The following is a 71299-nucleotide window of genomic DNA, read 5'->3' on the forward strand; positions in this document are numbered from 1 at the left end:
TGTTTTTTTTTTTTTTTGTTTTTTTTTTTTTCTTTCTTCACATAACTTACCTTTCAGCAGGAAACAGACCACAGAGGGCAGCAGTATGAGTCCACAATCACCCACCAGTAAGTTATTAACTCTCCTAACTTTAATAAGTGGTTCCCAGCCTTTTTTTTTTTTTGCTTGTAATCCCTTAAAATGAAGCAAAGTTTCAGCAAAACTGAATCTTTAGGAAGAAGCCTTCAATGCAAGCAAAGTGATTTTTTTTACAAAAAAAGCACAAGTGTAAGAAAAGTCAGAAAAATGTTTATATATTTGTTCTCATTACCTCCTGGTGTCTCATCTTATTTATCGTGGAGTCCCAGCTCCAAGGTTGGGAACCACTGTCTTCGAGTCTCTGCACTTTTTTTCAAATGTCTGAAGAAAAAAATACAATTTTATAACATTCTTCATTACGCTGTGAAACGAGCTATAATTTAAGTGGGATTTATGTGAATGTAGCTGATTGGATGTTACAGTGATTCCATACTAATGCTGTAAAGTACTGTATACACTGTGTACTCATGCTAACTGCAGTATTTTGGCAGAAACAACAGGAGCTATGAGCCGACAGACGACAGTCAAACTGCAACTACTGCAAAACTTCAAGTTTGGCAGGTAAAAAAAAAAAAAAAAAAATCCAAAAACTGTTTTCTGAGCTGTCACTGAACAAACTTCTGTTTTTGAGGCAATCGTTTCAAGTCTTTTGCACATTGCATGAGGACACATAGGTTGCCCAGGCTCCACCAATTACTTAACACATGTAATCTAATTATAACGTTCATCATTTTGTTCTCCAAGAAACCTTTTTCTTTTATTCTTACAGCATCAACGTTTTCTTTTAATTACTAAGCTGTGTCACAAAACTACAACTTTAACTCCAAATATTATAACTTTTTTTTTCTACAATTCATTCCAACTTTCTCAAAATCTTAGATTTTGTAGCTCTCGTACTCAATACTACACACATAAACACTGAGTTGTTTTAATCTAATACAGCTGATTTTTGTAATTTTTCTAATATTAATGCACTATACTCAAAAAGTAGTGAAATAGTAAATGAGATGGATTTAAAAATAAGTATTATTTGAATTCATATTTCTTCAATAATATTTGATGGTATATTCAAATTCCCGCAAGAAAAACCTCATACATTACTTCCCCAAACACTGTGGCAGACATATAAATCAACACCGACAGAATCCTGAGGAAACAGCAGCAGAGACGGACACAAGACAGCTCAGATAATTCCATCTTCAAAACCAGTTTGTGTTTTATTTCAAACAGTTTGGACACCATCAGAACCAGCCGTCATTCCCAAACGTCACTGCATCTACATGCATTCAGAACGAACTTCAGACAGCAGTATGTGCAGCAGCTGCAGCCCCACAAATACAAACTAAACACAGAGGAGGGAGATTCAGTTCTTTGTCATTGGGAGCTGTCTGCAGCTACAATGAAGACGCCTCAGACTCAGCAGTTTCAAACAATCTACGGCCAGTTAAACGTCTGCCACAAAAACCTAGATGGAGGGAAAAAGCACTTCTGTGTCTGAGACTGGTGCCAAAACAAGAACAGATCTTTCAGAAAAGACTGAAGCAGCCTGATATTTTTTACCACAGTCTGTTGCACGTCAATGCCCCATTGCTCAATATGAATCTGAACTAGATTCTTGTTTTTTTATGTTCTCCATAATTGAATGTTGCATCTTAAACTCTGAATTCAGTCTCGCAAAGCTGCAAAAACACTGATCAAACTGATGTAAATAAGCTGTTTTGTTGTTTGTGTGTGTGAGGCTGCTGTCACACCGCACGCTATTGGCAACACACAATGTCAGAGTGTTAGTGACACACTGAGTCAAATATCATAGTGGGTTCAAAACATTTACATTCTTGGTGAGTTTTAAAAGGGGAAGTGACGTCGACCCAACCTCGATTCAGCCGTCTCATCTTTGAAGTTATCACAAAAAGCGTTTCCACAGACCAGAACTCAGGTTTATTATGGGACATTATAGACTTTGCTTATAAATCAAGCTGAGAGACAAGAAGACACCAACAGTTGATTATTTTCATGGATTCATGTCATTTAAAGTTGATTTTTTTCCTTTAACACAGTGATACATGTGACAGTTTTGGTCAGTTTTCTTATTGGAAAACTTTTCTATGAGCCATACATAGATTACACAAGCTCATTTATTTGGGGCTGTTTGGTTTAGGCGGCCTGTGATGCCAGATGGGTGGGGCTTGTTACTTTTTAAGCACCAGGCATATTGATTCACTACCAGAATAAAAGTACTGCAGAGACATAACGTCCGCTAACATTTTTTTTTTTTAATCTATGTCTGCCGATTACTTCAAGCAAGCAATTATTTATATTCCAATAATAACATCTGTATTTATGTACACATCAACATCTCTCATCACATATTCCCAAAAATGAAACCAAAATAAATCCTCAAATATTCAGAGCTGCCTACACAAGAATGGTAGACTATTAAAAATTAGTAAAATATATCAAAAACAAGTGAACCATCTAAGAAAAAGAAGTTAACATAAACATTCATAATAATATTAATAGTATTTAAATTAAAAAAAGAGCCTTGTTTCAACATCTCTCCAAACCTCTGTCTGGCCAAAAAAAAAAAAAAAAAAGACTTCCATGAACTGCATCAGATTCATATCCAGCTCCAAACCCAATCAGTGGACTTCATCTCCCAAATGATGAGGTTTGTGCTTGTTTTTACTGTGAGTGGAGGAAATTCTGCTTAAAAGGATTAAAATATAAACATCATCTGGTACATGAAAGCAACAGTTTTAGGAGTCCCCAGATTCGGCTGGTGCCTGGATATAATCTGCATTTCAAGTCATCAGCAATCATAAACTTTTTTTTTTTCTGACTTACAAAAAAATTGCAGAACTGATGGACACAAATGGATCAACCCAAAAACAATCTAAGAACATCATCCTTTCATGTAGATTAGTTGAGTCTAAGAGCAGCACGGACAGGAGAAGGACATAGTGTTGACTTTGAAGCCTCGACCCAGTGGATGAAGTGAAATGTTTGGGGCGTGTCGTCGTAAGTCGTCTCCTCTCCTCTGTTTTGAAAACTATGAGCAAAATGATACGTTGAAGAACTCCAACGCACAGAGCAGATTTTCACTGTTGGGTTAAACTTAAGACAGATTTGCTGACACTGTTTTGACGTTACCAAGCTGTAATCCAGATGTGTCGGACTACACGCTGGATCGCTTTGAAACTGGAACATTTCAGTCACTCAGGTAGCCATAAAATTCATCACCGGGCAGGCAATCTTCTTGGCAACCTCCTCACTAAGCAGCAGCGTGCTCACTACTGCCACTAGTGGCTGAAAGCTATATATCAACTTAATTTTACATGGCTTGTACTCACTGTGTTGGAATTGTCCCATTTTGACCGAACGGTTCCAGGAACTGCGGAACCACTGACTCTGACTACATTTAACCCTGCAAACCAAACACAGCTCCGGTATTTCCATCAGACGCTTGTTTTTGCTTTGTGGAGTTAAAGTGCAGGAACTAAATTTAGTTCCTAGTTCTTCCGGTTGAGCCCAAAGTAAAAGTCATACAGGTCACTACAAATATTACCTATCATCCTGTGAGTTTGTACTTTTAACATCTTTCGTGTAATGAGTGTTATAAACAGCTCAGTGACTGAAATGTCAGAGTGTCAGTGAGGTCAGTAGTATAACAGTGGATAAACCCAACAGACCCACAGCGGATCAGGGCTACATGATACTCTGATCCTGTGTTTGTAAAATGAAAAAGCTTTTGTCTTAGAAGGAAAGAAAGCGACTTGAGTATTGAGACGCACCCGAATCCAAATGGTGTTTTACAGGTCAAGCATCAGCAGCCCTGTTTTCATTTTACTGTGCATTTTAACATTCAGACAATACTTGAGCCGCTGCCCAGGCCACTCAGCTACTGTAGGATATCAACAGCCTACACAGAACGCGTTTCCATTCACTTTCCATCTGCTGAGAGGGAGTGACAGGGTGAGCTTGCTTGTTAATCCGAGACAGCCCTGTCGGGTGGAGCCTCATGAGCTTGGCAGTGTGAAACATACTTCATAAAACAGACGAGACCAAAAGAACCTACACTTGGTTTGTTTGTGCGTTTAAAAAGAAAAGAAAAGCAGGTTGTTGCCGATCAGCAGGCTCGAGGAGAACAAGTAAAAGGTTTAAAAATGGCTCCTGGTTCTCCTCCTCTCAGCACAATCTCTGCATTAAACCGCTGAAAGGAGTAATCTGTTAAATTCATAGACAGAAAATTCATTGGCAACAATTTTGATACCTGATTAACCACTGAAGTTGTTTGTCAGAACAAAAAGTTCAAATGTTTTCCTACCATTGGCCTCAGTGATTTTTGGATTTGTTGTTTGTCACTGTTTTATAACGTAGTGAATTGATTAATGTGGACAACTGGAAGATGCCACTTTGGACTTGGAAGTTTTTGCCACATGTTCCAGTTTTCCCAGTTTTCCCAGCTGACTTTGTGTTTATGATTTTTGTCTAAATCTTCTTAAGAAAAATGAAAAAGCCTTAGTCATACGGCATAAGGCAGCCTCACAGCCTCTCATTTCTATTTGAATAATTTAAAATAATGAATTGCTTTTTAAAACTGTTGCCAATTAATTTTTCTGTCAACTGACGTCCTAGTTTTAGTTCTGGTTTCATGATATCAGCTTTTCAACAGGTTTAACTATGGTTTAGAAAAGCAATGCTACAGTCCAACGTTTGAGTGACACGACCCTTTAATATTGCCAGTAACAGGATGAGTCAACACTGAATCAGAAGTCGTTATCATCCTCAGCTCTTTCCTAAAATTAGATTTTAAGAAATACTGAGGGGAGGAAGCCATTTTAAACCACAGAGACCGTTAAATATACCGCGTCGACGGCAACCGACCGTGGACGAGCTCCACATCAGCAGACTGTTAGCCTCACTCAGTGTTAGACTGAGGGCTCCGATTCAAGATGATTCTGGAGTGAAAAACATGTTATGTAAAAGGTCTGACCGGCTGCCAGAGCTGCAGCTGCAGGAGAAACACTCCAGCCAGAGTCGAAATTTGCCAGCGCGTGATTGGTGGCTGATACTATGAGGTGTACTGTACCAGCTGCAGGAAGGTGTGTGGGTCTGCAGTCCGTTAATAAAGCTTGAAAAAAAAAAAAGGAACTAAAGGACAAGAGACACTAAACATAAACATTCAGACAGGTGTTGTGTAGTGTGACAGTTTGGATGTCAGAGCTGACTTAAAGGAGAGAAGAAGTCTTCATCTCTGTGTGTGTCCCTTTAAAATGATACAAATGTGCATATTGTGGTGTTTAAAAAAAAAGTTTAAAAAAAAAGTCAAATGTTAAAACAACACAAACCTTTCAAAGCAAACTGTAAAGGAGACTGTGTGTGCTGTCAAAACCACAAAAAACCCCAAAATTTAGCTTATGCTGTTGAAACATCTTCCCTTGTGCACTTTTTTTTCTGCTGTGGCACCAAACGTGACCCGTAATGGCACGACACACCGGGAGCTTCAGAACTAAAACTTTCATCAGCCACTTTCACTGCTTAGACAACTTGTTTTTTTAAAGCTAAAAACTGGATTGTCAGACCTTTTAAGCTCATTGTTTTAGGTTTTTTTGCCTGGAAGGGGAAAAAAAAAAAAAAAAAAGATTTCTACCAAGATTTTATGTCTGCTCGTCCAAAACATCCCTGGTAACACAAAGTGGAGAGAAAAATAGGGCAAAACCCCAAATAATCTGCTGATAAAACCTTGAAATAATCAATAAAACAGTAAATTATTAAATCAGAGATGCTGTAAAATTGTGTTTTGGTCAGATTTTCACTTTTTTTTTCAATATTCCAAATAAAGAAACTCACTTTTTTTTTCTTAGGAAAAACAGAAAATAATGAGCCCTACTTATCTGTCAGAGACTAATGTCAGATGTATCTACACTGCTCCTATGGCTGGTTTTCATTTCACCTTCTGCCTTTAACACTATATCTTATTAGCACCACCTCACAGTATAAACACTGCAAACTAGCAACTGCATCGCTGCGCTGCGGTCAAAGTACACACTCAAGCTAATCACTCGTTAAAGGTAGTGTCAGTCGACCTTCCTCTGCCTCCAGAGGAAGATTTACTGGGAACTTTTTTTTTTGAGGTGAAGGTTATGTGTTAGCGTAAAGCCACGTTAAAGCTTTACAGTCACTGTGGAAAGCTAATTTAGCACGGTATAATATGCACACAAAGCACGCTAAAGAAGACTGTGACGCCACCGATGGTAACCATGACGAGGGGCCTTGGCATCCTCTGGCACAAGTTACTCATGTGTCTCATCCGAAACAGCTGATTGGTCACTTTGCGTCGTCACCGCAACAGTCCCAGACTGCTTTTACCTCCAAAATGGACCGCCGTGCACACGGCGATGTCAGCCTCTTGGATTGGCATTACTCTTTGTCTTCCCAGCTGATGCCACAGTGCAAAGCGAGTGTTACAGAATCGGCCATCTTGTTTTGTAAGGTGCTTGTTGCAGTGTGGGCTCAGAGGATTTGAACGGGTCGTAATCCAGGAGGCTGCCATGCGACCTGCGCACGTCACAACCGATCCGAGTGGCGCTCCAGTGCAAATCTCCGCCTACAGGGGAATAAAGCCTGGATACTTATGTGAGCGTACTGGGCGGAGCCGGTGGCAGCCATGAGCCCCTCCCCCTCTGTTGAGTGACAGTCTGTTGGGGATTTACCACTGGCTGGTTCAGTCTCTGGACTGGTAGAACAGGATGTATCCCGACTCAGAGTTCTTGGAGATGTCCGATGTCAGACCGTAGAACTCCTCGATCGCCTGCGCATCAATTTTCTGTAAGAGAAGAAGAAGAGGTTGTGATTTCAGCAGCACTGCAGAAATATTTTCCCAGACAATGCAGTGCACTTGGATTGATGCTTATTTGTTTTCTTTCTCAGAGTCTGTGCGTGTCTGTGCATGAAGTACAGAGCTGAAGCCGATGAAGCCGTTAGCTTAGCATAAAGACTTCCAGCTTCCAGTCTGATCACCTTCTACTACCACCTCAGCCTCAGTCTCATCTTACTCTGAAATGAAAGTAAATGTATGCACATGGAAAGTTTACTTCCCTTTAATCAACGTACAGTAGATTAAAGAGCAGCATGTTTACTGCTCACTTCCTTCTTTAGGAGAATACAATCCTTTTTTTTTTTTTTTTTTTTTACCCTTTCTTTCATTTTGAATGCAGACACAGATCCGAAAAATCACACTGCTGCCAAAGTCTGTAAATCAACAAGTAAGTCAGTAAAGTTTATTCATGTAGCAACTTTCACAGATAAAAGAGTGTTTTACATCGTAAAAAGTAAGAAAAGTTCAAGAAGAAACAGAACCATAAAACAAGAGTGAACTCACATTCTGCCTGAACTCTTTTTCTGACTATTTATTTTAGATCTTGAACTCTTAAAATACTTTGAATTACAAAATAAAAGTTTGTACAATGGTAGAATTTACTCTTTTTTTTATGTCCTTTGCTTTGTAATGAAAATGAATGAGAAAAGAAAAAATGCTGATCCCCGTTCACAGAGTACAAAAGCAAATGGGAGCAAAACAAGTTTTACCAAAACTGAACATTGTGTTCATATTTTTTGGTTTGAGAGACATTCTTCTGACATCAGGATGTTTGTTTTTTTTTAAACTCAAACAGAATAGATCTGCTGACAGCTTCACTTAGCTGACCACCTCATAAAAGAATCTTATTACCAAGTCACATCTCTGAATGTTTTTGAAAATTAGTTTCCACAGATTCTCCAGACAAGTATTCAAACACATTTCATGTTCCGAGATGTTTTATTCCAAACCTTTGGTAAACCTGTGTGTAAAGACCACCACAGGACATCGGGTGGTCGGTCTTAGCACAACATAAAAATCCTTTGTTGTGTAACTGTTTGACGGAGGCTTTTCATTCGCACACAAATCTCCATTTAAAATTGAGTCTGTTGACAAGTGCGCGGTAATGTCTGTTTCTTATTTGGAGAAGCTGTGTTCTGTCCAAAAGAGGAAAGAACGGGGCTGAAAACAAACTTCAAAAAATATGCTTTCGGATTGATGGTGAGAGAGAAGTGGCTACAACTTTAGAAGAAAGCCCCAAACAGAGGAGACAAACAGGCAAAACACAACGGATATAACTTATGAGAGAAAGTTGTGGAAGCTAGAATACGAAGCAGTGAGGCAGACAGGGCGAGTAAATCTATAAAAACCATAAAAAAAATGATAAGTTAGTGTTTCAGCTCTGCAAACTCAGCGGAATCTTCCACAGCTCAGCCAGTTTCTGTCCACTGGAGCAGATGTTCCAGCAGGCGTCCTTCCCATCATAGTGGAAAAATACTCAACCGCCGGTGCGATCAGTTTTAAACATCAGCCCTCGAGGACTGGGACTGAGCAGTTCTCTCTGTATTCTAACAGCAGGGTGACCTCTCCCACTGCTGGGGAGATTTAAACTAAAATAAACTACTTTAATTGGGTGAAAGGTCCCAAAGAAGGGCCTCCGATGTATAGATTTGATGTTTAATTGGGCGAAACTAGAACCAACCACTGAGCTGGAACTGTACTTGGATCAGAAAGGAGGGCCGAGGTGTTTTATTGCGCTAAACATTTGGTAGTTGAATATGAAGAATGTAAAGGCTGTGCCCACAGAGAAATGCTTTAAAAGGACCACACCAATAGTTTTGTGTGTTTTTATCCATTTACCCAACTATGACCTCCATGTTAAAACACATAATTCTACAAAACCTGAACATCATAGGCATCGTTAAAGTGGCAGAACAGTTGTGTTGGGTTGCATCAGACTGTGCAGGTGTCCATAATAAATTAGACCCTTATGCACAGCCATGCAGATGTGTTTAAGACATTTGAATGTGTTTTCTTCCGCCATTCCAGACAACTATCGGTCAGTCTACTATTAGCAGACTCTTTAAACTTGAGTTGTGGAATCCATCACAGTGAACTTCCAGCTTGTATTGTTGTTGTTTTTTTTAAGCACTGAAATTACATTATAACACAACATTAACGCAAGGTTTGCTGAAACGACTGCTCATTCAGTGGACTTAATGATGAAGGATTTACACAAATGTAGTTGGAGCCCGATTGATTTTTTACCCCATATGAAAAAATAAATCTCAAACTTCAGAGTATGCTTTCAAAAATGTTAGTAAAAATGTAAAATAAACATGATTTGTAAAAAAAAAAAAAAAAAAAAAAGATAAAACCTAAAATATCACTGGTATAGTCCTGTAAAAGGCAACAGTAGTATTTTGTAGATAAATCTAAAATGTGATGGTGAAATCTGTTAGAACAGGTCAGGAATATGAATAAAATGAATCACGTACAGTACTGTACAAAACTCTTGTGCCACTAATTTCTAATTACAGACTACAGATATTAATTTCTTTAAGAATGTTAATTAAGGTTTGTTGTGGTGATTTATTACAATATTACTGGATAACATTTATTTTACAGGTCCAAATATTCCCCCAGGGCAATTCTTAGAAAGAACTTTGTAATAGGGTACAATTTTTTTTTTTTTAAGCAAGAAGACAATTTAACATATGTAAATTAATGTTTTCAATACTTAGTGACTGTAATGAGTATTTACAAGGGATTAAATGGAACATTGTTTCCCTGTATGTGTAGACTGTATGTGTGCGGTCACTTTTGTTTCACAGTGGCTGTGAAACAAAAGAAAACTATTACACATCTGAGACAACTGTTTATACTGTTTGTTTTGTGTCTGTAACACACAGTGAACCCTGGATCATTTAACCACAATGACTGCACAGTCAGTTAACTGCTGATGGCTTGATTGCTTTGACACGCTGTCCTCTTTGCTTGGAGAAAGAAAAATAACAAACTGAGAGGTTTCTTGGCTGCAGCTAAAACACAGCAGCATGCCGTGGCTTTGGCCACGTACCGCTGTGGTCGACAGCCAGCGACCAGAGAGCTACATCATGCTTCTGGCAAACGCTACGCACTGATAAAGCTATACTTTTAACTTCATATACTTCTTATATGCTGCAGGGATGGAGGTCCTGGTAAATTTTCCCTTCTTGGATTCATTAATCATCACATCATTGCAACTATTGTCAGGCCAACTGTTGCATGTTGAGGCTGCTGTCACGTCAGCTGCGGTGTGGATGGCGGCGTGCTGAGAGAGGAGCTGGGAAAGCGTTCAACAGGGAGCTGAGCGCTATCGCACATGTAGCGGGATGTCAGACTGTGTTGTTTCTATGGAGGCTGCCATGTTCTCTCCTGTCACCACATCACAGAGGAAAGCAGATGGTTTTGTTAGAGAAGCCGCGGGGGGAAATCAGCCGAGCCGCAATTTCATGACAACCAAAATATATGCAAGTGAATGGACCGGGGTTAAAAATAACCCAAAGTTTTCACAAGCGCAATCTCGATATCAGCGTCACCTGCTTGCAGATAGCAAAAATGTAAAGATGAGGAATGAGGGCTGGAGCAGACAGACTGGGGTCGTAGTTTATGATCGTGGAGCTGGGATGAAAAATGTCTCAGTTAAAAGGAAAATCAAAGTAGGTACAAGGGGAACATGAGAAGAGACGGTGAGAGGGAAAGAGCCAGAGAGATGAGGCGGGTAAGGCAGGTAAACATTCTTCTCAGTCACAGGTCTTCAGTCTAATCCTGCTCTTTAATCTAAAGCAGGTATCCACTTCTTTCCTCTGTTTTCTTTCCCCTTATCTCCTTCCCTTTCTCCTGTACGGATGCTTTCATGCACTGCTCCACATCTCTAATCATGTCCTGATCGCTAAACCCGATTTTAGCTCCTCATCATTTAGCAAAGGTTGAAGTATCTAGGTCGGCCCCTCCGTAGGAAATCCAGACCCAACATTGGGAGCGCCAGGATCTACACCGAGTCTGGAAGGACAGCTGTTTGAAATTCCTGTCTGGTTAGAATGAGACGGGAAACTTCTAAATGGGACTGTGTGGAGAGGTGGGACGGCCGACGGGGACTTTAAACTTCTGATTGTGTCTGTTCGTGGACAGAAAGTTGTACGGCAACGTGATAGTCGACTGGGTTTCCTGGTTTGACCTTTCACTGATTAATTAACTCAGTAATTATACAATTCCTATCATACATTTTCTCATTTTGATATTTGTAAAACACAATGAGACGTTTGTTTAGTGAAGTTCTCTGTAAATACAGAAGCCTTGAGAGGCAAGTGATTTTTTGTTCTATTGTATATCAGAAAAAAAATTATTTTATTATTATTTTCAAGGCTCCTGGAGGATGTGGTTATTAAAAATAAAAAGGGAGAAAAGAGAGAATGAGAAAATTGTTCTTACCTCTACGATGTCGTCATCAAACAGCAGCCAGAAGCCGTGGCTCTTGACGATGGTGATGTAGTGTCCGCGGTTGGGACCACTGAAGAGGAACAAAAGGGAGACACACAACACAAGTGAAAATGTGAAACAAACACATAATTTATGGTTAAATCTTTTATTCGATGATACATGTTTTGAGTCTTTTATGTGGAAAATGTTTCACTACTGAGGCAACAGAGGTTCAAAGTCTAAGTGATGTTATCAAAACTAACTGGTCAGGAGAGCTGAGGCAACAACAATTTAATAACATTTGAAATGTGTCTGTGATGAATTCAGCGATCTTCTGACTGCACCATGAAAGCCTCTGTGTTTATGTATCCGAGCTGAAGACAATCTGACGACTAAGAGCTTGTACGAGCTCAGTGTCAGTCAGCTGATGTCAGATAATTATCCTCAGAGGACCTTCAACGTCCCTGAATCACCTTCTAGTGTGAAGAGCTGAATGCAAACAATGAGCTTTACTAGCCAGTTTTTGCTGTAATCACATATAAAAACATTTTATAAGTAACACTGCTGCCAAGAGCAGGCAAGAAAAAATGGTTAAAACCTTCATAAATGAACTTTTTAACACCTTTAGAGGGCCTTTTTTTGAGGAAATTGAAATCAATGCTTTTTAAAAGACTTTCCAAGACCTGCAGACTCCCTGTAAACTGAGCTACATCCACATGATAAGTGCTGAAAAAGATGCTGTTTAATAGATTAGCTGATGGACAGAAAATTAAGTTATGCAGAGAGTTGCTTTTAGCTTGTTTCCTGACAGCAGGTTTTATGGCTGCTGATCAGACAACAGAAGCAATTTAAAACTTTCAAGTAGAATGAGGCGAAGTCGTGATGTTAATCTTTAACAAACAGCACAGACGCTGCAACTCTGACAGGTGGAGAGATGACGGCAGATTTTATTCCCCCATGTTGTTGACTTTAAGGAAAAGTTGTGTACCTTAAGTTATAGTGTTAAAATATCTAGTTTAAAAAAAAACCTACCTGCCACAGTGTACTACGACAGCCACCAGGTCGTACATGCGGTCGGGGTTGGTGGCGTCCCCGGACGTGTTGAAGAGGCGGAGCTCCAGGGGGAAGACGACGCGATAGGACAGTTTGGTGTAGCGGTGCAGCTGGTCCATGTATTTAAAGCGCTTCAGGTGGAGGGCGAGGATCATGGGTAGCTTCTTTACCCTCATCCTGACAGAGACACAGAGACAGAGACAGAGATGTTCCTGAGGCTTTGGTGCCATTGATTTTTTTTGAGTGATACACTGATGCCAGGACACAACTGAAGCTGAAATGATCTCTGAAGTGAACTCTTTGTGTTTGGTCTCGACACAAAGTACAAAGACTCACAAGAACCTTTACTGAAACAGAAAAATCAAAATAAAGTGAAAGGCCCATAAAAAAGGTCAATGGAACCAGGAGGGAAGGAAAATCACACAAAGACAAGCAGCAAGGGTGAAATGTCCCTGATAAAAACTCGGAGGTCTAAAAGCTTTCCGTTCTGACGCCATTACTGTTCCAGACCCCCCACCAGGAACAAGAAGTGAGTGCTCTGTCGCTTTGTGCTCCTCCTAATTTGGCTCGTGCTCTCGCAGCGCTCCGCTCAGTGTTAATGCCGGCTGCAGTCGCTGGTGACAGCATGGCCCTTTCAGGCTAATACATGTTACCCGGTGCACTCATCAGGCGCTGCAAAACGGAGGATGATAAATATACACACGCGAAAAGACAGGAAGCGCTCCGTCCAGCGGCTCTGACACCGCCGTGCAGTGGTTAATAATAGACGCCTTCGCCTAGATCAACTTTAAACACCTATGATGAACTTCTCAGAATGCAACAGGAACTGGTTGCCATAGAAACATCAGATGTGGTTTCGGGGGTGCCTTCTAATGGAAAAAAAAAACCTGACTGTATTTGTCCGCTTAAAAGAAACTTTCAAGCGGTTGAGCTTCGCATATAGAGCTGCGTGACAGCGGTTCTAACCACTCCCACACAGCAAAGTGCTAATTTGGATGACAGATTCTCACAGATAAGAGCTTCTATTTTCATAATGGCCAAAAATTTGTTGAGGCTTCCGTGTGACTAAAGCTGTGGGTTTTAAAGTTTTAAACTGGCACGTAAATGTGATTGATTTGCACGCTGTCATTTTCAAGGCTTAGGCTGTGATCAGCTGAAGTTCCTGTTCGTCTAGACGAGGCAGCTGTAAATGTGAAGCACCATATCTCCAGAAAAAGAACAAAGATAACACTGACTTATTAACCAGCCCTAATTTAACAATATTTAAACTCACATTTAAACTCAGGATGTACTGATCTGACCCTTTGAACAGAATGTTTCTGATCTATTGGAATAATATCAATAATAATATTGTCTCTTTTGCACAGATTGAGTATCAGCTGAATGTTGCTGATCCAGACTGAATGCAGTTTTCTGTTCATTTGCAGCAGTGAGCTAAAGCAGTGGAAGTTCATTGTGAAAGCTGAAACTCTGACAGTGACTTTTGCAGTTTGTTACCAACGTTTCACCTCATGCACTTTTTCTAAACAGCAGGTCGACGTTTTCTCTGCTTTTTTGTTGGGAAAGCGTTTTGAAGTCTCTCGTGCGTGGACACAGAGGAGAGCGAGTGCACGTGGGCTCTCATCATCGAGAACGTGTTGGTGTATCTGACATTATGAGGTTGACGGATTGGAATGACGCACTTTCCTAAAACCTTTAAACAGCAGAAATGCAATTTTCACAAACCCAAATAGCATGTTGGTGTCTGTACTTAGTCTGAGTTTATATCATAGTTAGTGTTGGGGCAGAAAAAGTCTGACAGAGAGGTGAAATGGAAAAAAGAAGAAGCAAGTAAAAATAAAAACAGTGATAAAGTACGAAAGAAAAAGGAAATTAAGTGTGTAGCTGGTGTCACTCACCTTTTCTGGGCTTCCTGTTTGCTGCGACACTGCTCACAGTAGTATTTGTATTCACTGCATAATGTCTCTGTGTTGCTGAAGCCCCTGTTCAGAAGACACACACACACACATTGAAGACACAGCTCCATAGACTGTGATCATGAACCATTCGAGACTCCACCACAGTCCTGGTGTAATAACCATTGTCTTTGCCATGACTCTGAATATCAAGTGAACAGAAAAGGCGTATTACCTAAGACAGTGTGTGATAGAGGTGTTCTGCTCCACATCCACTGACAGATCCAGGAAGTCCTCGTCTTTACTGCTCACCTGGAACGGAAGTGAAGACACTCAAGGTCACTGAACTGGCTTAGAACTTGCAATGCAACATCACGACTACAGTTCTGTTTTGCTCCTGAAAAAGTTGAGCACTTTTTGTATTTGATTCCTTAATATCCCATTTACCACTGTCATTAAAACACACATCAGGGCCAGGTGTACATGCTGCTAGCTAGCGCTGCCTCTTTCTGCTACGGCAAGCAAGAAAAAGGGCAAAAGCTGCAGGTAGTAGCAGCAACGCCAGCTAAAAAGTCTGGCCTTGTGTTGATGAAAAGTCTGACGGCGCCAAACTGCACCAGGGTCAGACTGTAGCTGCAGCAGGTGATGCAGAGACGCAGGCCACCGACACTCACAGCTTCACAGTTGAGGCAGCGCGTCTCGTTGGTCAGTGTTCCCTGGAAGATCTCGTGGACCCAAGTCTGTTGCGTCTCCTTCCCTCCATCGCCTTCTCCTCCTCCTCCTTCACTTCCTCCCCCTCCTCCTCCTCCTCCTCCTGCACTCCCCCCTCCTCCTCCTCCACCTCCCCCTCCTCCTCCGTTCTGCACCAGTTTTCCATTCTGCTGTCGCTCCTGGCTCTTCTCCTCCTGGAGCAGGTCTGCGATGGTGTTGAGGAGGTAGTTGAGGAATTCGTGGGCGTCCTGCTGCATGTAGTTGTCAAACAGCTCTGACAGGGACACAGGTAGAAAGATATGCATATGTGAAAAGATGAGGGGTAACAGTAACAGAAAAAAATACATATACATATATATGGGGAGAGATGGGGAGAGGGAGGGAGAGAGAGAGAGAGAAAGAGAAAGAGAGAGAGAGAGAGAGAGAGAGAGAGAGAGAGAAGTGGAAAGAGGAAAATAGATAAGGGCGTGAAAAAAGACAGAAATAGACAAATAGGGAAGGAAGACATTGAGGAGAAAGAGAACAGAAAATAAACATCATCAGCACATGTTGGCAAGGAGAAACGAGCCAATTAAGACCGCCTCTTCTTTTTCATCTGCTTTCCACTCCAGGATTTGGCTGACAATTTTATTTCCTCAGCTGAGACCCCCCCACCCCCCCACCCCCCCCCCCCACCCCACCCCACCCCACCCCCAGCTCAATCTTTTTTCGTCTTCCCCTCATCTCATCTCTCAGCTGTGACACTCCATGTCGAAGAGAAGTCTGTTTAAACATGTAATTGATGAAAGACCTGCTTAGACTTTAAATTTTTTTATACCTGGTGTCAGACATGTTTTTTTTTTCTGACAAAAAATACAGAAGTGGATTTAAGTGTCTGACAGCAGCACATTTAATCATTCATCATTTTGTGTCACTACCATTCTCTTTTCTCAGCCGTGAGATGAATTTCTTGGGAGGGATGACTCCGACTTTCTTCTTCTGCGTGGCGATGCTGTTGAACAGGTCAGCCAGACAGGTCAGGAGGGACTCCTTACGACGCGGCTGCACCTGGAGAGGAGGAGGAGGAGAAGGAGGAGGAAGACACACCTGTTACCGCCATAAAGACTTGTAGCGGGGCCGTGTAATCATTTATGTGACGTCCAGTTCAGGCTGAACCTTGAAATTTTATCTAATCTATGAGAACAATATGACAAAACTATAAAACACCCAAACATAATGTGATATAGATGACCTGTGAAATGTATTTTCACTCATTAACCAGGGTCAGAGGTAACAGTTAACAGAGGCTCTAAGGACTCTCTGAAGATAATTTAAAGCTCCACACAGTCTAAAGGTAGATGTCCATGTGTTTGTGATTCTAAAGCAGGTCTAGGTTCTATATTAACACTGTGAAAGTATCAAAGCCTCAGTCCACAGAGAAATGCACACAGCCTGTATTCAGAAACTGAGCCTTAAAACCAGCCGTCAGGACTTCTGGAATTTTGTGATGTCACAACAAAGCAGTCACGGCCCTCAGCCATGCCCCAAGCCCCGCCCACCTGGACCCATCATCCAACCTTGCAGGATTTTGTTCCTCTGACAGTTTACCCTAAATCTGCTATATTTGTATTTGATTGCTCAGAAAACAGTCAGCCAATCAGAAGAGAGGCTAAGAGCCCCTGAGCCCTGTCAGGAAATTTTTCACGGCACTACTGGTCCAAGGATAAAATAGCCCTCATCCCTGAAGGTTTTTCTCTCATAAAAGTGAAACGTGAAATTCTTCCATTAAAGCATAACATACTGTAAATTCCACACTGGGGTGGAAGCATATTTTTGAGTGGAGCTGTGTCCTCATTCTCTCAAACACTCTCCTGTCAGGCTCTTGAAGGCAGCTGGAGTAGTTTTTTTTTTGAGTGTAGTGACACCAGTAAGTCTCAGCTGTTTGACAGGTGATTTGGTCCTCGTCAGTTTCTGCAGTGAAGTCAGTGGAGATGATTTGTCTTCAGGAAAACACATTACAGGAGCCACTGAATTCGTATATAGGACGGGAACTCGCAGAATTTCTCCTACATTTTTTGTTGCTCTGGCCATTGGTTCCATCAGTTATGATAAAACTGTATCTACCAGCTTTATTGCTGGGGTCTTGTAATGCTGCTAAAAATAGGTCTGTCTGGGCAACAAGCAGGAGCAGTCAGATGATGAGACAGGTTGAAAACAAACCCCCTGGTTGGACAAAGTTATTTAGAAGAGAGAAAAAGGGCCAACTGTAAAATATCAGGTCATGTGTGACAGACTGTTTCCCCTGCAAACAGTGCTCCCCCATAGTGCTGAGGAAGCCCTGGGGTTTATTTAGATTAGCATTAGGTTGTGATTAGGCATCACAGAGATGAGAGGTTAGAGGAAGGACTGCGGCATGGGGTTAGGGCTAAGATTGGACTCAGCACAAGGTCACGGGAAACAGATGTGGACACAGCACTGGCTCCCTGGTTTAACCCAGTCCCACCATACTTGCAGCAGTCACAGTTTGTCTGTGCACGGAGGGATTTTTAGTGACATCTCAAGCGCACTCGCTTTACTTCAAAATAAAGCGGTTGAGGTAATCTGGCTAAACTGTTGGCTTGTTTGCCACTTGTATAAATGGCTTGTTTTTGGACCTAATTGCACAGATGTGCTCCTACGCTGAATAATTAATGGGAATATTATCGAGATCACACTTTGGCCAAGTGCAATTTCCAAATCGCAGGAGCTGAAATTTTCATGATAAAAACGTAAAATGTGACACAACAGACCACAAATGAAGCATTGTGGAGCTACAGACACAACCTGGCTTATAAATCCTATTATCCACTGAAATCATGACACATATCGCAATTGCAATATGACTTTTTTCAGCCCTATTGGTGAATAATTGATACATTGATATTATGAATAGAAAACCTCACTTTTCCTTTAACACTTTTCGAGCTGTCTAACACTATGAATGCACATGGAGACACTCACTAGCTTTGCACCATTGAGTCCACAAACAACTCATGTAACTGGCTCACACAAGTACAGGTATCTGCTCCATTCAAAAAGGTCTGGTCGTCAAATATCATATGCAGCCTGCTTTTTCAAACCACTACCAGAAAAAATGTTATCTTACACTCAGGCCAATATGGTATCTCAGTGCATTCTTCTAGCATGAGCAAAAGAATCTCAGTTACAGCTATGGTGTTTCTCTCGTCACTTACCTTGTATGCCAACACCTTCTCCCTGAACGGTCGACAGAAATACAGAGCCTGCAGCACTGAATTACAGTAGCAGGTGTTGCCAAACTAGAAAAAAAAGACAAGAGATAGAGAGAAAGAAAGGCACAGGATTGAGTGGAGGGTGTATTCGTGAGACGCTGTGTTACAATTCACACCAAATCAGAGGCAGTGCTATTGGAGGAATGGGGCTCGTGCTTAGCCTAAATGACTGGACACAAGTTTGAATCTCCAGACAGCCTGAGGCAGAGGAACATTAGAAGGACATTAGAAATACTTCCTAGAAGGACAGTGAGGGCAGGACCTCACCAAATCTACAACAGCAGGCTTAACATGTGATGTATAGCTTTGATTGACACTTACGTTGACCAATCCAAAGTAGTGTTCATTAACGGGAAACTGTTCCGGTCCAATCTCCTTTTCCAAGGCAGAGGCATTGGCGCCCTGGAGAAGAAGGAGGAGGAGGAGGAGGAAAGAGAGAGTCATTTAAATCATCCTCTGGCTGTAAGTTCACACAGAATAGCAAAATAAACAATTGCATCAAATATTAAATATTCATTCATGGAGTCAAGTTATCCATTGTGCTCGACTTCCTCCTCATTGTTTTCTGGTTTTCCTGCTGTATTTTCTCTCTGCTCTGCCGGACTGTCGACCATCTGTTTGCTGCAGCTGTGTGTCCTGCTTCATATCCTCTGTTTCTACAAACACGCCGATTTCATCTGAACAGCGTTAAGTCTCATTACGATTTTTGCTGCCTTTGTCAACAAAACTCACAAGGAGTCCATCTGTTACAGGAGAACACATGCCATAGTTTAAATTTGTGCGTGCAACTGCAAAAGAACACACCACAAAAGTGCTCGGCTAAGCAGATCCGACAGTACAGTCGAGTGTAGGGTCAGTATATCCACCAGCTTATTCACACCAGGCCATGATTGGATGAAAATGTTATTGTAAAGTAGCCAAACTGTGCCAGATCTATCCGGCTGTTTTTCCATGTGGACGGTGTTTTTGTTATTAAACGCCACTTCCTGATTCTATTCATATGATGCCCAAGATTTCCAAATTTCCTCCCATGACTCAGCTGTGAATTCAGTTGAGTTTCAAAAACATCAACATCGAGCGCACAACAGTATCACAGCGTGTGCTTTTATTTGTGAAAAATTGTTTTTAACCTTGGGTAACAAATTGAACGTCTACATTTTACAGAGAGATTTCAAGGACCAAACAGAAAAGATGAGCAAAGATGTTACACGATGGTTACATTTCAGAAAAACTTGGCTCAGAGAAACGTCAACAGGAATTTGAGCTGGTAAAATGTAAAAGGCTTGTTGTTGAAAATCTCTCTTTGTAAAAAAATGTGAAAGAAACTCAAGTTTGTGAATTAGTAAAAAGGAAAAGGAGAATTTATGCACAAATTATATGAACAGTGAGGCTACACCAAGAGCTGCTTTTGTGAACATCTGACTAAAAAATTCACAATCGTGAACACAACGCTGTGTTTGTCCCTGAAGCTGCACTCAGCTAAGTTACAAGTACAAACTCTGGCCCTGCTTTTGGTAACAAAAGTAGAGACACAAAACACACTCAGAACTGAAGTGGGTGTGTGTGCTTCTGTGTAACTTCAGTGTCACACACACTCTTTTCAAGGCGAGACAATAAAGCAGCCTTTTAAAATGGAAATCATGCCTGTATCTGACCGTGGCTCATCTGTCGACAAAATAAATGCAACATTATGTATCAATATTAATCTCATGTAAGCAGAGTGTCAATATATTTTGGCTGACTTTCATAACTGTGTGACTAAAATCAGACTTTTTATAAAAGCCGCCTTTCAGTCAACATGAAGCCTTTTTTTCTTCTGGATGTCACTTGCTCTGAGTTTCCAGAAATCAAATATCATATTAAGTCAGCAGAGAGAGAAACGGAGAGAGGAGGGGAAAGAAGATGACGATGATGATAACAATGATGCAGCTTTTCCTTCAAGGGTGACTGACTACACGGAGCGGAGCGGAGCCACGCTGCTGTTACTCATCATCAGACTGCAGTCCATGTAAAGTCAACAAGAGGCGAAGCAGACGGAGGCCTGGCTGAGGTCATTTATCCAACAAACACGGCCTCCAAACAGCACAGGGTCGTAAACAAAGCCAGGGCTCTGTCGTGTGAGAACAACAAACAGACGGGGTGGGGGGGCAACTATCCGGAAAAAGATCTGTTCGGTATGGACTGTAAATCAAGGCTGTATTTCATTGAGATTTTCAGAGTTGGTTTGATGTGGCAGTTTTGAAATGACTGTTTCCTGACCCGATGGAAATGAAAGTGAAGTTGACGCTGCTGAAAAACATCTCAGATGCCAGCTTCAGTGGAAAGACGGCAGGGTTAAGTGACTGTTCTGCTTTGTGACTGCGTAGTGTTTATCAATCATGACTAACAGTCGAGAAGATGTTATGAAGAAAAGCATCGTGACCAACTTGTTTTTGAGCAGCTGAACAGCTGGCCCAGCAGGTACCGTTTGATACCAAAACCATACTTTTTGCTTAGAATAAAATCAACACAAATCTTTTTCATCCAACTAAATAAGTCAAGTGTCTTAACTGCATCAATGTTTAAGGCCCCCACTTATGAAAATCAAGTTTTTAATCTTGTTAATGTGTCCATATGATGTTTCTTACATAATACAAGGCATATCATGAGAAGACATATCATTGGGGGGAGGGGGTGAGGGGTGTTAATGTGCATCAACACAACCACTAACCACTAACACTCTGTCAGCTACTGCCAGTTACAAGCTAACAAACAACACAAACAAATGCTAATGCTAACTACACTAACCATTCTGATATGGCCGCTAGTCTCTGAGGCTCAAACATGTGGCCGAGTCTCTCTGGTGTTTCCTCCTCTAACCACCTTGTCACTCTCTGCTCTTTCACCTGGAGACCTGGAGCAACCGGCAGTGGTGGGCGGGGTATAAGGCCCAGATTTCTCAATGAGGAAGTAAACGTAGATGTGCTTCAGTCCCAGGTTTCCAGGTTGTTGTTTTTTTTCCCACTTCTTATGTGAGAAAACCATGTTTAACAAAATATTAATCGTAGCAGAGTATGTTTCACCTGGTTTAAAACATGTCTGGGGAGGAACTTTAAATGTTGTCAGTCATGTAGAACTTAAAAAATGGTCTAAAATCAGCAAAGGTATGATTTGTAATTTGATTGAAAGCTGGAGAACAACTACTAAAGGGACCGACAACTTTCAATCTCAACTTTCAAGGTAAAATAGTGCCAGATAATTAACATTCATCATCATCTATAGTCCCCCCATAACCAGGTAACCTCCACCTGCTGAGGAAGAATCAAAAGTTCCACAACCTTCTTAAATTTAAAAATTTTGTCGAAACACAAGCAACCACACAAGATCTTTGCCTAAACAAAGGGATCTAAAATCAGCAGAATTCTGATTGAGCTCTGGATCTCTCTGATCCAAGAGGAAGTAAACAAGATTATAAGTCTGATCAGATTATGTGTTGATAGCTTCTGGTACATGACAGATTTTAATAGACCAAAAAAAATCTTGAGCTCTAATTAAAAGTGTCAAATAATTTGCTAATAACTATGTTCCCCAGACGCAGGAAGTAAAACTGTGACACAGAGCGACTGGGAGATACATCTTACACCGTACACATCACATTTTCCTCTCCTCTTCTCCTCATGCTGCATCACAGTGCAATACAATGATATCATAAGAAGTTGTCGTCTGCCCAGAGACACTTTGGCCGTCATGTTCATATTACTACACTTCCCTTCTCTGAAAACATCAATAGCCATCATCCTCAATAGCTGCCACATAAGAGGTGATTCTATCAATACTGTCCAGCTCTGGTTTGCACAGCCCTAACAGTGAATTTCACGGTATCACCAGCCAAATTGATCCGGGCAGAAACTGGTAGGCTGCCAGAGCGGCAAGCAGACTGAACAAACCCGCCAGCCGTGGCTAATATTTAGCCTTGTTAGTGTTTGTCTAGTGGGTGCCGTTAAATGACGCTGGCCAGGGATGCTGGACTCCACGCTTAAATGGGTTACATGTCCCGGTGTGTGGTCTTTAACACCGAGCGTGTGCCAGACGCACTGACTAAGTAAGAGCTTACTGTTTTCAGCGTGCACACACACACAGCAGCATAAGCAGCAGCAGCCAACAAATTAAAAAGACTGCAGCAGGCTCCTCAGTGGCATCTGCCTGGCCGTCTGTCATCTCTGAAATGTGCAGCGGGCAGAAGCAGGATAAGTTACAGTCAGAAGTTAATCTTCGGGCTTTAAGCTCCCTGTCTGCCTCTGTGACTTAGCTTCCCTGCCAAGTCCACACAGACAGAGCAGTCGCGTCAAAGGCGTCCAGAGCAAATGAGGAAGTGTAACAGCGTTTTGACCTTTTCACCCTTGACCTCTTTGTGAGAATCTGCCAAACAGGTTGCCGCCCTTCAGCTGGAGAATCTGTACTGAAGCTCCTGTGTTAACAAGCATCAAGTGCCTTTGGGAAAGGTGCTGCAGGGCTGCTGTTGTGTAGCTGACCCTGACCTCTGACTCTGCTAGATTTCTGTGCAAGGATCAATAAAGTATCAGGTTTGCAAAAGTTATTCAGGAGCAGGTGACTTTCTGAAAATATTTGCATCCAAAGGGATAAATACAGAGCAAGGGTCTTTCACAGTAAACTGAACTAAAGGTGACAGAGCACGAGTAGAAAATCTTTCAAGCACCAGCCTCTGGTCTATCTTTTATTTAGCCTCACAAACACACTACACCATAAAAGGGATCCCGCAGATTCCAGTTTAAAGAGTGCGTTGAAACCTAAACATTAGCACAGTGTCCGTCCAGAGGAAACATTCAGGGTGTATCCCATGACAGGAAATGCTAAATTTCTCCATCAGTCACACATGAAGCAACAGCAGTGTCAGCTGGCTGAGGTGTTTACATTCGCTGACCGTAATGATGTTTAGCTATTCACACATATTTTATGTGGGTACAGGAATATTTTATTTTTTTTAAACAGAAGCTGATCGAAGTAATTATGACCCGAAGTGGGATTTTCATCCAGACCAGCACCGAGTAAACAACTTTGTCCAAAACAGAGCGTTGGGCTAGCAGGCTAAGCTAGCTAGTTTTCGCCCGTTGGTCAGCCCTGCCCTTCCCGCATAAACAAACTACAAGCGGGCTACTACACTTTCAAACATGCTGGGTTTGCGCATATTTACATCGTCTTATTAAACGAACCCACAGTATCCACGGAGCTACCGCGAACAGGCTATGCTGCACAACTTTCTGTGTTATTATCATGATGCTAGCCGCGCTGCTAGCTTAGCGTCCTGGCTCACTTACAAGCCCAGGCACCGGACGGAGCCGCGGCGCACAAACACCGGCGACACAGCCGAGTCTCAGCCGCTTACCATCGTACAAATCGAGGCGATCTTTCGGACTGTCATCAGTATTTCCATCCGTAAGCCGCCATGGTGGACCGAACCCCGATGTTGAAATTGTGAGAGCCGATGCGGCTGCAGAGTTCCGGGAGAGCCGTCTGCCCCTGCTCGTTGCTGCTGTCAGTAAAACCGACAACAGGACGGCACGAAGGACTTCCGGTCCTGCTCTTCAAAATAAATCGTTATTGTTATTGTTATTGTAAAAACAACATATTGACATGTCCAGTAGTTACCAAAGATGTTGACTTATTCTTTGGTAACTTTGTTTAAAATATGACTCAATTAATGTCAAAATTGCTGTCAGTTAGTTTAATGTGAATCGACCAATTGATTATCCAACTAATTACTTTACTGCCATGTAAAGTGGGGATCCAACAACAAATTCTTGCCCCAGGCTGCCCCTCGGAGGTTATGCTGAAAAGGAAGAAAATGTAAAAATCGTGACGACTGAGTGATATTAAACACAAAATATGGCTGAGATCTAAGAAAAAAAAAACTAGCTATTAAAACCTGGTGTTTTGCTATTTTGTGGAAATGAATATTTGCTGCAATACAGCTCTAGTTTGTGCGCTTTGTGTGCTCAGCTTTTATATTTGGGATTTTTGAAACATTAATAGCCTTAACAATATTTTGACACTTCTCAAATTTAAAACATCTGAAGTATGAGTGATAACATAATGAAATTAGGTGCAAACTGTGACAAACTAAAATATATATATATGTATTTTTTATTTTTTTTTTTTTTTGTTAAGTTATATTGTAATTATTTTTTGTCCGTCAGTAACAAAAACTGACTCAAAGAATAAATTACTACCATAAAAAAATGGTTTGCATCATTATGTTTTACTTTGAAGGTAAAATAATGTAGCTTCCGGTATCACTCGGGATATTTTGGCTTGACTCAGCGCAGCTTCCTGTCGTCCAGCCTGGACGCTGTACGGGAGCGTTGGTTGGTTCGATTCCTAACATGAGGACAGCATCGGCGGGCGGTGCTTCGTGCCGCCGCTGGTACATGACCTCTTCAGCTGTGTGAGTCATTTCCAGTCTTACACAATAAACTAAAATCTGGTTGTGATTTATAAACAAAAGTTTTTAATTTTGACAAAAAGTTTTGATCATAAATCAAATTCAGGCTATATGAGGTCATAATTGTGAGATTAAACTTTGGGATACAATTTCATTTCCAAATTTTTGCCTTAAAAATGTTGCACTAGTAAGGAGAGGTTTTTAAATGAATCTTAATAAGTCATAATTTTAAATTTCATAAAATTTTTATTTAACATTCACGGTTATGAATATTTTTGCTTGTCTTTCCTTACACGGTCTCTTTTTTCTGGCATGTATAAGCTTCCACAGAACCCACAGTGTTGATTCCTTCTCTGCTGCGTGGAAACTGTGATTGTAAATGAAGCATGAGCTTTTTTGGGCCCATATTGGTCCATTATGACCATTTTTATTTTTTATTTTTTTGTAGATTTATTATCATCAACCTTATCATTAGCCTTCCTTATTATTTATCATCATAAGCCTCAATGCCCATGTTGGACCAGGGAGCTGAGGATCCCAATTTAGACTGGACTCATATTCGAGGGGATGGTTCAAAGTGTGCATCCCTCCCTCCCTCCCTCCCTCTCTCTCTCTCTCTCTCTCTCTCTCTCTCTCTCTCTCATCTCCTTTTTCATTATTAGCAACGATACAAACAGTGCGGTCAGTGGCAGAGCTGCTCATTGCTGAAAGATCCAGGAGGAGTGAAAACTTTTCCCCAGCACCCAGTGGAGGAAAACTCTGTCCTGGAACTCGGGTTAATTGCAAATATTGGATCTTAAAGGAAAATCTACTTTTTTTTTTTTCTACAGTGGTTTCCGAATGAATTTTAAGCAGCAATTATTGCCTAGAATAAACCACCGGATACCTCAGGAGATCCAGAATAACTAAGCTGTCCGTGCGGGGACATTATGGGAATACTGGAGTGATTTCTCTTCCTCGGAGGGGGGGGTTCTGCTGCAGGCAGTGTTATTTTCCCAGGCAGAGCAGGGCTGATCTGAGGGCAGAGGGGAGCTCAATGCGGCTGACTGGAGACCCTGCACCGGGAACCATGAACAGCAGCGGGTCTGGCAACTTTCTGCTGGTCCCCATACCGGAGTATCCCCTGCTGGACTGTGTGCCCAACAAGACGGTGAAGATCGTGGTGCTGGGAGCGAGCAACGTCGGGAAAACCGGTATGGAAGGAGGGGAGGATTTACTCCTTTACTGTGGCACTTGTATTCAAATGATTGGAAGTTTTTCACAGCAGCTGAAACTGAGGCAGGAAATGGCAAAAAAAAGATTTCATGATATTGATGATATGATTAGCACAGAGTGAACTACTCATCACGCAGCTTGTTACTGTGATAATAGAGGTAGAAATACAGCTGTGTGCTTAAAGTAAAAATAGGAAAAATGATGGAGATAAATCACCCATCCTGGACGGCAGGGGGAGACAGTTAGCATTTTACATACTGTCATTTCAAAATGGATAAAAACTTATATTTATTATATTATATTTTTAGATTTTTATTATTGATGCATGTATGTGCTGCATTTTACTATATGAGCAGGTTTCTATGGAGTTAAATTTAACTATTTTTATACTTTATACTTTTTAATCCATAACAATCATCATACTTCATAAGCTGATCATAGGTTTTGTGTGTAAAATCTTAATTTTAAGTCACTAGTAGCTAAATGTGGTGGAGAAAAAGAGCAATATTTTCATATGATACGTAGCAGAGTAGAAATATGAAGTAGTTTATAGCTCAGAAGTGTACTTACGTAGCCTTCTTGTGTAAATGTCATTAGTTTCTTTTCACCACTAAATACAACCAACAGAAAGATGTCATTGATATTAAGCTCTTATTTTGGAAAAGGGGGGAAGTGGTCACTGTGCAAAAATACTAAAAACTTTAAGGCAACAAACAGAGAAAGAGGCAAAAACAAATGATTAGAATAACGTAAAATGAAAAATATCACATATCCAATATGGTCAAAGAAAGAAAGACAAAGGTAAAGGTCAACTCCAGCGCAAACATAACATGAAGGTTTTCAGAATACAGACATGTGCACTTATGTATGAAAAAAAAAGCAAGTCCAGGGTAGACAGCTGTCACAGTGTTAGACTAAAGACTAGACTAAACACATGGGTGAGTGTGCAGCTCGCTACAAGTGGCTAATTTGTCAGACTGAGGGTAAGTGAGGGATTTACGATTTATAATAAACCTCAGGAGTTATTAAAGCACATGTATAACAACTGAGGTTATGTCTGCATGTGTAAATCAAGTTATGTTACAACTGTAAATCCATGACAGGAAGTCTGTGATGCAAACTGGAGGCGTGGAATTAAAAAGGCATGAACATTTACCAGTTTGGGGGGGTCTCATGAAAGTTGGTATCAAGTTGCATTATGGTAATTGTAGGTTTCTGGGTTATTGGAGCTAGACTTATACTAGAGACTAAAAATGTATACATTTCCTCCTTCGCTGCTCTGATTTTGACCAATCTTGTTTTTAAACTGTCTCTTGTGAGTCTCCTAACTTTATTAAAGTGCAACACTTAATTAGTGGCGTGGTCCTTTGACGTGTAAAATCAGAAATGTTCTCCTTTGATGCTCTGACGGGAACATAGCAGGGAGAAAAAGCCACTGCTTTGATTAAACCAGATTCTACATGAAACTGGGCCGACAAGAGGCTGCAAGAGTTGTAAAAAAAAAAAAAAAACAATGTCCAGAACCGAATAACAAAGTGATAGATTAGGCAATCATTTACCCGTTTGAGATGACGCATGACCGATTGCAACATCCGATTCTCAGTATTGGTGGATCATTTTCCCAGTTCAGACTTTTGGTCTGTTTGTTCAGCTCATCTCTCTGCTATGAAAGCCTTCAAAAAAAAAAAAAATCAAACAGGGAAACTGAAATTTCCACTAACACTCGTTAGGAGCAAATATTAAGTGCTACACAGGTCATACACACTATAGTACGACTCTAAAAACCGTTGTGCAAGTTCATCTCTTTTCCCTAAACAGTCCCCAAGATGACACTGATTATTTAGAGAAATGTGATCATGTTACTCCTCCGGCTTGGTATTTCCACCCACTCATTGTGACACACTTTAACTCTTTCTTTTTTTTACATCTCTGATTCAGAGTTTTCTTGTTTCTTTTCAGCTCTTATTGTCAGGTTTCTGACTAAGAGGTTCATTGGGGATTATGAAGCAAACACTGGTGAGTTTCTTTTCCTGCAAAAGTAAAAACATAAATGCATGTACAGACTGATTTCCCTCTGCTAAACCCCTCTCCTCTAGAGAAACCCCACTATTGACCCATTCATCCATTCACTCATTCACCCATCCACCTGTCCCTTTCGTTCTCCCCAGGAGCGCTCTACTCCAGAAAGGTCACGCTGGATGGGGAGGAAGTGTCACTTCAGATCCAGGATACTCCCTGCGTCGCTCTCCAGGTAACTGGTGGAAACACAGAGACAGCAGCCATGTTTCCATCCCAGAGTTTTCATGTGCAGCGTGAACAGAACAGATGAATGGAAACATCAAATTGTGATTGAAAAAACCTCTTCTGTATTGGAAAATCACTCATCTATCCTTGCTGGATGCGGTTTTTGCTGCAGTTTGTGAAGATGATAAATGAATGATGTAAATGCATTTTGCACATCAGCTATTTCCACTGTCATCCAGAATATTCATAAGCACAAAATGACATGAACATATGACTGAAATCAGCTGATGAAGACCCTCCTGATACAGTATTTGAAGCCACATTGTCAACATTCACTTTCGAGAAGCTCATTCTGTCCCCAGTCTGTTGTTGCTGTTTAACCACTGCACAAGGAAGTAATCAGAGAGTTAAAGGAGCTTGATAGCTTTGGGGTCATGGTGTTAACTTCTGTGTGGAGTTAATAAGGCCCCAAACAAGCCCAGCTAGGTACTTGAATTCTTCTTAATCCTTTCAAAGAGTATTTCATCTCCAATCCAGACAGAATGCTATGGCAAAGCAGTTAGCAATACTGGGAAAAAACAAGCCCACCTCAGACATTTAGATTTGTTTAATGATCCTTAAATCTGCATTGTTTGCTCAGTTTGTTTTCACCCTCTGACTGTGCAAGAGCAGGTAGAAAAGGTTTGCTCTAGAATCTAAAGAGTTAGCTTTATAGCAATAAACAACCTACCAACCAATAACCCTAACCCTATATATACAACCCTGTGCATCCCTGTGCAAATGTACTATTTTTCCATTTTTAAGGTGATAACTTGACTCCATATTAAGCATAGATGAGCATAGTTTAATATTAACATTGGGTTTTAAAATGTTTAAATTTGCATCATTCATTGATAAGATTGGTGACAAAGTTCAAAAAGCAGAGGCTTCTGTGCTGCGTCACTGCTGCTTTAAATCTAAAGGTTGAAACAAAACCCTCAAAGGCAGACAAAAAAAACTTCAATTTTTATCGCAAAGCAATTTCAGGAATGTATTTGAAGTAATAGGAAGTGACCTTAGTGAACATCTCCTCGCTCATGATGAGTATAATGAGTGCAACGTGCCACACAGCTCACCCTGCTCCACACCGGCAGTCTGTTTACCAAACCAGGCCTCAGAGCTGCTCATTTCCTTCACCAGGGGAGATAACGGAGGGTGAGGACGTCCCCCCTGGCAGGATGGAGGATGATGGTGACCGGCTTCCAGAGATTAGAGAGAAATAATTGGTGTGCAGAGACAGGAGGAGTCATGTGTGCAGAGCAGAGAGGTCGAGAAGTTACCGAGCTTCTGGGAGATTGTTAAAAAGCTGCAGCTGGAGAGAGAAACTCATAAAGTGGGGCTGCAAAACAGACAAGAGTGTCCGTAATTACAGAGCTGTATGTGTTTAAAAATGAATTTCTGGTGCCTGGCGTGGTCACAGAGAGAACATTTAATCTTGATTACACAAAATATGCTTTGCCTGGTAATCATGTGGACAGAAGTGAGGGGAAGGAATTGCCCAACTTGAAGTCGGATTGTTTCTAGGTGGTCCAGTGGGTCCGGAGTCTGTGTCTGCTCCGTCACTTTCAGCTAATGAGCATTTTAAAACTCCACCTTTGACAAAATGTGATGGACAAATATCACTACTTTCTAGAAATTTCATGCACTGAATTCATTTATTCATCTGATAAATAGCCCACAGCTTACTTGATAATGAGAATAATTATTAATTGCAGCCTTAGCCTTGATTACTGCGATACTAACCCGTCTGTTGTTGCAGGATGATGCTGAGGGCCTGTACTGCCAGGAGCAGATCAACAGGTCAGACTCATGAAATGACTTTAACCAAACTTCACGTACTTAACTAATATCTTTTAATAACTGTGTAATAACTGGACTTCCAGGTCGATCTACTGGGCGGATGGTTACGTGCTGGTTTTCTCCATCACGGACCACAACAGCTACCGAACCATCCAACCGCTCTACCAACATGTCAGACGCATACACCCCTCTGGAAACATACCTGTTATACTGGTCAGTACCGTGTCTCAGTTTGGGAATAAGTGGTTTAATTTTGTTGACAATCAGTTTATTTGGATTTAAAGCGCTCAGGTCAATGATTAGCTCATCTTTATCCAGACAAATTGCATCAGCACGTAGCAGCGTCCAAGTCTGTCTCTTATATCGGGAACAGACAATAACAGTTACCTACTAACCCTAATCCCTGTAATGCAATCTACTCTATAATCTGTAATCTCATGCAGGTTGGCAACAAGAGCGACCTGCTCCGTGCCCGACAAGTGCCTGCAGACGAAGGCGAGACGTTAGCAGCTTCGTTAGGTGGGGCGTCCTCCTTTTCCTCCTCCTATTATTTCTCCTTCTTCTTAAACACATTTCTGAATTGAGAAATGAGATTAACACTGTGAACATTAGAGTTTACATGCAAACATGAATGCTGTATATAAGTACTGAAGCTAAGGTCTGTTTTGGAGAGAGCTTTTGGAGGTCTTGTGGTCTGAATTGGTCTTAAACCAGACCAGACTGGACTAAACTTGACTGGTTCTGCCACGTCTCAAACTCATCCTGAGGCCCAAACCTATGAATTTGCTTCTATAATTCATCCAGTACTGACTGTTGGCTCAGGCTTTGGTTGGGTAGGAGAACTCTAATTTACTCAAACTTAAGGTTACGGGGTAAATGTCTCAAAACTATTGGATGAATCACCATGATATTTGGTACAGACAATCATGGTGCCCAGAAGATCAATCCTAGTGTCTTTAGTGATTTACCACTGGCAAAGATTTCACTTATCCAGTGAAATATCTATTCGGATGGATTGGCGCAAAATCTTGTACAAATATTCATAGTTTCCAGCTGATGTATCCTAATGAATAACATTGATCCACTGGCTTCCTCTAGAACCACCAGGAGGTTCGCATTTTTGGTTCATAATGAAAAAGCCATTATCATGAGAGCTGCAGACAGTCAAGTCAGTCTTGGTCCAACATCAGTTATCTGTTAGATCTGTTAAATGTTTTGTTGTCTTAAGGAAACCTGATCAGAGAACTGCTGTAAAAGCAGCTTTAGAAAAAGGTCCTCACACACACACACTTCTGTGCCTGCTCCTGTGTGTCTAAACTATATCCTGCATGCTGTCTAATCAATGAGGAATGCTGAGAGTTATCTGGAAGATAAGTCCTGGTCTGAATACTGCCTCTGCTCACAGGAGGAGTTTACTTTGAGGCCTCGGCCAGAGAGAACCATGAAGGAGTCCACGCCGCCTTCCTACATCTCTGTCAGGAGGTGGGACTTCTCTTTGTCGTTGTTGTTGTTTATTGGTTTGTTAACGTGTCAGTGAAGGGTTGGTGGATTATTTAAAACTATGATAGGCATTTTATAGAAAGATGTCAGGACGGTTCACCAAACTTCAGGGATTTTCACTTCCTGTGGGGTCTCTGGTTGCAGCAGATTTCCCACTGATGCCCAGAGTCACCAACTAGTACAAGAATACCATATGTTTGTCCTTGAAGCATTAAAGAGGGAAAAAGCCCACAATAGACTGTTCTGTATATTTGTTTTTCTGTTGGAATAATAGGCTCACTATATTTGCGTGTGTTTAAATCGCCTGTTTCCTTTCTGGTATTTTAAAGAGCAGATTCCCAAACCTTTGCTTTGTTTAATGTCAGGATGTTTTTACTAATGAAGCGCCATAAAGCTGCATTCATTTTTATTAACACGGCTTTTGCTGATTTATGTTGACAACAGATCCAAAGATATCACTTGTAGTGACGAGCTAACGGAGAATTATGGCCCAGCTCTGCAGTCCCCCTCAGCTCTGTGGAGCTTTTTAGCATCTTTTAGGTCATTGTTTTGGTTTTCTGGCCCAATACTCAGCTGCCATTACTTTTACATAAAAAAAAACTGTACTTGCACAGCACCAAGCAGCAGACAGACACGGTTAGCAACTAGCTGGTGAACAAAACGGAGCATTTAGCAGCTGAAGAGCCAGATATTTCCCTCAGGAGTTGACGGAAACTAGAACAGACTGAATAGAAGAGTGAATATTTGAGTTACATTTATCAGGTGGCCAGAAACATGACTCCATATGAATAAAAATAGGCAAGCATAACAACTTTAATTTTAATGCAGCATTAAAATTCTTGTTGCAACCTTTTTCTTTTTCTCAGTTGGATACTTTTAATTAGTTGTAACAGAAAGAAATATATAAATTACATATAATTGTTCTTGTAGCAGGAGTCCTAATGTAAACAAAGCATTATTGTAATAGTAAACTACAGATCATTATTCTTACTAAAATGTCGTGACTTGAGCTGGTTTTAAGATTTGACCTCATAGATGGCTTTGAAACTTTTCCCTCAATATTTGAAACTGACCTGAAGCTCAAGCAAAGTTAACTTAGTCACATTTTGTATCTTATTTTGGCGAGCCACTGCTCTCTCTGTCCTCCAGGTGATCCGAGCACTGGGAGGAGGTAACGGGGAGAAAAGGAGAGGAGGCCTCCACCTGGCCAGACCCAAATCTCCCAACATGCAGGAGCTGAAGAGGAGATTCAGGCAGGTCCTCTCCTCCAAGGTCAAGTCAGCCACGACTCTGTGAACACAGGAAGAGCCCGGAAAAAAGGACGCAGGCAGACACATGACAAAGAGCTTCCTCAGAAAATTAAAGTTGTGGATTTACTGTCGTGGAGGGCTGAGGAACTCATGGCATTAACGGCATGAAAACACACAGCTGGACTTCTCTGCAGTGATAGAAGAGCACAAGCAGTCGTCCTCAGATGGATAAAGACAAGGTCTGCATGAAGCTTTTCTGGCAGCTGAGCTCTTCTCAGTGTTTTGGACGAGCGTCAACATGGTCAACATGACCTCTTCCCAGGCTCAAGTAGCACAAGGATGCTGCTGAAAGCGGACACGTCAAAGACTGCTAAACAAACAGTATGTGTTGTGTCAGAAACTTGGCATGTTTACCATGACGGATATTGAGCGAGTCAGCAAACTCAACTGACTGGGTCGTTGTTACCTAATGAACATATTAGGAGCACAGTCCTAAAACACTGACACAATTCAGGCTGAAAAATCACTCTCAGCGAATTTATTACATCAAATCAATAAATAATCATTGATTTTACCCAGTCAGTCAATTTTCACAGAAAAAGCAGATGTTGCGAATGACTTCTCACTGAACTTATTTCAGGCCCAACATTTTACTTTTTCATTTATGTTGGTTTTAGTTTTGATTTTTTTTTCTTTATGGAACTAAATGATTCTCAAAACTGTCAGTTTCTATTTTTTTATTTTTTAAATACCAATTCAGGTTCATTCATTCATCCCTGTGAGAAGTTTGCCACATCTGGACTTTGCTGATACCAAATAAATGAGTCTCTGGCCTCTCTCTTGCAGAGTTTTAATAAGAAAATAGTCAAAACAGGAAATGACCCTAAGACTCAAGGCTGTACACCGAGATAAATGCTGACATTTGACAGCCGGAAACGAAACCCTGTGTAACAAAAAACAAGCAATGGAGGGAACTCCTGATAAATATGGAAGTCTATGGCTGCCAATAATAAAATGCAAACAGGCCAAAATTTTATTTTCCATTGATTTGCTATCAGAATTAGATTTATTTTCCAATGCATGATGGTATGATAAAATTAAAATTTTAAAAACCAAATTTCACTTTTATATTTGAAAATGTATAATAACACTGCCAAAATTAAAGTTAAAATGAAACTTAACTGATAAATAATTTTCACTGGGGACATCTTGCCATAAAGTTAATGAAACTGAATCTTAATTCTATTCTTTAAGAAAATAAAAGTATACAAAATAGCAGGAGTCTGCCAAGCCTTTCTGTGAAATTCATTAAAGTCAATTATTATCAAAATGACCATAAAAACGGTAATTTCAAGTTTATTGTCATTACAAATTAGCTAAATAATTCATACGCAAATTCAAAGTCAAGTTTACAGTTTTATTTTCTTGGTTATGTGTCACATCGTCTGCCAGTTTTAAAATAAAATGTCACCGCTTCATTATCACTATGGCAGCATTATGCTCTGGAGTACAGAGAAAAAATACGGTTTTGATTTTTTTTCCTAAATATGAATTTTTCACAAAAGTTCATGGGCACACAAATGGAAAATGAGGTTAAAATTTGATTACCTGATTTCATTTCAATATTGGCAGCCACAGCTTTCCCTACAATTAATCTGTTTCATGTGTTTCAGTGGGTGTGAACTCAGTCACCACAATCTTGTAACCTGGCCTGATGAGAAGCCAGAACTCTGTCCAATAAACAATATACTTGAGAATCCATGTGACTCTCATTTACAAGCCCCAGTTTGTTTGTGACTTGTGTGCAATTGTGACAAAGTAAGTTTTTCCACTATAGCTCAGAATCCAAACTGAGGGTGTGATTGCTCCTCTAATGGTTCACAGTCTGGGGAATATTTCATTTCTATTGTTTTAAACAAAGGGTTTAGTGCTGTGTGCAGTTAGTGTTGCTCCACGGGCTTTTTCTTTCCCCAACATGGACAAGCCGCAGCTTCTTTACTCAGTGTTGAGCTTGAATCGTTGCAGGATTTGCTGGTTGTGTTCATGGGTCAAAATCCCAAACTACTAATGAATCCATAGAATTAATGTAGCTGTAAGGTATAATCTGTGTTAAGATGGGATGTGTGTGTGTGTCCATATGTATGTTTGTGTGTGTGTGTGTGTGTGTGTGTTTTCTGCCGTTCTCATGACCTCTCCTTTCACTGACACACACACAAAATTCCCAGTAAAGACAAATTCCTCTGCATCTGGAATTTCTTTCTTGGTCACTGAACCACCACTCTAACCCTTCTACACACACACACACACACATACACACACACACACACACACACACACACACACACACACCGCTGACCCCAACTCAGGACCTTATACCCTTTGACCTTTAAAAGCAGCAGGGCTCCATCAGAGTCTGGAAAAAAGACGAGATAAAGCCAGTCGTCTCACTCTCTGTGTATTGAGTCAAAAATCCTGTGATGGTATTTGATAAATGCCAAGACAAAAATAAATGTATGTGTATGAAAGTGTGTGTGTGTCTGTGTGTGTGTGTGTGTGAGAGAGAGAGAGAGAGAAAATATATTCTGGTAATTTTCAGCTACTTTAAGTCCAATTTCCTCTTTGAGAAACTGACTTTCCACACACACACACACACACACACACACACACACACACACACCATGTCACTCCTAAAGACCTCTTTCCTGTGTGCCACTGGAACAAGTGTTCCTACATTCTCAAACGAGCATTGAATTCCTCCCTCTTTTTCCCTTGAAGCCAGTCATTGTGGAACATGCTTTAAATGTGAGTTTATTTGATAGATGAAGAGTTAATGTGACATTTATGAGGCTGGATTTAGAAAACTGAGCCTCTGCTAAATGTTCCCTTTTTCGGTAAGGGCTAAGGAAGCTGAAGTTAACTTCTGGGTTCTGCTCTAGAAGTAAGAAAACATAAAAATCAAAATAACATTGACATTGTTACTAAATATCCATTTCTACAACATTATCTTGCCCAACAGTACGTCATGCACTTCACGCCAGGGCGGTTTTTCAGAGGATCGCTGCAGTGCCGAGATGCAAGAAGGCCAAAAACATCAAATCTTAAGGAAGAGCAGCTCTGTGCACTTCGGTTCATGCAGGTACTCGATCAAAACACAAAGCTTTGTCTTAAACTCAGAGACAAATGTTTGACATCAGATAGCACACACCTGTGTTCATTCAAGTGCACACTGACATAAATATCTAGAGCCTCTGTGTCTCCAATTTCTCTTGATCATCTCTGTGATGTTTCTGCACCGTGACTAAATTCTACCTGTGGTAAATTCAATCGATTGGACGTGATTTGGAAAAGCACACACCTGTCTATATAAGGTCTCACTGCTGACAATGCAGATCAGAGCAAAAACAATGAGGAAGAAGAAGCTGCCATCAGGGGGAAAAGAGCCACAGAGATCCTGTATGTATCCTGTATAATACTCTATCACGTCATGAATGGCAAAGAATTTGCTTGACTTGTAACAGATAATCAATCAGTTACCTCTATTTTAGTTCATTTAAAAAAAAATGCTTTTAGCATGCATGAAAGTCTTATTGACAGGTGCATTGGATCAAAAACCCTTGACTGTGCAAATAACAAAGAATCCATCACACTGTTGATTAGTTGTACTCACTTAACTAGTACCTAAGTTTCAGTCATTATACCTTTGTCAAGCTACTTTCACATCAAGGTCACCGTATTTATATAAATATAACCCAGGAAAACAAAAAACATTCAGCAGTGAGTTGGATTCTTTGGCTTCTGCACCATCACCAAACTGTTCCTTTTCTGTGTCACTTTACCAGCGACAAAAAAAAAGTTTTGCCTTTAAGCCTTGTCTACAATGCACCATAATTAGGTTTTGATTTTGAGGATCAAACTAATAAAAATGTATTCTGTTTTTGAGACAACATATCACAAGTCTTTGGTTCATTATGTACGAGGGACGAGAGCTGACTTTCATAAACAGACTGATCAGAAAAAAATAAAAAATTAAATCAGTCAAGGACATTGCTGGGATATGATAGTGTGTGTGTGTGCGTTGGAAATCAAAGTACTTTAATATTAGTTTGAGTTGGCACTGTACTGCTTGTATGGAAATAAAAGCAAGACAGTATTTAGGGCAGAGTTACAATTGTTTCCACATTACCGAAGTCTATGGAAACACACACACACACACACACACACACACACACACACACACAAATACACCCTGTCAGTGAACCAGTAGCAGATGGGAGTCATTCATCTTTCCAGGTACGATAAAGTACAATGGACCTTCCTTAGGGTCTCCACTGTGTGTGTCACAAAAGAAGCACCGCATGTACGTTTTTTCCGCTCCAGTCCAGTACGTACCATTGCCTTTAACCCTCTGTTTCCCACTTTGTTGTTTTAAATGCCCTTCACAGCATTTAGTGTTGCACTGAAAGCATTTTACTGGCAGCTGTTGGCACATTGCCTCATCAGTGTAGACAATGAGAACCAAAAATTATGTATTTGTCAGTGTCCTCATCCATGTTATGTTATTTGGCATAATCTTTTGTGTCCCAAACTGGAAATATTTTCAATACTGAAGAATACAAACAAGCAGAAGATGGTAAAAAAAAATCCCCATTATGGTCTTGATGTGCCAGCTTCTCTGATTTGTTTAGTCTGAGTCTGTGACTCTGGACACAAACAGACTCTGGTTTCTTTGATCTTGATAAAGACACGAGTTGAATGTCCCTAATTTTAATCTAATGATGGCTACTTAAAGCTCAAATTCAGAACTTGTTTTTCGTTTAAAATAGAATCTGATGTCATCTGCATAGCTGAGAGTTTTAGATGTTTAAGACAAATTTATATATATTTGTGCATTAAAGAGTTACAGCATAACTTTACATCCTAGCAGCTTGGCCAAAGCTTTAAGTATGGGCAGACAAACCTGTTATGGGACCCTGGGGCAAAAAGTGCTGTTGGCCCCCATTGACCCCACTATCATTATTTCCCCAGCCACCCAGAAAAATGAAGAATCCATTTAAGCTGATATTGCGCTTTACTGTTGCAAATTCCTAACAAAATTTCCACTTAATGAAATTAGGTACAACAGATTTCTATGAGGTGGGGCCCATTGGGCACCTACTTTGATTTTAATTCCAAATTATTCCACATAATCAAAAAAATTACCAAAAATATTTAACACATTACTTGATCATTCAAGAACATGAACTCAGCTAGATTGCTGTGCACATAGAACAACAAAGACAAACACAAACCGAACTCTAAATGAACTGACATCATTCCTGTAATTTAAAGACCACTCATGTTTTCTTTGCAAATAGGACAATGTTGACAAATGTGAGAACCAATCAAAACTCTTGCACAGTGGCTGAACAAATACACTCACCACATACTTTATTATGAACAACAGACTAATTCTTCCTAATTCTACATGGCATGGATTCCTTTGAGATTCTGATCCATGTCGACATGATTGCATGTCATCATTTCTACAGATTTGTTCATGCTGCCAATCTCCTGGCCACTGAACTTCACTGAAGGCATTGTCATTCTCATGAAACCTTTGTGACATGGTGCATTATCATGCTTGAAGTAGCCATTAGAAGATGCTAAATTGGGGGCATAATGGGAAACACATGGTCAGCAACAATACTCAGATTGGCATTCAAACCATGATTGTTATGTTTTTTAAAGGGCCCAAAAGTGTGATTGTTGAAACAGTGACATAGTGAAAAAAGTGAAGAGGGCAACCCAGACTGAGGTTAATGATGTCACGGTCAGCTTATCAGCAGCTAACCTCCCCAAGCAACCAAACATAAGTATGTGGGTGTTCTTGTTCTGGTCTCCACTATGGGAAAACACTGCAGCAGCAGCAGCAGTGTGGAGGACATAAACCAGCTGTGTGTGCATGCATATGTGTGTATATGTGTGTGTGTTAATGCTGCGTTCTGTTATCTGTAGGAGGCGGCAGGAAGTTAAGGTCCCGTCTGGGATGAAGTCAAGACCCTAAACTCAGAATGAGAACAAGACATAAAGGAAGGAGAGAAATGTTCCAGGAGAATCTAAGACTAAGTGTAAGAAAAGAAAATGAAAAAAAAAATTATCATTAAAGAGACGCAGACAGTTAACAGAAAACGGGGAAATGGAGGAAAGAGAGAAGATAGCAGGTGCTGAAGGGAGACGAAACCAGACAGATAAAACTGAGACAGAATAACACAGAAACAGGGAGATTATCAGCTCGTTTGTCCAAACATAAAGCAAACGAACATGTCAGCTTTCAGCACAAGACAAGATCGTAACTGCTCAGCTCCGCAACACGATTATGCTGCTCTGTGTGACAGCTAAATGCCGCTGTGAAAGGCCACCACTGCGTTTTGATGATAAAAATCAAGGACTGCCAAGGTTTTCTTTTGAGCCAATGTGGATGAGAAGTCGTGAAAGTGACCAGAATCAAGGAAAATATGAGTATCTTTGAAATCTACAACTCCATGACAACCAAGCAAGCTTCAGCTACCGAGGAAGACCATGACATACAGTCTAAAGCTCTAGAACAAACAAGTAAATGAACGTTGATTGTTTTGTCAACTATTAGTAAAACTTTGAAGAAAAAGTTCAGAATCGTGGTAGTGGTCACTGTTCAGACTTAAGAACAAAAACTAAAACAAAAAACACAAGATACTAATTCTTGTTCTCTGTCTAAATGGCTGAAAACACAGAGTTAATGCATGAACAATATCTGAGGTCTGTTGTTTCTATTTTAGGCCCCAAAGCTCCCAGTGGGCAACTCATTTACCCTCCCATTTCCCCTCTCCCTCACTGCCCTTTTTCTCACTCTTCCCCTCTTCTTACAGCATTTCTCGGGACTCAACAGGACATTCGAACCATGGATTTGCCTGACCTTGCCCATGAGCATTTCCCACAGTGGTTAAAGAGGAAACTCTGGTCACAATCTTTTTCTAACACTGTAGTTTGGTTCCTATCTTTTCCTCATATCCTTATCTTCCCCAATAGTTTATTTCTCACCATGTCTCTGCCTCTGCACTCCTCATTTTCCTTCTCCTTCATCTTGGCCTGCATCACGTTTTCAAGATAAGCTAATGATTTTTAAAATGCCCTGATTTATCACCACAAACTCTGTGTTGTAGTAACTCACTGGAGCGCTCTCAAGATAAGCAGCACCGATGTTGTTCTTGAATGCAAATTGGAGGCTGGTCAATTGATTGATGAATCAAATTAAATAACTGGTGAATAATTGTCTGTTTCAACCACCATTTATATTTGGATTGCTTACATCTCAGGAATATTTTCATATTCTCTTGAGGGGAAGAGTTTGTTCCCCACTTGTCATCATTAATGTAGCATGCCTACTTGGTTGCTTTCAAGCATCCAAATATAGAGTTACCTTTTACAGTCTTTTAAAATAACTTTTTCCACTCTCTTAGGGTTTTGTATGTATTCATCAGATAACTCTGTTTAGATTGTGATATATGTCGGTGCTTTGTCTATGTGTTTTCCTTGAGTAAATGTTGAATATGTTTCTGCGCAGCTCTAAGCGAGGAGTGAGATAAGAGAAAAGCTTTCGAGATCCTCTGGTTGCCATAACAAATAAACAGCAACTTTGTGTGTGTGTATGCTCACCAGCCATTTATGCTAGCTGCCTCCTAGACACTATCTGATGGCGTGATAGGCTATAGCTTCATAAGCCAAAGAAAGTTAACCATCACTAAAAGAGGAATGAAAGACAAGACAATATGTGCATTTGAGGAAGAAACACGAAAGTTGTGTTAACGCTTACGCACTTATGTTTGGGAGTTTACACTTTCATAAATGTGTCTTTTCCAGCGAGGCTATCAGCTCGACACGCCTCTGTCTTTCTGTCTCTCCAAGATAAACAGGCAGATGGGAGGGAGAGAGGAGTCGGGATGAGTCATGCTTACTGATGTATCAACACTACAAACACATCCTACAGGAAAGAGGAAATTCTTTGAGAGAGGTTGACCACTGAAGTTCACTAGACTGACATGACAAAAGTCATTTGCTTTGATGAGGCTTGACTTTGTGCTGCAGAGCCTGACCTCCATTACTTTAAGATGCTCTCTACCCTTTTTTTTTTTTAAATAAATTTAATTTAAGGCTGTGTGTGGTTGTGTCTGGGTGGCAGGGTCATTCTTTATCTTACTCATTCTTATTTTTCATTCATGTCATTGTGCCTTTCTGCATTTCTGGCTTTTCATCGCTCCTCCTTTGATGCGTGGTCAAATTGCAGACCACATCAGATAAGGAAAACATTTTTTTAGACTGACAGAGGTGGGGCCGGCAAAAGAAAAGAGAGGCTCTGAATAGATATGTCAACACACGTCAATGTGGAATTGACTGCGATTAAATATGGTATGTACTGTAAAAGAAGTAAAGGAAGTGAATGGAGTCCTGGAGCTTCGTCCACCAGCTGAAAGTTCAAATCTAGTCTATATCAAAGAAACACTGATTTCTGCAAATGTGTTGCCCTACACAAAGTAGTACAATGTGATAAGTTGTTAGTAAAAAGTTACACCTAAAAAGCTCATTATGATCAGACTTTAAGGGATTACAACAAGCTGTAAACAGAACACTTACATTTTATTGGATCTTTGTGTTGCGTCAGTCTTAACCCCACTGGTCTGCACTGATACCCACAGCTGGTCTTATCTCTGCTGTGAACTGGAATCAGAACAACTACCAGACACCTGTCTCTAGGCATCTTATCACTTATTGTAATACATTTCATTCATTTCCATTCAGTTGCATCGATATACACAGTTTTGCACATGGAGAGCTGCTGCCACTGCCCCAGACAGAGAAAATGACAAGTGACGAGAATGAATGAGTGGACTGAGGGAGCTATAGCCACAGCAGAGCAGGTGAGGTCTTTGAAAGCTGTCAGACAGCTTTTCAATTTTCACTTGAATAAACGGTCAAAGAGCGTCCACATGAGTAAATAAAAATGCTAATTGGATTATTGCATTTTCTTTTTCGTTTTTACTTAAATATCGCATCCTGTGAGAAGTGGGGTCACATGACTGCTGCCCTGAAGACCACAGGTGTGCTGACAGGGCAGCTCACACAGGTGTTGTTAGTTTTCTTTGTTCTGTGTCCTGAGATCATTCAGTTTGCTCTTCAGTTGAGCTGCTTTCCTCCATCATTTCACCTTTGTTCCTGAGTGTGTTGAGTGAGTCGTTTATTTCAGTATATTTCCTCAAGTCATGTTTATTTTGTTGTTAAGTAGCATCTAATCTCCTTGGTTTGTTGTCACAGGATTATATATACAAGGACAGAATGTATTGATGCACTGACTTTAATTTAGAATTGTTTGTTGTTTTATTCAAGATAAATATAATTTGACCTGTCTGTGCACTTTCTTTCATTTGTAGAAATATAACCACTCAGCTGTAACCACTCACACCTGACTGACTGCAAGCAAAATATTAAATCCTTTCAAATGGAATCTGCTGACTGCTTCTCCTGCTCTGCTCTTATTCATTAAGTCAAGTCCAGTGTAATCCTAGAACACATACATGTGTGAAAAATAAAAATGCTATCATGGAAATACGTATTCATCTTCAAGTTTACATGAGCATTTGAATAAACTCCCCTAAACGCTTCTGAAATGACTTTAACATTTTTAATTTTAGTCTATTTTTCTGCACCAGATGCTTTGTGGATGAACTGGTATATTATAAACATGGATTGTGCATTTAAAGGGAAACTCACCCATTTTTAAGAATTCACATTTATTTCTGTGCCCCAGAGCAGTTTGGTCAACATTTGTGAACATGCAGCTCTCTCCTCTAAAGTTAGACCAGAGGGAGAACCTTAAAGTGTGTGATCTTCTATAACAATGAAAGGGGCTCTGACACTGAGAAGCCATAAAATGTTTGTGTAATGTCTTACACCAAAATGGGTGTTTCAAATCGTTACCTTTTATATCCAGTTTAAAATCTGGATGAGACCTGTTAGGGGGTACACGACACAGATACTGTAGATTATAGGGTTAGCAAGGTAATTTATTTCCCCCAGTGGCTCAAAGTAAATTCAGCTCTATAACTACATCAGCCAGACTAAGAGCAGGCCTTCGGTGTTTTTAGACTGACATTTACAAGAAAGTCTCCAGAGTGTGTGTTTGTGCTGTATTAGTTCATCATTTGTACTCAATAGCGCTTAATGTAGGGGATGCAATTAATGACATTTAATGGATATTTTAATGGAATTCACAACAGTGTTGTGTGTGAAGAGTCCTCATCTGAGGATTTTATGATTTCTAGCTTTAGGGCAGATAATACAGACTGAACTGTCCTTGGCCACAGGAATAACACATGGCGTTAATTCTTATATTTAGTCAAACTTGATTTCAAATGAATGAGCTGTATGTTTCCGAATGTTGTCATTATTTTTTAGCTGCTGTTTGTGGATTTTTTGCTACAGCTTTGAATGAATGAATTTTGAACATTTCCTTCACTTTCAGCTGAAGTTTTAAGGAGTTTGTGTCACTCGAAGCTGATGTTTTTTCTAGACTTCGTCTTTGCTAGTTTCCTCTTTCCGTCTCGATGGCTGGTTGCATGGCCCCCTGGGGTCAAGCCGTCTGCCTCCCCCCTTCCATGGCTAATGCTAGCAGCTAGGAGAGCCCAGCATTTTGCAGTTGGTTAATTCATTCCTTCATTCATTCATAGACTATGCATGAAGTCTTTTTGTGTGTACTTCAACTCACTTTACAACATGACACACCAGAATTTTCTGTCCACTGAGTTGATGTGTTCTCTGAAGTCTTGCACTTCCTGGGATTTGAATGCGCAAGTCTTTTTATCCCTGTGTTGTCCATGTATCTCAACCAGTTGTTCAGTGCTGTTTTTTCTAAAAGAGTCCAGGGCCCTGCTTTCTACTTTTTCCATGTAGAGGTTTACCTCTGTTGTACTCAGTGGGTAGAGTTCAGGCAGAGGTCTGGCAGATCTGGTCTATTTAGTTTGGTTCTACGTTGATGGATGTTGTTGTGTACCAGGTATCACCTTATGGTTTCTACCTTGATGGTTTATATAATGTTAAAAAAATAAAAATAAAAAATGACTGCTGTCTTTGAGAAGCAATAGCAGAAGCAGTGTGATGTTGATGATGAGGTTGGGGTGAATATTTGGTCATCAAAACAGTCAACCTCTAACTATGACCCCCGGTTGTTTCCTAAGCTTAACCAAGTAGTTGCTTCGACCCAAATCATGATTTTTCCTTAACCTTAATCTCTAAACAAATCTTTAATCATATGATTTTTGTAGCTGTGGTTTGCAACAGTTCTTGTTGAAAGCTAATTTAGATCATTTTTTTAAAGAAATGACAGATTTTAGTTATGTGTAATGTCACCTGAGAGCCCTGACTGTAGCTGCTGTCACCAGCGATGGAATGTGGAAACTTGTTTTGTCCTGTTCGGGGCTTCGTCAGCCCCCACCCACCCAGCCCACACTCAGCTTGCTCCACCTCTGCGCACTGCGGTGCCGGTCAGTCTTGAGATTGAGGGGCCCTTCAACAGTGACCGCTAAGTGGCTGTTTCATAAAGCTAAGTGCCATTCAGAAAAGAAAGAGCTCATGATCAATTCAAAGAGTTGCCTATGGCAGAGACTGTCATCACCTGGATATAAGGAGAGAGTTCGGATGGTACAGTAACCTGCGGCTGAACTCTGATGTAGGCCTCAGTCAAAATGAATTCTATGGGAGACAGATAGAAATACAAATGAGGCCCCTGAAGTCAAACATTCAAACAATTAAAAATTGATTGAAATCTTGTAATATACTTGTAAGTTTTAGCCCACATATTCTGTCTTTCCTCACACTTCATGGCCTTCACCAGCAATTGATTCCACACTTCGGTTATACGATGTTTTTCTCAAATATCATATTTCATTTTTGTGCTTTCAATCATTTTATCAAAGTTTTTCCAAATAATCCTGTCTGAATTTTTTTTTAAAAAGCAAAATATTAGGGTAATACAGCAGCATGTGTTTAAATGTGTGCTGCAGTGTTACAGTAATAGAGTCAAAGGGTTCATCTGGCAGGATTGGGATTTCACATCTGGACTGATTTGTCTTGGTTTTGACATAATGTTGGTAGGGTCATGATCAGAGAGTGTATGATGGAGGATATAAGATGGGATATAACTTTATCATCCAGTTTGGAAAGTTGCCTTCATCCTCATAGCAACATAAAAACACTCAACAGTTGTTTTTTTTTTTCTTATGTAGATGCTTAGAAAAAATACACATAACAACTTCAATTGTGCTTTTGACATTTGGGGAGAAAAAAATTGTTAAACCATGTGTGGCGAGTCTGACAAAAGGGCAAAACAGTGAGTCAGATAATCAACATTAATCCATCAGCCCCATGAAAAGGCCAAAACAGTGACGTTTACCCTGCAGAAATGTGCAGCTTGTTCTGCCACATTGTGCAACGCCTTGTAACTTTTTAACACCACCACAATGAAGGAGTGGCACTCAGGGGGGAGCAGAGGAAGCCAAAATCTGCTTCATGTAGGCCCCAATTGTGATTCGAGTAGAAACCTGAGTTTTTTTTCTTCCTAGAAAACTCCCCCACACACCACGGGACAGTTTTCTGCACAGGAGACTGAATGAAGAGGCTGGTTGGTGTTTGTGTTGTGCTGCCCTCTAGCTTTCAGAGAAGCACTGTACTGTTTATCACAGAAGGAAATACAGTAAATACATGATGGCAAGAAACATGCACCAAGGTTTTGTTTATTTTTTTACAGGAGACAGTTGAAGTATGAAAATGAGTCATCGTTGGACTACTCAGAGGGACCTGTTGAGAGCTTTGCGAAGAGTTCATTTACAGTTTATTTCTGTTTGTATACATACTGTATAAAATACTGTGGACTCAGTTGGACCACTTCATTCCTCTGATCTGGTCTGCAGATAGGGCTGGAAAACATGAAATAAATCAAATGACTTCTCATGCCTGACTGGGCTTAAAAGTTGAGTCAAATTTATACACTGTAGATGTTTAAATTTCTTGTTTATTGTACAATTATGCATTTGCAGAAAAATGTTAAGCAGTTAAATCAATAAATTCATTTAAATAAAAATAAAAAATTGTTAAAAAATTCTATGGCTCACAAAATGTGTTATGCTTGAGGAATTTGGTCTCATAGCCTCAGTATTTCTAAAATACTGCACCTATACCTGTATGTTGTTAGGCTCTAAGGCTTCTGCAAAAAATATTTTAAAAGTTAACGATGATAATATTAATGGTCATGATCATCATTTTCACTTCCCCTATGCAATCAGTGTGGCTTACAGCTACAAAGGTCCTGATTGGATTTGATATAATCTGACAGGACAGGTCACACACTTGTTCTAGGTCATCTCAAACACACACACACACACACATAGGGGACGAGCTGTAAACCTTCTTGAGATACACCATCACCTGTGTTACGTGTATGCATTGTCACAATGCAGTGGCACCATGTTGGCTTCCGAATGTGAGGAAGTAATTCAGGGATTTATTTTTTGGATGTAAACAAAAGGGAAAGTGATGAAACTTTCGCTTTGGTGCAGAAGAAGCAAGATCTGTCCATCTCATCAATGCATGGTAGGAAACCTTTAACAGAAAATAATGATAGTGCAGAGGAAGCAAGGCATAGCTATTTTGTTTATGTAGCATATTAAATTACAAATAATTACAAAAAATTACAAATAATTTAATTACAAATCAGCGTGCGTGTATGGAATCAAACCATACAGACCACAAAGATGGACTAAAACAAGAACATAAGAGGTCATAGTGCATGTGCCATTAGTCTGCATTTAAGAGCAGGTCTGGAAAAGTGTGTTTAGAAGAAGTACTTTAAAAGACAACACTGACTCTTAAACTCCTAACTCAGTCAATCTGAGGATCCTGATGGAAATAGCAGAACTGCAGGATCTACTCATGCTGTCAGTGTCTGTGACAGGATGACTTGACTGGCTTGTTGTATCATATTGTTGACAGGACTGAAGTTGCAGGCACTGGAATGTTTACAGCTTCTGACAGATGCTGACAGTTTTAAGACAAACATCATCATCCAGGGAGCTCGACCAACATAAATTTGTGAAATTAAATGACTGTCACTTCGAAGGCTCTATAAGCCTCTCGACTTGCTCATCCCCGTCCACATTACAATCAGGTCACTGAAATCAGAAAGCTAAGAGTCATTTTTTATCATAACGACATGTAATATCATTTTAGGTCCAACCTACTTGATTTGTCTGCTCTTGTGCATAACCATAGAGAGATTTCTACACAAGGATTATGATAGAGTGCAGGTATGACAGGGTCTCAGCTGATAATCCTGTTATAGCTGACTGAGCTAGAGACAATGTTCTTGCATGACACTGATTTCAGTTCAAATTACATTTTAACTAAAACCATTACAGTTGTTTACAATCAGCTGTCAACTATCCTTATTCTTCTCTGAGAAAGTATACCTCATTGCTAAATTGAAGTGAAGGTGTCATAAGTAGAGATCATGCTTGCAGCCCTTATAATTTCCCTCCAAAACAGCTGGACTTGATTTGGTCCTTTAAACTCAAATATCCTCGGGTCAAGGGCTGCAGGTCTATTAAATAAAACAAGCAAAAAAAAAAACTGAATCTGGAGGGAAAAATCCAAATGTAAACACACTTTTCTCCAAATCCTTTGTTTTTCTAGGGAAGCATCATCATCACCAACAGACCTTCTTCCTCCAGGTTCTTGTGAGCTTTGGAGGCTGTGAGCCTTGAGATGCGACAGCAGTACCGTGCCTTCATCTCCATACCTCAAACATGGCAGCAGACACCAGACAAAACTCGTTCTCCTGCCCCTGCTTTACCAAAATCTCCTCGTCCTCCCTCTTCCTCATTTCATCTTCCACCTCTATCCCTTCCTGCTCCACTCCATCCATCACTTCGTGGCCTCATGAAGTTCCTCCTGGTTCTCCTGTGTTTACTGCCCTGCCCAGCCCAGGGAGCCTGGTTTCGGGTTGGGGTGGTGGGACCATGGGGGTGTGACCCTCTGTTTGCCAAGGCCCTTCCCAGTGTGGCAGCACAGCTCGCTGTCAACCGCATCAACAGGGACCCCTCACTGGCCTACGCTGCAACCTTCGATTATACTGTGCTGCAGGTATACAGCTGATCTTAACTTTGGTCAAAAAGCAGAATCTTTGTGTCAACCCTCGACTGAAGTGTTGCCCAGCATCAGTGTGCTCCATACTATCAGATCCTACACCATCTTTGATTTTTAGTGCAATGTCAGGCCTAAAAACTTGCCCATGCTACAATTGCGAAAAGATATTTGAAAGATACATGATAGGACTGAAAATTTGATGGTCTGCCTGCACCATTCTAACATAGATACAGATGTTAGAATGGTGCAGTTTATGACTGGTTTGTTGGTTCATGTTTTAATTTGACTGACTTGTTGGAACTCCCTCTTCAGGAGCCATGTGAGACATCAAGGGCGCTGGAAACGTTCATGGGTTTCCACACCAAGGCCTCAGGGTACATTGGACCAGCCAACCCTGGCTACTGTGATGCTGCTTCAATGCTGAGCAAAGGCTGGAACAAAGTAGGCAAACTGTCTAGGGGAATGGGTCTTTAGAGGCAATTCAGATATGTTTGGTCACATGAGAAATGCCATGATATAATTGTATTTCTTGTCTTTTTTTGCTTTGACATGTCCATTTTGTCTTTTTTTTCTTCTTCTTCTTCTTCCAGGCGTTGTTTGCTTGGGGTTGTGTTGGCTATGAGTTGGACGATATTCGGAGCCACCCGACCTTTGCCCGCTCCATGGCAAGGCCCACTTGGGTGCTGCTAAGCGTCATGAGCTACTTCAGGTGGGCCCACACCGCCATCATCTCTTCCTCAGAAGCCGTCTGGGTGGAGACGGCCACTAAGGTTTGAATTTGCTTTAGTTTTCGTATATCTGATTCTGCAAAAAATCTAATGATTATGTAAACCTGTACATTTGTTTCAGCACCTTGATTTCCTTATTTAAGTTGTGTTGTCTCTGACCTGTTCAGGTAGCTGATTCCTTGAGAAGCCATGGTCTGCCGGTCAGACTGGTCAGCTTTATGGAGAACACACCTCATGGCATCAGACGAACTCTGGCCAAGGTTCGCAAGATGAGAGAAATAAGAGGTACAGGGACCATTGTTGCATCATCCCTCCTCTCCACACACTCATATCGTTATCAAATAAAGGTAAAAATGACCCAAAAAATGTTGTGTCTCGTTCTAGTTGTGATACTATGCATGCACTCGGCGCTGATCGGTGGTGGAGTCCAGAAGCTCCTGTTGGAGACGGCCTACGACATGAAGATGATTGATGGCTCCCTGGTCTTTGTGCCCTACGACACCCTGCTCTACAGCCTTCCCTACCGCAACATCTCCTATCCAGTTCTGAAGAGCAACAGCAAGCTGCTGCGAGCCTATGATGCTGTGCTGACTGTCACCATCGACTCAGGCCAGCAGTCATTCTACGAGGCCTACAGAGAGGCCATGGACAGGGGGGAGGTGGCGAGGACGTTGAAGCCAGAGCAGGTGAGGGATGGAACTTGGCAAGAGTCATGAATGTGTGCTGTTGAGAAGCTCTTGAGAAAGGCAGTTTGAACTGAAATCTGTGCCCTATAGGTGTCACCTCTCTTCGGGACCATCTACAGCTCGATCCTCTTCATGGCTCATGCGGTGCATCGAGTTCGGCAGTCTAGGGATTGGATGTCTGGAGGAAACCTCGCAAAACACACCCGCAACCTGGCCTTTCAGGTACTGAGTGGTCTGAGGAAAACCGTGTCCAGACAGACAGAGACGCTGAAAGAAAATGATGAGTTGCAAGAAAAATAGCTGTTCCAACTATAAATCTTATTAACATTGCAGGGTTTCAGCCACCCAATCAGAACCAACAGCTCTGGAGCGGCTCTGCTGGACTACCTCATACTGGACACAGATGGACTCTCCTGGGAGCTGAAGCCAGTGTACAGGTACTCAAGAGTTTGAATTTGGTCTCCCTTCCCATTCTCAAAGAAAAGGTGGTCTTCTTAGGTTTAACAGTTGCATTAATAACTAATGATCATATGGCTGATGACAGGATCGACATGGAGGCCAGAATGGTGCGCTTCCTGGGTCGAGACATCCACTTCCCTCGAGGCTCCGGACCCTGGAGGGACTCCTCCTGCTGGTTTACTCCTGGAGTCATCTGCTCAGGGGGTGAGGACCTGCACACACACAAGTATATACTGTACATCCATTCATGCTGTTGTTTTGGTTTACTGTTGAGACTTTTATGGGTGATCAAGGACTCTGCGAATAAACATAGTCCTGCACACGCACTTCCAAAATGCTGTTAAGCTTGGACTGTTTATGTCAGTGCATTTAAATGGCCAACTTCATGCATTTTGTCCAAACATTTTCTTTAGCTTTACAGTATACAAATGTGCACCCATTTTCAATAGAAGAATTCACTATGGATTATTTAGATTGGGTTAGTTATTAAATCCTTGGAAATGCTGACTGAAGAACTCTTTTCTCTTTTCTTCAAAAACTTCAATCAAACCTCTTCTTTCTCTGCTCCAGGTGTGGATCTGTTCACGACCATCAGCATGTTTCTCGGGGCCATTGCCTTCTCTCTCTTTGCTATTGCACTGATTTACTGCATCAGGTACATAGTCAGCAGGAAGTCGTGTTATTTGGCCTGAAAACTCAAGAGTATCAATATATCTTAAGATTTCTGTTTGTAGATAAAGACATTAAGAACGCATGACCACTTGTGGTTGTTTGTAGTTCAGTTTGTTTGTATCACTCATTCCTTCCCATCTCCTCCTCATCTCTTGTTGCCTAGGCGACGCATCAATCAGATTCGATTGGTCAGGGGTCCAAACAAGATCTTGCTGACTCTGGCAGATGTAACATTCATAAACCCATCGCTTAGCAACAAGGTCAGCCACTCTTTGACAACTTGCATCACAAAAATAAAACAAGAAGTTGTTGTAAAGTTTGATGTGTCAATATTAATTAAATAAATCTATATTTGTTTACTTCTTTAACTGTTAGAATTTTTTTTTGAGAGGTTGCAGTTATGTAATTGAAACTACAAAACTGGTTTGACATTGGTTTTTCTCACATTGTGAACTTAACTCTCCACAGAAGTTGAGTCTGGACGACAGCAGAGCCAGTGGCATGAGGAGCGTGTCAGACCACAGCATCGCCTCACCGGTCTCCACCCAATCCCCAGCCACCTATGAGAACACCAATGTTGTCATTTACGAGGTGATGCGAGGCGGTTTTATATCCTCTAAGGTCCTTTCCTATTTGTAAAGACTGAAGAAAAATGACCCAGTGGTGGCCTTAAGAACAAACTTGAGTCATGTCATTTCTCTTAATGGAGCCTTAGTCCAGGTGCTGGGTGCAAAATTTGCCTCATGGTTGAATTTACCTTTGAGCCTGCTAAAGTAATCTCATAAAAGTCAGTGGCCACTGTAAGAAAATCAGCATAACCACCATGAGGTTTTGAAGCTTTGGGCCTTTTTTCTCCATCATTACCTTCAATATAGGTGTAAAAATGAAAATCACCCAAATTAAAATTTCCATGTTGCAGCATCAGTTTAGTTTAGAACCTTGAAAAGACAAGAAAGAAGTGTTTCTTAATGTAACTGCTTCTGTTTCTTTGGTGTTCCTCATCTACAGGGGGACTGGGCGTGGCTGAAGAGACTTCCTTATGGGACGTTCAGCAGAATCAACCCCAAAACCAGCGATGTGTTTGAACTGGTCTGTGATGTTGTTGTGAGGCAAAGTGGATTTTATTTAGTTTGAAAAATTGTTTATTAACTCACTAAAGTGTTTTTTGTTTTTTTTTTTAATCTGCAGATGAAGGACATGCGTCATGAGAACGTCAACCCTTTCCTGGGCTTCTTTCACGACTGTGGTGTGTTCGCCATCGTGACCGAGTTCTGCTCCAGAGGCAGCTTGGAGGACCTGCTGCTGAATGAGGATGTCAAACTCGACTGGATGTTCAAGTCCTCTCTGCTACTGGATCTGATCAAGGTTAATATATATTAGAAAGCAGTGACTTATGAGATTTAAATACTTAGATGAAATGTGAAAATCTTGGAAGTTTGCTTTGTTTTTTTTCTGTAGAAATACCATCTGAGCACTGAATACTAAGTGTTCCAGTAGTTCTGTCAATTGATATTGCAATATCAGCTTATTTTTTATCATCATTTATACTAATAATAATAATAATTTTAGCATTGTAAATGAAATATAGCCCTCCAACCTTCCGCAACTGGTCATTTGAGACTCACTGACCATTGAAAAGGGGAAGGTAAAATCTGAAAACAATCCAACCTGTTCGCTTTCTGTCTCAGGGTATGAAGTACCTCCACCACCGCGGAGTGTCCCACACTCGTCTGAAGTCCCGTAACTGTGTGGTGGATGGCCGCTTCGTCCTTAAGGTCACAGACTACGGCTACAATGAGGTTCTGGAGTCTCAGAGGTTCCCTTACATTGAACCACCTGCAGATGGTGAGAGAACAGATCAGATTGTGAACCAGAGTGACATTCAGTTTGTCCCACTGGAGACGATTTGTATGAGTTGCCAGCCACAGAAGCGAAGTAATGTGAGTTCGGTGTGTTCCAGAGCTGCTGTGGACGGCTCCAGAGATCCTGAGGAGCGGGCAGCCTGGGCTTTACGGGACTCTGCCTGGTGACGTGTTCAGCTTCGCCATCATCATGCAGGAGGTGGTGATCAGAGGGCCTCCGTTCTGCATGCTGGACCTCTCTGCTGAAGGCAAGACAATCACTTCCCAAACCTGAAAATGCAAGACAATAGAGGTGCACGTTTTTTTTCCTTTATCTGTACAGAACCTCAGATATCGTTTTCTGGTTTTGACAGTTTTCTTTTTGCCACAACAACTGACAAGTTAAAATATAGTGAAAGTCAGGAGATCACAGGTCATTATGGTTCATCCTTTGATAACCATGAATATCTGAAGGCCTATTGTTGCAATAGCTTTCGAAATTTTTCTCTCTGGAACAAAGCGTTGGACAGACGTTGCCATCCCCATAGCCAAGCTGCTAGCATGGCTAACAGCAACAACAGCAGGCATTGACCACACAAAAGAACAGCTGAAGTTTCTCTGTGTTTTAGAAATCGTTGAGAAGCTCTGTAAACCCCCTCCTCTGTGTCGGCCTGTGGTCAGTCCAGACTACGCTCCGTTAGAGTGCATCCAGCTGATGAAACAGTGCTGGAACGAACAACCAGAAAAGAGGCCCAGCTTTGAGGAGATCTTTGACCAGGTAGGCTAAACAACCAGTGTTGTTTTTTTTGTTGTTGTTTACTTAACTTAATTTTTAGGGAACTAATTTATCAATTAAAGCCCTACTTGTGTGTTTCACAGTTGCTTTCTTATAATAAACTGCTCTTATGGGAAAAAAAAACAATTGTCATTTGGAGTTTTTGTGTTTTTGGTGGTTGTTTTATATGGTTCTCAACAAACAAAGTGGATGCTTGTAGCATATTGGGTTGAAACAGTCTCTTTTGCTTTGATGGAAGTCACTATAGTTGATGTTCAGGAAATACAATCTTATACTTGATTGATCTGTCCAACAGCTACTTTTTATTTCTCCTCTGTCCTTTTGCCTCCTCTCCTCTTATCTCAGTTTAAGAACATCAACAAGGGGAAGAAGACCAACATCATAGACTCCATGCTAAGGATGCTGGAGCAGTACTCGTCAAACCTGGAGGAGCTGATCAGGGAGCGAACGGAGGAGCTGGAGATCGAGAAGCAGAAGACAGAGAAGCTGCTGACACAGATGCTGCCGCCGTGAGTTAATGGGGTGGGATTAGACCTCAAGTTCTGGTGAACGCTAACTGAGCACCATGTTTAGTTTTGACCCTCTGGGCGTTGTGAGTTATATTTGATCGAGCCACTATGATCACATTACAAACCTGTGTTCCTCTTCCTCCCTTCAGATCCGTGGCCGAGGCTTTGAAGGTGGGTGGCACAGTCGAACCAGAGTATTTTGACAACGTGTCGCTTTATTTCAGCGACATCGTCGGGTTCACCACCATCTCAGCCAACAGCGAACCCATCGAGGTGGTCGACTTGCTCAATGACCTCTACACGCTCTTTGACGCCATCATAGGAAACCATGATGTCTACAAGGTGCTTCTAACTTCTACCTTTTATTGAGTTCTGCTGAGGCAAATATTTTACCCTCAGGCTTTAAACCTCTTTAGATCACACTGTTGATCTGTTGTGTTCTGCTCTAGGTGGAGACGATCGGTGATGCTTACATGGTGGCGTCTGGGGTTCCCGTCCCGAATGGCAACCGTCATGCCGCAGAAATAGCTAACATGGCTCTTGACATCCTGAGCGCTGTGGGAACTTTCAAAATGAGACACATGCCCGATGTTCCTGTCAGGATCCGCATAGGGCTGCACACAGGTGACGACCATGAAGACCTTAGCTAGCAGTATAAAAACAGAACCTGACAATATACATCTACATACCGTTCATATCCAAATATTTGTGTTTAGGAGGAAAAAACATAAAAACAGGATTACATATTGGTGCAAGGCTGATTTTTAATATAAACTACCATCTGCATGAGGCCAGGCTGCATGAATATTAGCTGTCAAGGTGACAGAGAAGTCTGAATATATGGCTGGAAGTAATGGATAAATGGGTTGAACATACAGCTTCTGTTGCTGGAGTTGTGAAAATGGAGATGTAAAATGCATTTAAAATAACACACACAACTGCATGGCCATGTTATAAAGTGCATTACATTGGACCTCTTTTATATGTAGCCCCCAGTCTCTCTCGCTCTTTCTCTCTGCCCTCTTTTCCTGTCATCTCTCCATTTTAAAATTCTCCCAAAAGCTATTTATTCCTTAAAGTCAAACCCCTTCATAAAAAATTGTGTGTGTCTGTGTTGTAGGTCCATGTGTAACAGGTGTGGTGGGTCTGACCATGCCCCGCTACTGTCTGTTTGGAGACACAGTGAACACTGCCTCTCGGATGGAGTCCACCGGGATGCGTAAGTTACAGATGTTGGCTGCAGTTTTTTTATTAATATTAATTTACATTATATTTTCTTATCTCACATTCCTAAATGTTTTTTTTTTTTGTTTGTTTGTTTGTTTTTTTTTACTAAAATTGGGTCAATTCTGGTGGGAACAATTAAAATTGTCTTGTGTTTTAGACCAAAGTGACATATTTGGTGCCAAATGCTTGTTACTGTCGTGATGCCTTTTCCTTTCTATTCACCAGCCCCCTGAAAATGATAATATCTTTTTTTGTTGTTTGTTTGTTTACTGAAGCCTACAGGATCCATGTCCACCAGAGCACAGTCAAGGTCTTGCGGGACCTAAATCTCGGCTACAAGGTGGAGTTAAGAGGCAGGACAGAGGTCAAGGTATGACCCTGTATCAGGGACAAGATTTCAACAACATTGATCGGATGACAACAAAAGGCAGCATCTCAGTATCTGTCTCTCTCTTTTATTCAGGGGAAAGGAATAGAGGAGACCTACTGGCTTGTAGGGAGAGATGGATTTACCAAACCACTGCCTGTTCCTCCAGAACTCAAGTCCGGGTATGAGCAACTATCCTTTCTCTTCCTCCTTTGTTGCCTTGATTTTTGCACTCAGCACTGTCTAAATTCTGAGTCCTACACTGGTCGCTTTTCCAAAAACATCCCAGACTAAACCCATCTATCTAAAAGTGCCTCCTGGTGACATCTTATTTGACAGTTTCGTAGACGAATGAGTCGCGTTGATAGCAACAAGCAGTGTCATCTGCTTGTTTAACTTTAACGGGGCCGCTCTCATTCTTGTCCACACATGTGGCCACTGTAGACTTCCCAGTTCTTACTGCATGCACGAGTTCCAGTTAGAAACAGAAGCAAAACAAGAAACTTGAAGTTTGAAGCTGAACTCACAACATTTTTTTAAACTTTTGAAGTAAACAGCTGTTAATGCTGAAATTGGCTTTGAAGCAATAGCAGTTTCTGTCTTTTTCAAATATGACACATACTACCGAGGCTAAAATTCACAACTGTTGCACCTGATGCTTGTTTTTCTTCCCGACACTGTGGCCATCAGGTCGGGTTGTTAGCCTGCTGTTAGGCTGTCTCCAGCCAAACTGTAACCTCTGCAGTTGCTATGACTGTCTAGTCTATCTAGCAGGTGGATTGCAAGTGTGTGTGTGTGTGTGTGTGTGTGAGTGTGTGCTGTGTTCATGCTGTTTACTTCATCCCAACAGGCAAATGGCCCACGGGCTGCAGATGGCCGAGATAGCCCAGTACAAGAAACGGAAAGCCGAGAAACAGCAACAGGAACAACTTGCAAAGAAGAAAAACTGAGGTAATGTTATGCATTATAAAAATGTATAACATTACTGGCTTGGTTGGCAACATGACTCATCCTTTGGCAAACATAGCTTGTTAGCATGAACTGTCTCGAGGTGCGACCACAGTTTGTTTGCATTTAGTTGCATCTTGAACATGACTCATTCAGAGTTTAGGAGGAAATCACAAGCAGCTGGTCAAACGTAGGGTTCTATACTAACATTGTTATCTTTTTGTTTGTACTTTTATTAAAATAATTAGGAAAATAGACACCTAGACGTGATCTTCTTTCATGTGATTAATGTAGATTATCACATGGATGCTATGGTAGATAACCAGTAGCTTCTTGCTGTAGGTTTTGCACTAAAAGATTTCTAATGAGATTCTGAGTGAATCATGTTTCTGCTCAAGATTAATTCAATTCTAGATTCAAGTAAATGCAAATTAAACGCAGCAACATCTAGAGACAGTTCAAGTGAGGGATGTGGGGATTTCGTCCATAGTAAAAAAAACTTCTCTTTTCATCCGAGGGAGGGGGTAACCATCTTGAATTGTTTGTCACTTACAAAACTCAGTTCTTCTACTTTACAAGTTTTTAAAGAAAAAAAAAAGTCGACTCCTCACCGCGTTGCTGCTGTCGCTCGAAAACCTCAAAAATTTTGTTTTCGTGCAAATATTTGAGTTGATTTTGAAATTTTCTCAAAACCAACATTAGTGAAAATTCTACCAAGAAGAGCTTTTCGTCCAACAGCAGCAACGCATGCTGACACTGGTTAACCTGGGCTGAAATGGAAAGTCTAAAATGTCATGGTGCTTCTTTAAGTCTTTAAAACGTCCATGTTGATGAACGGCTGCAACACCAAAAACACAACAGATGCAGATGCTAAATTTTCTCTCCATCAGTGGAAGTGATCACATGATCATGTTTCAGTGACACAGTAAAATCATTTAATGCCACACGTGTTGTGTCTGTTCATCCCAATATACAAGAGACTCTGCTTCAGGTCGGTTTCTTGTCAGTCAGGAAGCTTCCTTATGACGGGCTCCAGTGTTTCCCCTTTTATTTTTTATAGCAAATGGTTTTAGTCCCAGCTTCAGATTTTAAATGCAGCCACTGTGCAAAAACACTCTGAAATAGTTGGCAAAGTTTTGGAGAAATGTTTCTGGAGATTACATTGAATTATAATACTTAGTATTCTTCGCCATGGAAACACAATCTCACAACAAGGTCCATTTAGTAGCTTTTCAGGACCTTTTGATCACATGATCTTCATCATTTTCTGGAGTTAGCTTAGTTATGGGATTGTGGCTGTATTTTATTATTATTATTTTTTAATACTTTATTCTAGATGTTCAAATTTTTGAACCTCACATTTGAAGTCAACAGACGACAAGAACCATAGATGCCACTTTATGGTGCCTGACCTCAAAATTTACTGTGTACTGGGGAGACACTGCTGCTGTGTCTGTCTTGATGTCTCAGATCTCTAAAGTGGTCAAGATGTTGTCGTGCTTTCTTCTAAAAAATGCACTTACTCGCTTTCTTTCCTGGAGTTAGTGGAGAAGATTAATACCAGTCTATACCAGTGTACCAGTTAATTAAACAGCTGGGATGCCTCAAGACAATAGTTTATTCATCCGTCCATAGATAGTTAGTGTTGCTAGGTTTATTTTTTAACTTTGGACAGAGCCAGGCTAGCTGTTTCCCCCTGCTTCCAGTCTTTATGCTAAGCTAAGCTAATCAGCTCCAGGCACTAGCTTCGTACTTGACACATTGATCTCAAATCTTGTCGGAAAGCGAATAAGTGTATCTCCCAAAACGTGGAGCTGTTCCCTTAATGAATCCTTCCTTTTCATGTTTTAGTTTAGCACTTTTCCTTTCCCGTCTTAATATTCTCATCGTCTTTCCTCCACCCCTCTCCCCCACCGCCTCTCTTCCCCCTCCATCCTCTCAGCACCCGAGTCAGCATCGCAGCAACCGAGTCAAAGGACATAAAGCTGGCGTTTCACAAGGCGGTGAAGAAGATCGCTCACGTCCGCGTCGTGACTCAGCTCTACGCGACCGAAGACGAGGACAATGTCATGATGTCGCACCACTGACTGAGCTGTAATTTCACTGCCAGTCCTGGCTGACAACACCGAGACAAACCTGTTACACTGGAGGAAAAGCTCACAAGCATCAGACTGAGGTCTGAGGTGTGAAGTTACCTCGGTGTTTCCTTACAGAGCCCTCTGCTAGTGATCCTCCACGGAGAAACGTTAAGAGGAGCACACAGGGGCAGTGAAAGTGTTAGTTCAGATTAACAGCAGTTACTGTGTGTGTGTGTCTGTGTGTGTGTGTGTGTATTAACGGCTTGAGCTGAGAAGATGAAGTCCTGTGTGGAGCTATGTATAGAGGCTGCGAGGTGGTGACTCAGCAAAGCAGGGATGTCTAGAAACTGCCAGTCAGCAGCGGAGGAGCGCAGCTAATCTCTTGTTCATTTCCTCCTCTTTCGCTTCCCTTTTCCTCCATCTGAGGTCTGAGGAGGAGGACGAGGAGGAGGAGAGAAAAGATGGCCGCCTTTTGCTTTCACCACCTTCTCTTGATTCTCCATCCAGTTTGTTTGTGGCTGTGTTGCTTTGGGTGCCATTTTTGGCTTTAATTAAATACCAAACAGTAAAGAGGAGACAGGAAATAAGGGAATATACATCAGAGCTGCAAATACCAATTACTGACAATATAGACCAGATCAGTTCTTTCTCACATGATCAGTGACCGCACTTTGAAAAAGAAAAAATGGAAGAACTTAAAGTTTTAAGGCAACAAAGTTCAGCAAAATTGTAATAAAACTTTTTTTTTGCTTTTGAGTTTGTTCAACTCTCAGTTCTCAGATCAAATATCAGTTATTGTCAATATCGATCATATCAGTTATTTCTCAGATGATCACTGACTAACAATGAGGAATACCCCAAACTATTCAACAGAGACAAAGGTGATGTCTTCAGCTCTCTTCAACCACAATCCAAATACATTTCATTTATAATTATAACATCGTCAAATAATCACTTCAGCATTGTGAACTCTGTATACACCATGACGCCACAGAATTATCAGTGGTTCCGTGGTGAATTCTTCCTTTTTAAGATAAAGTATTGACACTGGTTCCCATCAAGATTTCCCTCCACGAGAATTGAAATTTCAGTTCAACAAAGGCAGCACTCAGACTTTCTGGCACAGGTCCTCCTCAGCTGCAGCACAGCTCCTCAGTCTGGACGAACGAGCTGCCAGATGTGAAACTGTGCAACTGAATAAATGTCGGTGACCTTCCCCTGAGTAATTAAAGACTAATAATAGTCCAGATAGTGGACAAATTGAGCAGGATTGTTCCCATGAAGGGAAAGGTTTTTGTTATTTTTCTTTCTCGTGACCAAATCTCAACCACTTCCAGAGCTAAATTTTGGGATGTGTCTCTTTTTTCATCTCACACCAGGAAGGAGATCCTTTTTCTTTCTGTCATTTTATTGTATCATCACTAATATTCAGTGTACACAGATGTTTTATTGGTTCAATGTGGTCGGTCTGCTGGGACAATTGAAAACTTAAAGTAATTCCTTTTTAATCAAGCACTCATCTAAAACCTTTCAGAGGCTTTGCTCAGGGAGGAGGAAGGGAAATGATCACCTATTAATCTTACTGAGTTCAGTTTTCTCCTCATTGCTGTTTTGGAGACATTTACATTTTTGCACTTGGAAGTTTTAATCTGTGACTTGGGCAGAGATTTGTACAAACCTGATACCAAATATTTGCACTGGCAAGTAGAATGAATGCATGTTGTTTCAGTAAGAGTGAATTGGTTAATTGTTGGTGTTATTTTGACATGAAAATCTTGTGTAGTGCAGCTTTAATCTTTAGGTGTTTGCATTTAAATACTGTATATTTGAACCTATGCAGAACGGCTCGTCATCATCTTATAGCTTTATTTTAATGTCTGTACCAGACCTGTGTTGATGTAAATATTACTTTATATCTGTTTAACTTCAGATTCAGGCAGTTATTTTACCTCCTCTGAGTTTACTGTTTCATTTTGTCATCATAATAGAAAATGATCCTGAATGTAGATAAGGAATAATCAGCAGTAGGTATGGAGTCCACTTTATTTTTGTAACTGAACGTTTCAATAAAGTTTGAATTCACTGCAAAGACTTGAGAAGTTAAACTGAACCCTGCAGCTGCTTTTAAAACAGTCCCACAGCGTCCTCTAGTGCCCAGCACAGAATCAACTCTGCTGAAGCTACAGATGGCATCCTGGAAGCTCTGGAGGATTATCCTCACTGATCCTCTGTGTGTGTGTGTGTGTCCGTTCATAATCCATAAACTGACAGGCAGCTTACCACACTCTTGCTGTATAGATATATTTTCGAACTGACTCCCCACACACACATTTTTAGCTTGTGCCCCTTAAAAGTAAGGCAACATCTCTGTGACCTGGTTTAATATGTCTGTAAACTGTGTGCAGTTCAACCAAAGTCATTTTTCCCTCTCAATTTATTTCATTTAAATAATTTTTAAGAGCTGAAATTTTAAAACTCTGTGATATTTCACAATAAAATAAGAATTATTAGGAAGTGGTAATTAACATAATACTGTGTATTAAAAGTAGGTTGTAGGTTTTCTCTTGATCGTCTTATGACCCTCCAGATTTATGTTGTGACCTCTTCTGGGAACCTTGACCCCAAGGTTTCATTGTAGGCTACGTGCACAGACACACAGGAGAATGCAACAACTCTCTCTTAAACCCTTTAAAATAATCTGTGGGTTAATGAGTCTTAATTAAAATGTTGTGGCAACAGATTGACAAGCTGTTAAATTCTTTTTTTTTATTTATTTGTCTTTAAATTTTGTAGCTAAGTCCTCATTCTTGAGAGTGCAACATGATATTTTCTATGTTTTTGTCATTAACAGACATTGAGTGTTTAGAACAGTTAATGTTTTGTGAACTGGGTAGAAATGCTGCATCTATGCATCCAAATTCACAGCACAACTAAAGAAATGTGTGACCTAAAAAACCAAAATCTTGATAATAAACATTATCACATGATCATTAGTGGTTTAATCCTCATCCTGCCATGTTTAAGTCCACCTCACCACATTGATTTGTTTGTGTAGTGCCTGTAGCGTCCAAATTCCATTTTCAGTGTGACCTTTTTCATTTCTCTGTTTATTTGTTTGATAGTGTCTCTTTTTTATCTTCATTTAATCAGGCTTCACTGTGAGTTCGGCTCTCTCACACCTGGAGACTGCCCTTCCACTTGTCCCACCAAAATGTATCACTTATGCACTTCTGTAAGTGAGAACTGCCCAGATAATTTAGAGAATTTCATTTAATTTAGTGAGAGGAGACTCTGCAGGACACTGAGCACAAACATGCACTTGTGGAAGAAAGGAAATGTATCAGAAAGACACTAAAAGTACAAAACCCTCCTTTAAAAAGCATGTAGGAGACAAAAAGTGTGATCACCAACTGGTCAGAACAACCAACATGATTTAAAAACATAAAGACTCTCAAGCCAAACCCCAAAACTTTGAACATTGAAAGAAAGATCTTGAGGCAAACAAGCACAGGAGGATAAAAACAAAAATATCAGCAATATTAAAGAGTCTCAAAACGAAAAATAGTGAAACAATGATGATAAACAAAAGGTTTTATCCAAAATTCATCTTTCTTTTAGCCACATCAATATATATTCTTTCCCATCATGTGACCCTCAGAAGGCTCCAGTTGACTGACATATGTTTATGTACAAGTAATTTGTGATACCACAGTGTTAATGTACTTTAAGTGCTGGTACAAAACCACACTTTCACTATACACTATATCTCAGGACAGGAAGCAATTAACGTTTTCCTTAAATAGAGCTACTGTATGTTGGTCACCAAAAGAACCAAAAATAGATGCGAAGCTTAAATGTGAATCTTTTTACTGCAAGAAAAGTGGAAAGTTTAATTTACTGATTACTTTTACACAGGTGCTTCTGAATACATCAAAGGTCCTGGATACTTAGTAAGTAGCAAACATACTGGCAGAGAAATATACTAGAGTATGAACCATAAAGATCTTTATATACAGTCAGTATCACATAGATATATAAAGGTCCAAGTTAGACTGTAAACTATATTTGTTTGAATGGTATTAAAGATTCAATGTTTTTGAACGTGTGCAGATTTGAATAATTTGTCTTCAGTTGTATAAATAAACTGTCTGTCTGTGTCTGTTTAAATTGCAATGTCAACAGCAGCAGCAGCAGCAGCAGTGTCGCAACTGTGCTTGTTCTGAAATAACAGACTGAGTCTGTAACAAAGGGAAGCATGCTTTCCTTTGTGTTTCCTGTGTGTGTGTTTCAGCTTTGTTGGCTCTGCTCCTTTGTTGCAAGTACAATAGGCAGCAGACGGTTTTCTGTAATGCTGAACCCAGACCAGCAGAGGGTGCTATGCTATGGTAACAGTCAATCTGGAGGAGGAAAGGGAGGAGTGTCAGGGATCAAGTTTGCGGGCGAGTTGGTCATGAAGATGGTAGAAACATGGGTGACTAAACAAAGGAATAATACAAAGAGAATCTACACAAATATGGGTACATGTAAATGAATACTAGATTTTTGTTTTTCTGAAAACTAAACTGATATTTACCATTTAATTACCCACATAAACCTGCCGGGTTAATATGACTTGCTATTTACACCCCATTCCTTATACTCTCTGCACATGTGGACAGTTTTTTGTTGCAGGGATTTGCAACATGTATTTTGACACAGAAAACAAGGCCTCACGGTCAGTTGATAAAGCAGACCAACCTTAAGATCATGTCCGCTGATACTGAGCTTTACTGGTGAATAGAAGCTTTAAGAAAAGCAAACGTTCTTGTGCTTGAAAACTGATTAAAATATGTTGGATTGGGTTTTTATATTTTAGCCTGTCTGCACTTTCTTTGTCTCAAAAATGAGAAATATTAAATTCTTAGAAAAATAAGCAGCATCCAGATTAGATCACTCATTTTCAAACAAAGAAAAAACTACTAAATACTTACTGATTTCATTTGTTCAATTTACACCAGAGAAAGCAGCTCACATTACCGCCTTTTATTTCTACAAGAAAAGTTGGTGCTGGTGTCACATTCTCCCTCTCTTCTCTTCTTATTATACTAAACCACAATTCAGTTTGAGTCACAGGCTGTTTGTGCATGGAAGAATCAATCCATATTAACTCCCTCCAGCGTGTCTGCAGACAGCTGACGTCAATCATTGTCCAAAGCACCCATGCACATCAACCAAATGAATGAACCGATGTGAAAACACGGGCAAAGATTTGCATCATTAAGCATACGCAGTGGTTACTAGTTTCTAGGCCTGACGCACACACTTTAACACATGCAAACGCACACCTATGCATGCACAGCGTTTGTTCTCTCATCTTCTGTAGCCAGATGTCTGCAAACAGTGTCTGAATTCTCATGAAACCATCAGAAACCAGCTTGTTTTACTCAGAAACTGGGTGCTTGCCTTGACCACACCTATTATCTGGAAAATTACTCAGCAGAAATCTATGATGGATTCACAACAATTTTCATATTTCACCCGTAAGCGAGGGAGTGCTAAACTGTTGGTTGAGGCACATCAACAGAATTTAATATTCTGAAGAATTTAGTGGGAAGCTTTCAGATTTCTGCATAATCTGAAATGCTCCTCTATTAATACCAACAAAAAGAGCCAGAAATGGAGTAAACTGTTAAAAAGGATACATGACCTCAGTTGTTCTCACTGATGCAGAGTTAGCAGATGAAAGTTTGAGGGGTTTTCGTGGCTTTGACCCGTCTTACGTCAGACTGAGGTTTGCAGGACCGGGCTTCCTTTGAAGAGCAGGTGATATTTCCCTGGGGAAGAGTTGGGTTGCCCGTTGGCTCCACTGGTAGCCGGCCGTCATTGTGAGAGAGACTGGAGCCTGGTGTTCCAGCTGTCTCAGCGCTGTCCTTTTTTTAAGTTAAAGGTTAAAGAGGTGAAAGAGTGGGAAAAAGGAAAAAGCTAATACGAGATGCCTTAACGACACTGTTTTGACCTTTTGTGTTAACTATAGAGTGATTCTTTGATAAATTCCAACAAGTTTCCTCTTTAGTGTCCAGTAATTCTCAGTCAGACTAATTTCACACTGGGTTCGGAGGATTTTTAAATTTTATTCTTGGAAACTGTGCTTGACGTGTAAAGATCTACATCATTTTCATTTCCATGTGTTTGCAGAAGATAAATAAGCTAAGGACAAATGTAGCCTTGCTAGCGCAAAACAGCTAGTCTCTATCAAAATAGAAGGAAAATGCCTTCTCCTTATTCTAAATGTGTCTTATTCACATGTTATATCTTCTAAAATAAAAATCAAGTAACTAATTTATTTGATTTGTTTAGAGGCGCAACCATGCAGATCAGCTCCACATTGTGAGCTAGTGTAGCCTGATAATTTAACTGAATTGACATTTCTTTTGAGGTTATTTTGTATCATTTTTCTTTCCATCAGTGGGTAGTGAGTCACCTTTTCATGCCACAAATATAATTTTCAGTAGATGCTTAGGTTTTAGCAGGTCGCAATTTCTGTCCATTTTTGGGTCGCTATTTAGCAAGGATGTAGCCAGCTAGCTAGATAGCTATGTATGAAGATGAGGCCCCCACTCCTAATCCTGCCTGTAATGCTAAAATAATTATAGTGGAGTACATTATTTTTCTCTGAAATGTAACAGGGTAGAAAGGCAAAGCTTTGACTGGATTGACTGCTTCCCACCAGCGGAAACAGCCGTCAGCGTGCACACCACCAGACGTGTCTGAATAGCTTACAACGTCAAAGGTGTTGGTACAGGCTCAAGTTGACTAGCTAAACTGAAATGTTTAACATGTATTTCTACATGTGTCAAATGATAAACGATGTTAATGTGACAGTTGTGTCTATGTTGGCTTTGCTTGGGCTAGCTGCGCCAAAGGTTTCCACCTCTATGCTAAGCTAGGCTACACGTCCTGGGTAATTTCTGTGCAAAATGTAAAAAGTCAAAGTATTCCTTTAATTGGAAATAGTTCTAATAATATACAGAATGCATGGACAGAGGTATACTCGCAGTGACCATAGATGACTTCTTAGGTCTTTCTCATTTACAGTGACAGATTGAGAGGCAGACAAAGACAGGTGGTCCTGCATAGCTCCGTGGGTAAAACACTGCCAGAGATAAGGGTATGAGTCCCGCTGGGGCCAGCTGCACTACACATGATCCCGCTCGTGATACTGAAAGGTGTTTGGGATAAAAGGGTCCAGCAAATTGTTGCATGCAAACTGTAGTAGAGGCTCGGAAAGCCGAGCGTTGCATTCTCCGCAGTGTGGAAGATCACAGATACCTCCCCAGAGAAAAGGGGGGAGTCCTCCTCGATTACTCTATCTAGGTTCCCGTGGAAAACACAGTGGGGGCTTGAATCGCCGCTGTTGCGCATGCGTGCTCTTTTAATAAGAGTTTAGTACCACATGTAACAAAAAACAGGAAAAAAAAAAACTTAATATCACTCTCAGAGATTAGAGGGGGTGTGGTGGATGGCAGATGAAACAATCTGAATCCACCACCTGTGCCAAAGCTTTGGGCATAGAGGATGTAGGCTGTGTGAGGTCACCCCAGCTGGATTGACCCTTGCTGACACTGTAGTTGGCCGGTGCCCAAACTCACCAGCGGGTTCTCACATGACCGGAGCGCCAGTGTGTTTTAGTAAACCTCAGGCCCTGCAGGCAGGAGGTCCAGAGAGTGGAGAGCTCCCAGCATCACTTTGTATCCTCAGTATGAGGGAAAAACAGGCTTTCATCTACAGGTGGAAATGAGACGAAAAGGGATGATCCTCATTTATTAATTTAGCAGGTAGGAACACAGGATATAGTGTCTGATGAAGAGGTGAGAAGCAAACAGCGCAAATACTCATCAACTTACAATTTTAAGGTACTTGTATTTTCATTTTGTAACTTTTACTTTTTTTTCTGTATTTATCTGACAAAATGGCTTCTAGCTACTTTAGAAAAATGAGGATTTACATGCACAATGTTGAGAAGATGATATAAGTGATGCATTGTTGGAGATTAATCTAGCCTTCAACTGCCAGATATGTGGAGTAGATTACATTGATATACTGCATACAAGCAAAATTCACATTTAAACTGTCAAAGCACTAGTAGTTTCAGTAGATTTGAAAAAAGTGCTTGTTTCCGTGTTTTAAAAAAGTGCTTTTACCTACAAGCTTCTACTACATTTAACCAAACTTATAGTTTTATTTATTTTTTTACTGCCAATTTTATTCATTTTTAAATATCTATTTTATTTCTGTCTCTCCTTTTATTTTGTTTTTAAAGTTTCCATTTTTTTTTACATCTACCTTTTTATGTGTATTTTTTATTCTTTTGTGAAGCACATTATATTGCATCTCTTTGCATGAAATGTGCAAGTTATATTATGAAAAAGTTACTTAAAATGCCCAAAATAAAAGTACTGATCAAGCAGGTAAGGATGTAATAATAATAATAATAATAATAATAATAATAATAACTGATTCATTTATGTATAATGAACCAGCATTTGATGAACTGGAAATCCTCATTAAGTACAAGTTCTTCACATTTGTGCTTGAATAAATGTGTTTGCACCGCTGATAAAGACCTAAAACTGTGGGTCAGTCTCTGGAGAGTAAAAATTACATAAGATTTAATGCCAGGGTAATGGCTCATGTAAAATTGCTTTTGGGTCTGAATAAGGTTTAATAATAAGGTCTAAAATAAAACGCCAAAATATAAAACTTGACCCATGTCTTGTGTCTGCCCACAGCGACAGAGAGAAGACTCTGGGCGGCTCTTTGGCTCGTCTACAGGTCTGGGAACAGTTTTCAACGTCTAAACAGTCGCTGGAAAACCTAACAACAGACCCCAGATATGCGCTACAAAGTCACCGCCTATTTTTAACTTCGGCGAAACTCTGCGCAGCGCGATTGGTCAGAGCTATTGACGCAAAGCGCTAATACCCGGGTGCGATTGGTCCAAACGCCCGTCAGCGGGTGTCAGTCAAAATGACGCGCCAATCAGAGCCCGAGTTCGACTCTTTGTTCCTCCCGTTTGGCCGGTGACGCAGAGGGTCATGTGTTGTTTGTGCTCCGGCCCGTAGAGATGTGTACAGGCGGAGAGGCGAGCGGGCTGCTAACCGAGCTAGCCGGATCCTCCCGAGTACAGAAACACGGCTGAGCCTGGTCATGTTGCACACGGTGGGCTTCATTTCGTGAAAAAAGCCCGCGCTGGAATACCCGCCTCGCCGCTGAAAGGGCGAAGGGGCTTGTTTTTTTTGGCGGAATAACAAAGCCGGTGTGTGAGGATTGCGGATCTGAGCCAGTCAACGGTAGCTGGCCTAGCCGGACTCGGGAGCTCGTCTCCCAAAACAAGAATGGGGTCTAGGTCCGCTCGGATTAGCTTGCTAGTAAAGTGACCTTTGATTGTGCTCTCTGATGGCAAATTTCACGAATTACCAGGAAGGCAAGGCAGCGATGCTGATGGTGGAGACGCAGCAGAGGGACGTAGGGACGAAATCTGCGGCCGCCACCGCCAACGGAGACGGCTCGGTCGGGGAACCCCCTTCCCCGTTAATTAATATCGGCGGCGGAGGAGGAGGCGGCGGCGGCGGCGGCGGCTCTCGTTTCCATCAACATTTACCGCCCTCCAACCACCTCCACCACCACCACCTCAGCCACCATCACCCGCCAAAGGATCAACAGCAGCACCATCACTACCAGCTGGCTCCGCAGCAGCAGCAGCAGCATCTTTCCGGGGAAAACATCGCAGAGTCCCCCGGCAGGAAAGCCTCCTCCTCCTCCCTCAGCCAGGTACACACGGCCGAGGACCCCGCCGCGTCCTCCGCCGCTAGCGGCAGCGGCGGCAGCCATGTATACGCGGCTGTGAATGTCGCTAATACCTTGGACGTTGTGGATGATATTCGCAAATGTGGCTATTTAAGAAAGCAAAAACACGGACACAAGAGGTTCTTCGTGCTCCGGGCGGCCAGCCACCTCGGGCCGAGCCGCCTGGAGTACTACGACAGCGAGAAGAAATTCAGGAACAGCCTGCGCTCCGCTGCCGCGGCCGTCGCCAGCGGCGGAGCGGTCGCCCCTTCTCCCCCGAAAAGGGTTATTTACCTCTACCAGTGCTTCACGGTAAACAAAAGGGCGGATTCCAAAAACAAACACCTCATTGCTCTTTATACTAAGGACGAGTATTTTGCCATTGTGGCTGAAAACGAGCAGGAGCAAGAGGACTGGTACGTAGCTGTCAGTGAGTTGATGAGTGAGGGCAAAAAAGGGCACTTGGATTCTGATGATTTAGATGATGGATATGGTACAGTCACCCCAGGTACTGTGTTTAAGGAGGTGTGGCAGGTGAATGTGAAACCTAAAGGACTGGGTCAAACTAAAAACCTCACAGGTGTTTACCGGCTATGCCTCTCTACTAAAACCATACACCTCGTTAAGTTGAACTCTGAAACCCCCTGTGTTAACCTTCAGTTGATGAATATCAGGCGCTGCGGACATTCAGAAAGCTTCTTTTTCATCGAGGTGGGTCGCTCCTCCTCCATTGGGCCCGGGGAGATCTGGATGCAGGTGGATGATTCTGTTGTGGCCCAAAACATGCACGAGACCATCCTGGAGACGATGAAAGCCCTAAAAGCTTTTGCTGAGTTTCGGCCCAGGAGTAAGAGCCAGTCATCAGGCTCCAACCCCATGCCATTTATCACGACACGGCGCCACCTGGGCAACCTGCCACCGAGTCAGACTGGGCTGCAGCGGCGATCTAGAACAGAGTCGGTTGTGGGCACACCGCCGTCGAGTAAGAGCTCTGGGGCTAGTGGTTATCGCTTCCGTACATCCAGTGAGGGTGAGGGAACAATGAACCGGCCGTTTCGCTCCGCCACAGGAAGTCTGGTTCACCTTAACTCAGCACGAGCCCATCATGGTCGTCAGGAGGGTGGCGGAGCCGGCAGTGGTAGTGGGGTCGCCACAGGAAACGCTGGCACCAGCACCGGCGGTGGGCGCTACGTCAGAGCCGTCCCAGGGTCATCGTCCACCTACCACGCCCGCTCCGCCTCTCTCCCAGTCTCCCACTTCCCCTCCACCACCAGTCCCGTGAGCGTCTCCTCCAGCAGCGGCCACGGCTCCGTCTCCGACACACTCACCCGCCCATCAAGCGCCTCGATATGCGGCTCCCCGTCTGACGGCGGCTTCAACTCCTCAGATGAGTACGGCTCCAGCCCTGGTGATTTCCGGTACTTCCGGGTGCGGAGCAACACGCCAGACTCCCTGGGCAACACCCCACCAATCAGAGAGGAGAACTGTCTAAACGATTACATGGCCATGGGCTGGAACAGGGAGGTCTTTGGCACCAGTGGGGGGTCTGGAAACAACAGTGGAGGTGACACGCCACGGGATGAGAGCACATCAACAACGGAGGATGAACGCTTTTCTTCATCGTCGTCGCTGAGGAGGCGGACGCATTCTTTCTCCAGACCTGCTGCGGGCGCAACCGGTGGTTCTGGTGTGGCGGTTTACCAGAAAATGACCCAGACCAACTTTTCATTGGACGAGGGGTCAGACGTGGTGTTGCCATTTGGCAGTGGGCTGCTCCGTGGCGGGCCGTCCTCCTCCTCTTCCTCGCTCCGCTCTGACTACAGCTCCTGCTCCGAGCACAGCCAGCAGAGCCGTCCCTCAACGCTGCCCCGGGCGGAGGCCAGTGGCGAGCGCCCTTCCCTTTCCTCCTCCTCCTCTGCCAAGGAAGACAGCGGCTACATGCCCATGATGTGTGGCGTGGCCGCATCGCCACGGGACACTCCCCCCGACTACATGCCTATGCAACCCAGTTCCTACCCCCATCACATCTCCCATTCCCCCCAGTTTCACAGTCCAGCTTTAGGTGCCCGTTCAGCCCACCCCCAGCTCCAGTCTCAATCCTCCACAGACTCCCACGGTTACATGATGATGCTCCCAGGGGGCAGCGGCACCTCCCCCTCCCCGGTTCAGGCCTCTCCCAGCCCTCACAGTAGCTCCAGTTTGGCCGGTGCCAGTGGGAGTGACAGTATAGCAGAGAGACCTGAGAACGGGGAATATATGGACATGTCGTACAGCAGCAGTGGGGGGCGCAAGCTCTCAAACGAAGGGAGTAGCGGCTATTATACACCTGGCACACCTGAGAGCACCCCAAAGTCTTACAGCCCTTATTTCTCCCTCCCCCGCTCCTACAAGGCCCCCACCAGAGAGAGGGATGAGAAAGAGTATGGGGAATATGTTCCTATGAGTTCTCCTGCCAAGCCAGTCTATTCATCAGTTGCCACAGCTTCAGTGTCAACACCAGAGAGGAGAGCTGGGGGAGGAAGTAGCACCTCCACCCCCTCTCATCCACCCCCGCCTTATGGAGCTCATCACACGACCGCAGCGATGGCCGACAGACGCATCGTGAGGCCGAACCGCCTCCCTTTAGGCCGAAGGAGTTTCCACGGTCCGCTGCGGGTTAGTGAGCCCTCCACAGCGTCTGCAGGCACCTCAACCTCAGTCCCTGCCACTGGTAGCTCATCCGAGGGGCCGTCCAGTCCCGGAGAATATATTAACATTGAGTTTGGTGATCACTACCCCCACCAACAACAGCCCCCCGCCTACCCTCTCTCTGCCCAAGATGAAGCGCCTTCCCTGGGATCCAGTGACCACCGTCACTCCCCTCCGCAGCCCCAGACTCACCAGGACTATATGAGTGTGGAGGTGGAGGCAGACCAGCAGGACAGTGCTGGATGTCTTGGTAAAAACCAGTCACCAAGGCCCAGCCTTGTTGCCCCATGGAACCCGCCCAGCTATATCAGACCCCTGGCTAGCAATCCTGGGGCGCTGGCCTCCCCCGGAGTCGCTGCCGGAGGTCACTGGAGGTCGATGGGGGAAGACTATACGGACATGACATTCAACCTCAGCAGAGGTGAGAGGACGCAAACGAGCCCCACGGCCATGCTGCAGCA

At 41.7% G+C, this 71299-nt stretch overlaps 4 protein-coding genes across 5 annotated transcripts in view; 3 read left to right on the forward strand and 1 right to left on the reverse strand.

Annotated features, from left to right (window-relative positions):
* Positions 1-6199: 6199 nt before the first annotated feature.
* Positions 6200-23869, reverse strand: usp12b (ubiquitin specific peptidase 12b). 2 transcript variants are annotated; one of them, XM_071459958.1, is made up of 10 exons: positions 23707-23869; positions 18645-18725; positions 18267-18350; positions 15972-16101; positions 15018-15328; positions 14579-14655; positions 14347-14430; positions 12428-12625; positions 11408-11486; positions 6200-6904 (listed from the first exon to the last, which is right to left on the reverse strand). In XM_071459958.1, the coding sequence occupies exons 1-10, from the start codon at positions 23752-23754 to the stop codon at positions 6803-6805; spliced, it is 1194 nt and encodes a 397-aa protein (XP_071316059.1). In that variant the 5' UTR covers positions 23755-23869; the 3' UTR covers positions 6200-6802. The 2 variants fall into 2 exon arrangements, with proteins under 2 accessions (XP_071316059.1, XP_071316060.1); XM_071459959.1 differs by lacking the exon at positions 6200-6904 and adding an exon at positions 10204-10351.
* Positions 23870-25432: 1563 nt separating this feature from the next.
* On the forward strand, positions 25433-34569 carry rasl11a (RAS-like, family 11, member A). The gene is made up of 8 exons (XM_071459960.1): positions 25433-25955; positions 27937-27993; positions 28146-28228; positions 30020-30060; positions 30144-30273; positions 30504-30579; positions 31466-31542; positions 32710-34569. The coding sequence occupies exons 1-8, from the start codon at positions 25799-25801 to the stop codon at positions 32854-32856; spliced, it is 768 nt and encodes a 255-aa protein (XP_071316061.1). The 5' UTR covers positions 25433-25798; the 3' UTR covers positions 32857-34569.
* A 5743-nt stretch (positions 34570-40312) lies between these two features.
* Positions 40313-62430, forward strand: gc2 (guanylyl cyclase 2). Its single transcript, XM_071459796.1, has 26 exons — positions 40313-42048; positions 45437-45495; positions 45622-46463; positions 47562-48011; positions 48327-48455; positions 48605-48784; positions 48910-49027; positions 49127-49428; positions 49519-49650; positions 49762-49865; positions 49973-50091; positions 50458-50542; positions 50723-50819; positions 51028-51150; positions 51568-51648; positions 51748-51924; positions 52248-52404; positions 52520-52669; positions 53030-53178; positions 53542-53705; positions 53855-54047; positions 54155-54329; positions 54826-54924; positions 55208-55302; positions 55396-55481; positions 58190-62430. The coding sequence occupies exons 4-26, from the start codon at positions 47634-47636 to the stop codon at positions 58332-58334; spliced, it is 3438 nt and encodes a 1145-aa protein (XP_071315897.1). The 5' UTR covers positions 40313-42048; positions 45437-45495; positions 45622-46463; positions 47562-47633; the 3' UTR covers positions 58335-62430.
* A 4290-nt stretch (positions 62431-66720) lies between these two features.
* The window catches only part of LOC139607144 (insulin receptor substrate 2-B), a 23675-nt gene continuing 19096 nt past the window's right edge, over positions 66721-71299 (forward strand). Inside the window, exon 1 of the mRNA XM_071459806.1 lies at positions 66721-71299. This exon is cut by the window's right edge and continues 707 nt beyond it. Coding sequence (XP_071315907.1) covers positions 67761-71299 — 3539 coding nt within the window. The 5' untranslated portion in view covers positions 66721-67760.

The sequence above is a fragment of the Trachinotus anak genome, unplaced genomic scaffold, assembly GCF_046630095.1.
Source record: "Trachinotus anak isolate AG129_WGS33_773 ecotype Australia unplaced genomic scaffold, CSIRO_AGI_Tana_v1 ptg000023l, whole genome shotgun sequence".
In the NCBI taxonomy this organism is placed as follows: domain Eukaryota; kingdom Metazoa; phylum Chordata; class Actinopteri; order Carangiformes; family Carangidae; genus Trachinotus; species Trachinotus anak.

Bases quoted from the DNA above. Each gene is read 5' to 3' on its own strand.
- rasl11a (XM_071459960.1), top strand. From the start codon at position 25,799: ATGCGGCTGACTGGAGACCCTGCACCGGGAACCATGAACAGCAGCGGG. The intron at 30,580-31,465 runs GTGGGGCGTCCT...CTCTGCTCACAG, and splicing joins GACGTTAGCAGCTTCGTTAG to GAGGAGTTTACTTTGAGGCC. The intron at 31,543-32,709 runs GTGGGACTTCTC...TCTGTCCTCCAG, and splicing joins TCCTACATCTCTGTCAGGAG to GTGATCCGAGCACTGGGAGG.
- gc2 (XM_071459796.1), top strand. From the start codon at position 47,634: ATGCGACAGCAGTACCGTGCCTTCATCTCCATACCTCAAACATGGCAG. The intron at 48,785-48,909 runs GTTTGAATTTGC...TGACCTGTTCAG, and splicing joins GGGTGGAGACGGCCACTAAG to GTAGCTGATTCCTTGAGAAG. The intron at 54,330-54,825 runs GTGACGACCATG...TCTGTGTTGTAG, and splicing joins CCGCATAGGGCTGCACACAG to GTCCATGTGTAACAGGTGTG.
- usp12b (XM_071459958.1), bottom strand. From the start codon at position 23,754: ATGGAAATACTGATGACAGTCCGAAAGATCGCCTCGATTTGTACGATG. The intron at 18,351-18,644 runs GTAAGTGTCAAT...TTTTTTTTCTAG, and splicing joins ACTACTTTGGATTGGTCAAC to TTTGGCAACACCTGCTACTG. The intron at 6,905-11,407 runs GTAAGAACAATT...CTTCTCTTACAG, and splicing joins TTGATGACGACATCGTAGAG to AAAATTGATGCGCAGGCGAT.